General features: G+C 37.2%; 1 protein-coding gene and 1 pseudogene across 2 annotated transcripts; both read right to left on the bottom strand.

The window, feature by feature from the left end:
- Nucleotides 1–16658: 16658 nt before the first annotated feature.
- Nucleotides 16659–28398, bottom strand: LOC148846070 (DEAD-box ATP-dependent RNA helicase 53, mitochondrial-like). 2 transcript variants are annotated; one of them, XR_016101995.1, is made up of 9 exons: nucleotides 27681–28331; nucleotides 26225–26352; nucleotides 25652–26063; nucleotides 25068–25166; nucleotides 24712–24936; nucleotides 18670–18831; nucleotides 17786–18282; nucleotides 17468–17626; nucleotides 16659–17087 (listed from the first exon to the last, which is right to left on the bottom strand). XR_016101995.1 is itself a non-coding variant. In XM_088953722.1 (8 exons), exons 1-7 carry the CDS (start codon nucleotides 28101–28103, stop codon nucleotides 17797–17799), a joined length of 1935 nt encoding a protein of 644 aa, XP_088809848.1. In that variant the 5' UTR covers nucleotides 28104–28398; the 3' UTR covers nucleotides 16659–17087; nucleotides 17786–17796. The 2 variants fall into 2 exon arrangements, 1 of the variants encoding a protein (XP_088809848.1); XM_088953722.1 differs by lacking the exon at nucleotides 17468–17626 and having other exon boundaries at nucleotides 27681–28398.
- Nucleotides 28399–28941: 543 nt separating this feature from the next.
- Nucleotides 28942–55277, bottom strand: LOC148846069 (putative BOI-related E3 ubiquitin-protein ligase 3; annotated as a pseudogene).
- Nucleotides 55278–72089: the final 16812 nt, after the last annotated feature.

Raw genomic sequence — 72089 nt, 5'->3', positions numbered from 1 at the left:
TATCATCATTAGTGAAGTAGATCACTTCTTCTTTCCAGGGGCGCTTGGATGGGTTGTTGTCTTCCTATTCCAACTCCCTTATTGAATTCTTACCCACTGATGTGGTATAACTGGCAAAAATTGAACCTCCTATGATCATGTTAATGGTCCTTCGGACCTGCCTTTCTTGTTGTTGCTAGTTATATAGGGAGACGGCTCCTGCTCCCTGTTGGTTCCTTCCTCAGGTCATCGTTCATCTTTAATGAAGTGCCTCAAGTAACCTTTCTTGATGAGATCTTCAATCACATTTTACAAGTTCCAACAATTCTCCATTTCATGCCCTACATCTTTGTGGAAATGGCAGTATTTGTTCGGGTTCCGGGTGGTGGGGTCTCCCCTCATCTTGGGTGGCCATTTCACATAGTTGTCAGGCTTGATTTGCATTAGGATTTCTTTTCTTTTAGTGTTCAAAGGAGTGAAGGTCCTGGTATTTGCAGTGGTGTTGCTAATCGCTTGCTCGTACCTCTAGCGGGAAACTTGCTTCTTCTGCGGGGCAAGCTACTCCATCTGCCTTTTGGTGATTTACTCCTTTTTGGAGACTTACTTCTTCACTCCGTCCTTTTGTTACTTGCTTCTTTCTCAACCCGTTTCTTTTTCCCGACCAAGTCGGACTTCGATTCCACTGCTTCTTCAGCTTTGATGAATTGGTGTTCTAAGTCGAGAAACACTTTCATGGTAGCCGGAGGGGGTAATTCGGTTGCCCATTTCAGCTCAGGGTGTTGTACTTCGTTCTTTGCTATGATCAGTTGTACAATAGGATCCAGGTCTGGGATCTATAATTGCTCCATGTTGAATCTCCTAATGTACTCCCTCAGAGTTTCAATTGGTTTCTGGATCACATTTAGCAAATAGGTCGCTGACTTCGAATATCTCTTGCTCATGGTGAACTGGTTGATGAAGAATCTGGTGAACTAGTCACAATTCTTAAGAGAACTGGGAGTTAGTCTAGAGTACCAGAGCTAGGCTTCTTCCTTCAATGTTGTAGGGACTGGGAAAGCTATACACATATTGGCATCATTTGCTCCATGAAGAAGCATGAGGGCTTGGAAGTAGTTGGAATTCTCCACTGGGTCTCGTCTTGCCTTTGTAAGATTCTAGGGTCAGGGCCCAAAAGTTCTTTGGTCTTAGGGCCTTAAGGATCTCAGGGAACAGTGGGGTTTCTCGAGTCAAGCAGGGCGATTCAGAGAGGGAAACCATCCTGCTGGTGGCAACACTGTTTTCTCTATGCTAGGCTTCACTACTTGCTTAGGCAAATCTTTTTCCCAATGCGGTGCATGCATTTTTTGTGCTTCTTCCCTGTACCTTCGGTCGAGCTGGTGGCACCAGTCCCAATAGGAATCTCAGCTCGGCATTCTGTTGGGACTTGATCATTTCGAGCTGCACCGTCGATGTGATCCTAGTTGTCAACTCTGTCGGGAACCTAAACCTGGCTGTGAACTCGAGGGCAAACTAGGTCTTCATGGTTGTTCTGGTTCAGGCCATTGTTCTAGGGAGGCACCTATTAGCTGTTTCATGGTACTTCCTGGATATTCTGAGGTACTTGTTAACTGTGGGGCGGCACTTGCTAGCTGTTGGGTAGTAGTTGCTGACTATTCCGCAGTACCTAGCAGAGGGGTACTTGTGGAAATTGGTGCTCTACTGATGTCGTTGTTGTTGTTGTTATCCGGCCATGAAGGCGAATCTATTTTCCCAAGACCTGAGTTGTTCGGTCATGCTCTCTCTGCATGCATCATACCAGGTCGTTCAACTGCTGTACATCAACCACCGTGGGGGCTGCTATGGGGTCGACCTTAGGAAGAGGTACATTCATATTGTCTTGTACTTCAGTCGGATTAAGGGAATGTTAATCCGGCCTATGGTGATAGTGGGGATTTGGCCATTGATGTTGTTGTTAGCAGAAGGGTTGCTTGAGGATGCCATTGATGGGCTTTCAGTAGAGAATAAAAGAAGGGAACTTTAGCTTTTTGTTGTGTTTCCCACAGATGACGCCAATTGATGATGTGCAATCTGGTCTCTCCCTCATGTCTTATGACTTGGCTCGAACAAGTTTCTAATCTGGCAATGCCGAGTTTCAAGGCCAAGCTGATGTCTATGTGTCCGAGCTGAAGCGAGCTGCAAAGAGAGAAGGGTGAGAGTGCCCAGGTAGGTTTTACTCGGGGAGAACACTTCGATGCTTAAGTCAATATTGGGATCTCTTGAGAATGTGTGTGAGAGCTTAAGTGTATCAGTGCACATACCTTTCTAGGTGGATTCAAAGTCCTTTTATAGTTTATCTAGGGCTTTGGTTTCTTGGGCAACATCTCTCAGCCTTTTAAAGAGTTGTTTCCACAATATGAGGCGTGTTAATGTGTCAAGTACTAGATTTGTGCAGTGGTTACAGGTCACTCGCTTAACTTGTGGCATACGGTTCGGCGAGCTACTCCCACGGTCGTGATATTGGGGCCTCGAGGGTGGAGCGCGTGAAACGGTTTGGGCGAGCTCGCCTTTTAGGTTGCTCAAGCTCGCCCCGACTCGGTCGTCTTACTGACGATTCGTGTGAGGTGCTCCGAGTTGACCCGTCAAACTGGCCTACTAACTTGGCACCGCACTGACAATAATGTCCACGTGTCGCTATTTGTATGGGAGGACCAAAATGCCCCCTCATCACCCATCACATCAGGCCTTCAATTTTGTTCTTCAACACCCTACGGTCCCCGATGGCTCGATGTCGGAGTCATGGTTGTGTTGGAAGTGTTAGTACTTCCTATGATCGCTTTTTTTACCATGCAAGATGAGCTTGAGCATTGTTCCGTTAAAACCAAAAAATGAAAAATTTTGGTTTAAATTTGTTTGGTGTAGTTATTTTCATTTAAATTTGTTTGGTTAATTTGATTTTTAATATATATATATATATATATATATATATATATATATATATTAAGAATTTAATATGTATATATAATAAGAATTTAATATATACATATATATTAAGAATTTAGTATATACATATATATAATATATAATGTGCTAATATAATATTAAGGCTCGATTTGAAAAGAATACAAATAAAAATATAAAATTGTACAGTATAAATACATACAAAATAATATAAAAAACAAGGTTTTGACCAAAAACATTGGTTTTGGATTATTTGGTTTTTTTAGTAATTTGCTCCATATCGATTTTATGTTTTACAAGTTCAGTTTTTAAACATTTGATTTATTTAATTAAAACCCAAACTGAATAAACCAAATACTGGCCCTACAAATGAATTCTTTGTTTTGAATATAATTTAAGATCTATTGTAAATCTCTTAAAGTAATCCTGTTATTCACATATCGACAAATTGTACTTTTAAGTCTTAAATTTTCTGACAATTGTCTAACACCTAATTATTTAATTTTGTATCACACTCCGTGCAGTTGTGACATCACATCAGCAGTAATTTTTTTTTAATTCCTAAAATATCTTTATTGTTCACTACCGCAACTGGAAGTTCCAATGGTGGCGGTGATTTTGGTATCGTTCACCGCCGCTATTGGAAGTTGCAATGCGACAACGGCGGCCACTACAACTTCCGTGGGCTATAATATGGGTCAATATCCCATAATGGGCTGGGCCCAACAATTCTCCCCCTCTAGCCCATGAGAGAAGGGAGACACTTCAAAAAAAATAGCAACTATGCAAATTTAAGGCCGACTGCTCCAGCACACAGTTCAAGCTTCTCTCGAGGCACCACTTTTGTCATCATGTCAGCGGCATTTTTGTCAGGGTGAATCTTTTCAAGTTCAATCAACTTGGAGTTCAAAACATCTCAAATCCAATGATATCTTACATCAATATGTTTCGATCTATTATGAAATGTTGGATTCTTACCAAGATGAATAGCATTCTGACTATCACAATATAAGGCATACCTCTGTTGAGTGAAACCAAGTTCATGCACAAACTTTTTCATCCACAGCAACGCCTTACATGCTTCAGTAATAGCGATGAATTCAGCCTCAGTCGTAGACAATGCAACACACTTCTGCAACCTAGACTGCCAGGTCACAGCTCCCCCTGCAAAGGTAATTAAATAACCAAAAGTAGATTTTCTAGAATCAACATCCCCGGCCATGTCTGAATTTGTAAAACTACAAAGAATAGGTTTCCTAATTCCAAAACCGAGTTTTAAACCAGAAGTACTCCGGAGATATCTCAATATCCACTTCACAACAGCCCAATGTTCTCTACCTGGATTGGATAGAAAACAATTAACAACACCAACTGCATGAGCTATATCAGGCCTTGTGCAAACCATTGCATACATTAAACTTCCTATTGCAAATGCATAAGGAATACGTTGCATTTCTTCTTTTTCTTTATCACTAGAAGGAGCTTGTCTAGTACTAAGCTTAAAGTGTAAAGCAAGAGGTGTACTTACCACTTTAGCCTTATCCATATAAAATCGCTGAAGTATTTTCTCAATATATTTCTCTTGAGATAACCACAACTTCTTGGCCTCTCTGTCACAAGTAATCTGCATGCCAAGTATATGTCTTGCTAGTCCCAAGTCTTTCATTGAAAAAGACTTACTAAGCTCATTTTTCAACTTGTCAATTCTAGAACAGTTATGACCAACAATCAACATGTCATCAACATAGAGCAATAAAATGATGAAGTCATTATCAGAAAACTTTCACACAAAAACACAATGGTCTGGGGTTGTCTTCTTGAATCCATGCTGGATCATAACAGACTCAAAATTCTTGTACCATTGTCTCGGGGCTTGTTTCAACCCATATAGACTTTTCTTCAATCCGTAGATATAGTCTTATTTACCCTTCACCATGAAACCTTCTGGTTGCTCTATGTAAATTTCCTCCTCCAAATCACCGTGAAGGAAAGCAGTTTTTACATCCATCTACTCAACTTCTAAATCAAGACTGGCTGCCAAACCAAGAACAACTCAGATAGAAGACATTTTGACAACAGGCAAGAAAATCTCCTCAAAGTCAACTCCCTTTTTCTGATGATAGCCTTTGATAACTAATCTAGCTTTATATCATGGATTAGAAGTATTCTCCTCAGTCTTTAACCTGTAAACCCACCGATTTCGCAAAGCTTTCCTGTCCTTAGGCAACTTGACCAGCTCAAAAGTATGGTTGTCAACCAAAGATTTCATCTCATTATTCATAGCGGCAACCCATTCTTTCTTGTGCTCAGACTCCATAGCCTCTTTGTAGCAATCAGGTTCTCCCCCATCAGTGAGAAGCACATATTCATTAAACGAATAGCGAGTAGAGGGAATATGCTGTCTAGAAGACCTTCTAAGTGGGGCAACAGGTTCACCAATAGCACCATTGGTAGAAGCATCAATATCATCAGCAACATCATCATCATTATCTTCAACCAAATTATCATAAATATGATTCTGGCCATCATCATGATTACCAAACTCAACTACACTTGGCGTATGTGTCTCAGGAACTGGATTAAGATCAACCAATCCATCAGTACTTGAAGACTTTGATTTTTTCGCCTTATCAATATCCTCAATGGTCTGATCCTCCATAAAAATAACATCACGACTTCTTACAAGTTTCTTTTCAACTAGATCGTACAATCTATAGTCAAATTCATCATGACCATAGCCAATGAAGATACATTGTCTTATCTTGACATCTAACTTGGACCTTTCATCTTTTGGCACATGCATAAATGCTTTACAGCCAAAGACACGTAAGTGGTCATAGGATACATCTTTTCCGTATCACACCCTATCAGGAACATCAGCTTACAAAGCAACAACATGAGATAAATTAATAACATGTGCAGTAGTATATGAAGCCTCACCCCAAAAAGATCCAGGCAACTTTGCTTTTGAAAGCAAACATCTAACTTTCCATCAACGCCCTGTTCATCCTCTCTGCCAAGCCATTAAGCTGAGTCTTAGGGGCGTCTTCTGGTGTCTAATGCCCTACTGCCTGCAGTACTCATCAAATGGTCCACAATATTCACCACCATTATCAGTGCGAATACATTTCAGTTTCTTCCCTGTTTCCCTCGCAATAGAAGCCTGAAACTGCTTAAAGACACCAAGTACCTGGTCTTTACTCTTCAAGACATAAACCCAAAGTTTCCTTGAATGATCATCAATAGAAGTAACAAAATAAAGTGCACCACCAAATGTTTTTGTCTTCATCGGACCACAGAGATCTGAATGCACCAACTCAAGCAACTCTGATTTCCTAGAGGGAGAATGGCTCTTGAAAGAGACTCTATTTTGTTTCCCAGCCAAACAATGAGCACACTTTTCTAACCTTGCACCTTTCAAAGTTCCCTTCTCACTGATGTGGCTTAGTCTTTTGTGTCATAACACTGATGAGTTATCACACTCAACTGCATTCACACCATCAATGGAAACTGAAGTCTTGGTCCAGTACAGACCATAACACTTCTTTCCACGTGCCACAACCAAAGAACCTTTCGAGAGCTTCTATTGTCCATTATCAAAGGTACTAACATAACCATCATCATCAAGAACACTGGTAGAAATCAGATGCAAACGAATGTCTGGTGCATGTCTGAAGTTTTTCAAAATCAATTCAGTCCCATTACTTGTTTTTAGACAAATAGTGCCAATGCCAATCACCTTTGACAAACCATTATTATTCATCTTTAAAACCCCATAATCACCTGAAGTATAAAATATGAAAAAATCCTTTCTCGATGTAACATGAAAACAGGCACCACTATCAACAACCCAACTTGTCTCATCACAAGCAACATTAATCAAATTCTCATCACAGAAAATCATAAGATCACCTGCAGTGGTGGTGGCAACACGATCATCATTGTCATTGTCTTTATTTTGTTGCTTACCTTTGTTACCTTTATTGTCCTTCTTCAGCTAAAAACAAAATCTTTTGATATGTCCCTTTTTACCACAATAGTTGCATTCAAGGTTTTTGTACTTAGACCTTTATTTGCTTCTATCCTTACTTTTACCTCTGTTACCTTGTCCTCGGTCTCTATCATTGTTTCTCCCCCTGTTTTCAGTAATTAAAACCTCTGATTAAGAAGATGATGCTTGCTGAGTTCGTCGTCTGACTTCTTCATTCAAAACAACAACTTTTACATATTCCAAGGTCACTACACCACCAGGAGCAGAACTGGACAAAGTCACGCGCAAATTTTCCCAAGAGTCAAGTAGAGTATTAAGCAACCAAAGTCCTAAAATTTCACCTTCAAATTTAATACCCATGTCAGACAATTGATCAAAGCACTCCTGAAATTCACGTATGTGATCAGAAATAGGAGTACCTTCCTTGTACCTCAAATTCATAGCCTGTTTCAACAAAAATAATTTATTGTTCCCAGATTTAGATGCATACAAAGTCTCAAGCTTATCTCACAAGGTTCTGGCATGTGAATCATTAGCAATATGATTCAAAACATTATCATCTACCCATTGTCGAATAAAGCCACAAACCATCTCATGCTCAAAAGCCCATTCTTCATTAGATTTATTTTCAGGTTTTTGAGTAGAAAAAACTAGTAAATGTAACTTTTTCACAAATAATAGATCCTTCATTTTTCCTCTCCACTTGTGGTAATTGGTCCCATTCAAACTAATCATTCTACCATAATTAGGCTCCACCATTCAATCAAACAAATCCACAAACAAATAACTTGGCTCTGATACCACTTTGTTGGGAAGAAACTAAGTTTATCCACAAATTATTTTTCTCCCAAAAATAAAAACTTGTAGATATTCAACTATCACAATTCCAAACAAGATATCAACAAAAACAATCATAAGCCAAGCAGAGAGACACACGATATTTAATGTGGAAAACCCCTCCAATGTGAAGGGTAAAATACCATGGGGCTAAGGAGACCCAACCAAAAATCTCCACTAATAACTTGAGGTAACAATTACAACAACTCAAACACCACAATATACTCACAAACTTAGAGCAAATACAGATTCTCAAACATACAAACGAGAATACCAAAAGCGGTGAAAAATAACAGTAAAAAAAACTCACAAACGCAGCTACTGTTCAGGCCACAACATGGAGACCTTCACTACTCCAAATCAAATCTCCACTGTTCAGATCATAGATCTGTAAGTTTCGAACAATCCCACCAAATTCAGTCAAATCGAACCACAAATGACCCTTGATCAGAGTGATTGATGAAGACTGCCGCGAGATATTTTCTTTTCCTGAACTACGAGTTGCTTCTGTTCGACCTCAAATAACCGGCGATTCAGAGCTCCGATCAAAGATCCAACCGTTCAGAATGAAGAAAAATGAGTCATCCACTTATTATCCAAATTTCTGCTTGATCGGATGGCGAATCAGAAAGTTCCGACCGTTTGATGAACTCTGCACACTGAAAAATCTGCACAGTATTTCGATTTCTCTCTTTTCCTCTCTCTCTTCAACACGCCACGTGCTAAAAAGATCTAACCCTAGTTTTTGTTTTTCTTTTTTGAAAAACAAAAAAAAAAAAAAACAGTTGGCTGAAGGAGAGTGGGCTATAATATGGGTCAATATCCCATAATGGGCTAGGCCCAACACGATAACCCCTCGTCAGACTCTGGAGAGCGTGACCTTTCGTTCAAATGCTTCTCTGTTTTGGACCTGTAAAAGAAGGTGATGTCCAGTCTATGCAAAAACTGTGAAAAGCAAGGGCAGTGGAGGTAATTTTGTCATTGATTTCTCCATTATTTTTCTACTAGCTTGACATTGAAGCTTCTTCTGTTTCCTGTTTTACAATGGGTCAATTCAAAGTGAGACTATTTGATTAAGAAACTGATTAATAGGATAAAAATTCCTATATCATGTGTGGATCCGGCGCCAACAGCCAACCAAATAAAGCAGATGGTTATACCGGAGTTACTCTGAATTCTACCTTTGAGTTTGACCCAAGCATGCCCTTCACATTTACAACGATGAGAAGGGAGAGAATGAATCTAGATCGAATCATTTCGATGGTAGTGTCGTCATGTAGTAGATAGTCGTCAACTTGGGAAGAAGACATTTCTGTGAGCCGGCTGATCTGCAAATCAGTCTATTTGAATTAGTGAACCAGCGCTGACCTTCAGTTCACGAATGCATGATGTATGTAGGTACTTGGTTCTGGGTCGAGCCTGCTGCCATCTTGGGTTAGTGGAAGACGCCATGGTTCTCCTTCAAACCGGAAAGCACCTAGCCTCTGCGGCATTCCGGCGGTAGAGCGTGAGCTGGTCTGACGATAGCTTCAACATTTCTAACTGTTGGGGAAGATGGGGTCACTGTAGCTTTGGAGGAGAAGCTCTGAGGCGCGTCTGAAGACACTGTCTTTAGAACGTTATTTGCCCCCACTCAGTTTTACTGAGTTTGCTGTTGGGTTACAGGAAAATTCGTTCCCAGGATACAACAGAGCCTTCGGCGAGAATCTGCAACCAGCAAAATTGAAGAGTCTCCAAAGAAACCTTCTGTGAGACTGTAGCAGACCGGACTAAGAGAGAGAGAGATAGTGAATTTCAAAATTGTGTGTTTTGGAGTCTGATTCATGCTCCTTAAATAATTTGTGAAGAGGTATGAGGAAAAGGTAGGTGCTGGTTTAGAGAAGGCACCTTGAACAGTCACAATTTCAACCATTGTGACTATTTAAAAAGTTGTTAACAGTTGGTGAATGTTAACTTTGAATTGTGCCTCTTGATCACACCCGATCGAATCATGACTATTGATCTCATCAACAGTGATCAACGGTCATCAACGCACCAAAACCAGAGCCGCCCATCGCGAGCAAAGTGCGCCTCTAAAGCGCCTCATTGTGCCACACACACACGTGTGCACGCATTGCGCGGTATCGAATCCCCATACTCTCCTCTACTAATTCTAAGGAGTTGGGACAAGTTCAAAACTAGGTTTTTTTTTGTAAGAGAAAAACTGATTTTTCAACCAAGTGTGCAGGTGCAATTTCTCATGTAATTGACTAATCAAACCCATTGGATTTTAAGAGATTAAATCCAACACTAACGTCGCAAGTTGCAGCTACTTAAGCGGCAGCGGAATGCTCTAGACTGCCACCAACCGAGTCCGAGAGTGTGGCACAACTTGTTAGTCACATCAAGCTCCTCCCCCGAGAGGAAAGTCCGCCACTTCTATTGGTGTATCATGAGATCGGGGAAGATGAATAATGTATTCTCCCAACTATCCAAAAGGTAGTATGGGGATTAAAAAATATTGTAAGGGCGGATTCTTACAGAAAATTAACGGAATGGGGTCTTTGTTTCATCGTCATTGTACAGAGGGTTTCTGTCGCAAAACAAAGTACAGACCTAGCTAGTGCTCAGACACTAAAACATTGGGCTCGATGATTGGTTGGTTTCCTTGGGATTCCTTTCCTGCCCTTGGTGGTTGTTTTAAGGAGATGCAATGCTCCTCATCATGGCAGCGAGTTCTTAGACTTGTTGCCAAAGTTGGTTGAATTGCTTTGGGGAGACTATCTAATTGGGGTAGGTTTTGAGGGGTTCTAATCAAAGAAGGGACTTATTAGAAGTCCCTCTGAATGTGATTCTGATTCTGTGTGTGTTTTGTTCCGTGGGTGTTTTGTGATAGGAATTTATTAAAATGTTGCTATATCATCGTTAAATCAGCATGTAGTCCATCATGGTGGTGATTCGTACGCATAGATACTCATAAAAGCTGGCCGTGATTTATGTTTACCTAAGCATTTATTCACTATTCTACTGGTGTGATGCTTACTTGTCATAAATGATTGATATTATTATTTTTCTCGATTTTGAAGACGGATTAAATAAAAACATTTAGTTGATAAACGGAAACTCTACCAAACACATACTCACGTAGTTATCATCATGAAAGGCATTGTTGCTACCTGGAAGAGATGGCATTGTACAGTTTTCCACATAAGACACCAATTGTTGGTGTCAAATCCTAGTGGAAACTTTGTTGGAAAACCTTGGTAAGTGTGTCAATCCTATAAAATAGACAAATGCCAAAGGCCTCATGGTGGATCCTTAGAGATGGAGTCTTCTACAGCCAAGTCAAAAGGGCTAGAAGTAAGAACTAAACTAAAGAGCTCAATGAGTGGAACAAGGTTGTGCTAAGGTGAGTGAGAGTAGACTTGTCAAAAAGTTGACACAACCCGCAAACCCGACCCAATCCAATCCGAAAAAACAGGGTTAGGGTCTCCTATTTAGCAATTGAATGTGAGAATGACCCAACCCAACCCAATCCAAAAAAAATGGGGTTGGGTTGGGTTGGGTTGGGTCATGGGTCAACCCGCTAACCTAATTGTCAAGTCTAATTGGGACTATTTATGCATTGTTAGAAGTTTCCACTCTTTAATTTTTTCTATTTAGTCTTTATTCTTTATTGTTTACTCTTTAAATTCTTAATTGTTCAAGTTTTTTTTTTATTTTATATTTAGAATTTTAAGATTAATTCTTTTAATTTTAGCATTTTTCTTTATTTTTTTAAATTTCAGTTATTTTTTGAGATGACCTGAATTGACCATAGGTCAACCCTAACCTGAACATTTAAAGTTAGAGTCTAACATTTGACAGCTCAACCCGACCTGAAAACAACTCAAAGAGTCTTGACCCAACCTGAACCCGACCCACACAACCCAATTGCCAGGTCTTTCCTGAGAGTGACGGAAGATCCTATTACCTTTGGTAGTAGTGGATTCATACTGGATCTGGATCTCTAGGTCGATCCGTCTTCTCCCATAACACTCAAAGTAAGCTTACATGATCAGTCATTAGCCCGCAATAACCGTTACAAGTGTTAATGGCCAAGTGAAGTTGGTCGGTTGGTCCACGTGTTGGGCATCCATTACTATCCCGCACATCACGTTCAAAGGCGCTTGGCAAAATTAGCAGTCTACCCTCCGATGTGAGATAAAATTACTAGATTGCCCCTCAAAGTAGAACATGGCACTTTCTTATTGGTGAAAATTATTAAGTCGGATGACTTTTGGTGAAAGAACTACAAGATAGATCATGGATGGTCTATCAAATCCATTGATCCATCAATAATTTATGTCAAAAGAAATGATTTTTTTCCAATTTTAGGATAATTTATAAAAAAATATATAAATAATAAAACTAAATAATTATTCTAATAATTAAAATTTATGAATTGCATGTGATATGAAATGTATCTTAGAAATTTCATTGAATTTCCTATCTTTTAAATTAAAACTATATATTTCTATAATTATTATTTAATAATTTTATTTACAATAAATAAATAACAATTTATTAATTATTTACATGATTGATTAAATTTACATAAGTAATTTTTATGAAGTTACCCATTGACTTAGTTTTTTATGTAGTTTGAAAAATTAATAAGGCTATGTTTGGCAAATAAGTGGTTTGAGAAATAAGAATTTATTTGAATAAGTGTTTGGTGGCTCCTTTCCCAAACCACATAAGTACTTATTGGGGTTACATTGTTTGGTGAGCCACTTGACCAATAAGTACTTATTTTTGTAGAAATGACATTTTTAGCCCCTACTTCACAAATGCATATAAATATTGTTTTTTGAACATTATATTAAACTATTTCCATAGAAATGATTACTCTACCCCTCGAGATACACATGAGCCCACACGTAACACATGTGGAACTAGACGTGGACCCACATGGTACACACGTGTGGCACTATTACCAAAAAATAAAAAGAACAATAATAATAATAAAACTATTATTGTTATTAGCAATAATAGTAATAATAAAAATAATAATAACAATAACAATAATTCATATAATATAATAGTAACAATAAATTTAATAATAATAGTAATAATAAAAATAATAATATTATTAATAATAAGAAACAATATTGATAACCAACACAGAACACATAATAATAAGAATAATAGCAATAATAATAAAATATGAATAATGGAAATAATAACAATAGTAGTAGTCGACTACCTACTTTTAACCAACCGTCAGTTATATGTATCACGTGACATCATGTGCAACTTAAAACTTTTAAAAAAATATCAAAATTACCCTTGGAAACAAATCACTATCCATCATCCTCTTCCTCGAGAAGATGAAACTGAGGTGCAAAACTAAAAATTCTTGGTGTCTACAGATCATTGAAAAACTAAAAATTTATGCTGGCAGCATTGTCACCACTGAGACAACCTGGATCAACGTTAAACCCTACACGATGTTTTTTGTTCCATACCGCATAGTCTGTACTCTTAAGTGTTCTGGGCTTCCTTTTTGTGGGCATTCTGGTGGCCCCAACTTTCTTGAATAGAAGGTAAGGATTTGGGACTGTTCATTTTTTCTCAACGTTTGGATGGTTGATAAAGAAAATTAGATAAAACTCGAAGGGTATTTGTCTTTTCAAATGTCACTTAACAGCTAGTTAACGCCAAGTACTGTATTGGCACGTTTTGAAAGTTTGGGGGCCAAAGTGGCATTAGGCCCAAAGTACAAGGTACTAATCGAGAATTTTCCCTAATGTTAACAAAAAATAATAATAACAAATCCATTCATGTAACATAAATAACATTCCAATAACATATCAAAAATTATAAAAATTAAAAAACATCACAATTCAAGCACCAAAATCCGAATTAACCTTCCAATCAACATGTGATAATAACAAATCCATTGCAATCAACGGTAATATGCCAAAAAATTGGGTAATTGCATATTATTATTCACAGTAGTATGCAACAAAATATAAAAAAAAAAGGATAATACATATTATTCATAGTAGTATGCAAAAAAATAATCGAGTAATGCATATTATTCACAGTAGTATGTAAAAAAAAATAAAAACAAATCGGGTAATGGCATATTATTCACATTAATATGCAAAAAATACCAAATGATTTGTATAAAGCTATAAACTATAAAAAAAAAATGTTAGAAATGAACTTACCTCGAACCACCAACAGTATGTTGTGCATTGGTCGCCCCAAACTTAGATCTATGGTTTCATACAAAGAAAAATAGCAGAAACCAATCCAAAACAGCATGTAAATGTTGCAAGAACAAGTAAAAACATGAAGAACATACATACCTGAGATCCAAGTTGAAGAAATAGCTGCTAGCCGCCCCACTAGGACACTCCCTACCGCCACTGCAAGTGACCTGCGCAAATGAAGAAGACAATAGGGTTTTCTCCATAAGCAAGGTAGTCTTGGTTTCAAAATTCAGAAAAATAGAATAAGCACTTGTTTCTTTTTAAGTACCAAAATAAGCAGACCTAGGCATACTTATTCTTGCCAAACAGGAATAAATACTTATTTGCCACTTATTGTGTGATCCCACCACTTATTTTAAGTGATACCAAATAGGGGCTGAAAGAATAATATAGAAAAATGAATGAAGTAAATAAAATATAATAGTTGTTTTTTATTTGTGTTTAAATTAAATATATAATACATTGGCTGGTATATTATTAGCAAAGTTATGGTTTACATGGGTTGATAGATTATTAGCAAAGCTATGGTTTACTAACTAAATGTCCTATATTCCTAACCCTCTCCTTCCTAAAGCAGATTTGGACTCAGCTGTCATTAGGATCAGCAAACTCTAGGGGTCCATCTGTTTTTCAGATTTTGTGAGTGGAAAAGTCGGTCAATAGGATTTTGGTTTCCATTGACCGAGATATCTATTTATTTTTTTAGATTTATGTAGGATTTATAGAAAATTCATTTTCCTTGGGTATTACTTATATAGGTAAGTGATACTTATCTCTCAAGTGGACAAGACAAATAACTTTTCCATCTGGAAGAAAGTTGTCAATACTTGAATGGGACAAAATTACCTCTTTTAAGAATAAATTTGTATGTTTAAATTGACCAATCCTTAACTTCTTATGGACAATGATAAACATTATACTGCTGCCACCAGGACTTTCGTTGCTAGAGTTGGGCTTGGACTTTTGAGCAGGGATATACTTGTATGAGTGGTACCGGACTCAACGGTTTGGAAGGAAGCAAGAATCCGAGTCTGAGGATCAAAGGGGCGGATGGGAGAGGAGAAGAGGGCTCATCCTGCTTGATGCTTCTCAACAGCTCAGTATCATGATGGATTCTGATGATTGGTGCTGACACGTTCAGATGATTGATTATGTCGATTACAGGTTCAGGTTCATCTAGTTAATATGATAGAAACGAAGTTAGGTTTAAGATGATAAGAAAGATTATTTTTTAACAGATTAAGCAAAAAGGACTAAACCCGGTAGTGTTAGTCTGTAAGAGAATATGCGTACAGATAGAAGTACCTTTTACTTATTCAGATCCTGCTTTTTGGCTTTTTGCTTTGTTAAGTTGGATTAAGTAATCTCTTAAAAGCAGTACAAGTATAATAATAACAAGAGTGAATCACTAACGGAGTGATGGCGTGGTAGTGATAACTGGTAAGAAAGGTTGGGTAACCTAATGCAAGACTGTAAAATAGAAGATGACAAAGATGGTTTTGAGCATAGCAGTTCAGGCGTGAAGAGAAACGAACAAGTCGCAAGGTATTTTGTATGGAAATGAAGGGGAGTCCTTTGAACCATATCAATATCCATCTCAGGGATTCATTTCTCAATCTTTCTATCTATTACTTTTACGAAAAAAAATTAAAATAAAAGCAAAAGAAAATCTACATATTTCTGCATCGCCCTAATAGGACAATGAAGCTCTTCTCACTTCCTGTCACTTTTTCTTTCAGCTTTAGTTTGGCTTCCGTCAGGGCAATGCCCATTTGAGCAGTTTTCACAGCCTTGCATTAGAGATATTTTCCTATTCATGTACTTTATTTCATAAGGAGATATTCCTGATACAAGATTACAAGAGGCTGTTGGGACGGTGTAAGCACGGATTTGCCCTAACTGAAGCTAATCTCGGAAGGAAAACCGACGGAGAGCCAAGTGTAGTGTTTTGAGAAATTAAAAAAATAAAACGAAATAAATATTTAAAAATTTAACAGTGGGGTGTAGGATCTTACATTATTGGAAGCAAAAAAGAGAAGGGAAAATGGGAAACATGGCGGCCCAAGGATTCGATTCAGCATTTGGAATCGCACAGTAATTGCCCTGCATATTTGCTGGCAAGGGCGGTGTTATTTAGACTTAGTACAAATATAAATCCATACAAAATATAAGATTTGTATTTATACTCCTAAATGGAGCCTTACGTGGAGTATTATCATCGTTTTTGTCGGCTCTTTATAACGAACGGATGGATTGGTTATTTACTTTTACTGTCATCGGTTTTGTCTTATAAGTTCTTGCAACAAAACAAAAGAATCACAAAATTGCAACACCTCAAACTCTCACCCCACGTAGAGGACAGGTGGTGGGCCCCTCAATGAATATACATCTTAAGATTCTATTATATTCTACAGCAGTTCTGAACTTGTTCCCAGTGCCCCCATTCGCATACAAAACATATTTAGAGGGCGTTGTACAAAGATTGTCTTAGAAAACAAAAACAACTACTACATCAGCAAGATCTGAACTCGTTCCTGTGGCCCCATGTTCAACATGAGTTTGCTTTTTTGGAAACAAAAACACCCCTATTCAATCGAATTAAAGAAATGATTTCAGATAAACTAAATGGATTGGGATTGAATTCAAATTCAAGTGCAAAGGAGACAGAATCATTAGCTTCAAATAGTTTTCTTACGCCTAATCTGGACTTGTACAACCAGTGCCAACAGTAATCTGATACCAGCACCGCATGCAAACATGCAATCAAATTCAGATGGTCGGAGAGAAATAACAGAGCAAGGATAATAACATAAAAGATGAAGATCAATGAAGAGAAAAAACATCAATTCCATGATTTGAAATAGATTACAAGAGCTCTCCTGCTTTCCATGTATTGTGTGATTCGATCTTGAGCTTATTTTCTTCCTCAACTTGTAATATAATATCACCAGCAAAATATCTGCCTAGATATCTAGAGTCACTTAACACATTAAGAAAACCATGACACCACCCCACTGCCAATTGCACCGCTAAAGCAACTTTACATAGTATGACTGTCCGTCGTTTTCCAGTAATCCTTTAGCCTGTCTCCCAATCCCACACTGCAGCAAAAATGAAGAGCATTTCAGAAAACAACTATTATAGCGTCTGTGCATCAGTCCATATTCTTCTATAGTAATGTGAGTGTCAAATTGATACCAAAAGGCAATTTAGAAAACAACTGTACATGGAGCAAGCTTCCTTTTCTAAGAAAAGCCCCATTACCGTATTAGATTCCTACAACGTGCTTATTATTGGGCAGTGATTTGGGTGTCCCCTAATCTTTCTTTTTCCATTTTGCAAAGGCACAAAAAAAAAGCTCTTGGGGATCAAAAGAACCATTTAATAAGGGTAAATTCATGTCACACCAGGAGTACTTTGTCCTTACACCCAGGAGGACACCCCATTAATCAAAACACTAGGGGAAGCCCAAATCACTCACCTTATCGTTTTTCAAGTAAAGAACAGTATTTTTGCCCTTTTGTACAGCGCTACCCAGCCGAAACTCCATATAGGGACCATGGGAGCAGAACACATGGAGAACTTTTGCAACCCACTTTAGCCAGCAGGTATTACAAGAAGGCCCATCCAGACACTTTAACTGGATATGCCATCAGAGAAATCAGACTCACATTAGTACTAAACATAAATTACGTGAAAATGCAAATAATCTGCAAGACAATGCCATTAAATAGTTCCATGTGCTGGATATCAGAACATTCTCAGACTATCCGATAAAAAAAGGTCTTGAAGAACATACCTTGAAATAAATCAAAATGATCTCCTGCCAGACCTCTGATCCTCATCGGCACTAGCATTGTCATCGCCAAAGCTACCAAAACGGCTTGAACCAGAGTTACCAAAGTTACCACCAAATCGACTTGAACTAGTACCACCAAAACTACTAGAGCGACCTGAACCAAATTCCCCAAACCCACTGGAACGACCAGAACCACTGGATTGACCAAAGCCACCTGACCGACCAAAACCAGAACCACCAAAATTACCAGATCTACTGGGGCCATCATTGCCAAAACCACCACCAAATCGCCCTGAACTTGATCCACCATGTCCACCCATACGACCTGATGGACTACCAAAACCAGAACCGCGTCCTAACCCAGAATAGCCACCAGCACGACCAAAACCTGAATCACTCCGACCACCTCCTGCACCTCCATGAGAGCCAAACCTACCACCACCACCCATATCACCAAACATATCACGGTTTGCTGGGTCAACGGAAATCCTGGGTAGCTGAAGATAGACAAGGGCAAACATGAAGTAATTAGTCTCCACTGTTCACAGGAACCACCCACCCACCCAAAAAATTGAAAAAAAAGAGAAAAACAAAAATCAGTGCACAATCCTGAGAAATATTTCACATGGGAAAACCTATGTTCTTACTTTTTTTCTTTAGCTGAACGGTTGTTAGGATACACACACATAGGTCATAGCTATGTATATCATTCAACAGATAGTTGCAAATATTATTTTATCTGGGCTACAGCCTACAAAGACATCAAAGGGGAATTAATATTATATGGTTCTGGTTAATGGCTTGTTTTTCTATCCCCAAGAATGATGGATAGGGCGCAATGGGGAATGTTTTTGTCAGTGTATAAAAGGAGAATCAGCACTAACCTCTGTAAACCTGCATCCCACATCCCGCTCAATCATCCTGACAGCCCTGGCCTGCTGTTCTGTATAGATGAGAATTGCACTTCCTTTCTTTCCAGCACGACCTGTTCGACCAGATCTGTGAACAAATATCTCTGATGTGCTTGGAAGTTCATAATGTATCACCTAAGGAAAAGTCAAGAGACAAATTAGAATAAAAAATAGCAATAGAACCCACACAATGTGGCATGACAATTATGTGACACCAGTATGTATTTGGAAATTGAATATCATTAATAAATTAAACTAAAAATGATCAAAAGATTATACATTATTGATAAAGTGAAGTAAAAATGACCTTGATATTGAAAATTTTACTAGTGCATGCAACATATGAACCAACTTTACTAGTGCATACAATATAAATTTTATGCACAAATAAGCATACATGTTTAAATACAACAGAATCAGATTGTACCAGATCAAAAGGAGTGTGTCTATATTCAATCCCATTATAAATGGATCAAATTCAAATAACCCTCAACTGGAAAGGATTCAACTTTGAACAAGATAAACATCAGGTCAGCTAAACTTCTTTTCTCTGATTTGATTCCACAAAGGAGTGCCAGCAATCAAACCATCCATGAGGTGCAAGACCCTCGAAATTTGGTATCTTTTTTATATGGTTCCAATTTAGGTACCTTGATCATATAAGCATCCTTAAATGCATATCATCCCTATCTTTGACACATTCTATTGGATTTTCATTTAATTGTCACAGACCTCATTTTAGTGGCAAGTGAAAATGAAATGTGCTTCCCCATGTCAAGCTTTTTTTCATGCTACAAGCCTACAACAATCTAACCCACAGACTCCCCAGCAGAAAGCAAAAGAATTGCTGCATGAATTGTCAAGCTTATCTTAGATTGTAAAAGACAAACTATAATCAAGATAGAAGAGGTTCCCCAACAGAAAAGCCATATGGACTATGTCATGTTTGGCCTATTTAAAAGACCAGCATCTAGTTGTTCCCTTCAAAAAAGTATAAAAATATATGAAGTACTTGACAAAATAAATCAAAACATAATAGCATGGTATTTGACATAAAGAAACAGAACATATGGTTTGAGGCTCAGATATGTGGGTTGGTCATATGTCAGCAATGACATTAAAGCAGACAATTCCTTCCATAACAATGCCCATCCAAAAATTGAAGTTGGGAACTAAACCAAAGAACCATAGCTCTAAAGTATAAAAACCATACATATTAAAACTCAAGACAGTGCAGGCAAGAAAAAAAATACTGAGAAGGAAGATTCCAGCGCTTGTGATCAGGTTGAGGGAATATGTAAGTTGTAAATACGAAGGTATTGGTCATAGACCAATAGCAGAAGAGAATCTTGTAAAATTACACCATCAGTTACTTATAGGTCAGATTGACCCAGCACATGAGCACATCAGTTGAGCCAAATATTGAGACCAAAGCAGAAAATTTCATCACTGACAAAACCAATCTTATGGTTTGTTGAAGAGCCAGAACCACTTCAAGACACTAAGATAACACCACTGAGAAAACCAGTCTCGGAGTTCTTGGGATAAGAAATGATCTCGTCTTCCTTTAGAGCAGCTTGGGGCACCCTAACAATTTAGGATGAAAACGGGTTTGAGAGAGTTATTTTTCTTTTTTTGATAAATGGTTTGAGTGACTTATTGGGGGCACTCTTTGTAACAGTCAGGTCATAGTTGTCAAGGCGTCACCTAGGCAACTAGGCGCACTCGGCTGGGCACCTCGTCCAAAAGCCTTGACTTTTAGCAACTAGGTGCCCTTCTAGACGACTAAGCACCCGCCTAAGCGACAAAAAATAACAAGGCAGGCGCCTTTTATATTATCATTTATATTGTTGCATCTTATTAATGCATGTGTTCATACATTTTATTATATGCTATATATCAATTATACTTTGTTTTAATGTTTTATCATTGAAATTTAAAAGATCAAAGGGTTTTGACAAGAGAAAAAGAAAGAAAGAAAGAAAGAAAAGAAAAGAAAGAGGAAAGAAAGAATAGAATAATAAAGTTCTCTTTTTATATGCTCTCTCTATTTAAATAAAACAAAAACTCCATCCTTATTTTTTCTATTTTACATTCCATCTTGAATATTTATCATATAAAGTTAATAACCTTCTTTAGCTGCTAATTGATATGAAATTGCTCTATTAAATACTTATTATAGTAGTATTATTTTTGAAAATAATGAAATTAATATATGTAAAAGATTTCTATCTTTTAGATGTGATTATTTGCCACATTTTTAGAGGAAATTTAATGTTCTTAATAAAGAGAATTGCTATTTTATCAATTAATATACATGCTGAATGGAACATAAAACTAGGAAACTAGCCAAAAATTAGTTTTTTATGTTATAAAATTTTTATTGCCTAGGCAACTAGGCGCTCAGTGTCGCCCAAAATCACCTAGACGCCTTGAAAACCATGAGTCGGATTGATGGATAAAATGGATGGTTTTATTTGGTCACATTCCAATGTATATGGCTCTTCTTTGTCTAGGGAAAGAGATCAATTTTGGGAAGAGTTGTTGAAGAGTTGGAGGAACAAAGGCTTGGGTACGAGGAAATTTAGGCAGTGTTTGGCAAATCTTCTTGCAATGGTCTTTTGGGCTTCAGCAAGCTCAGATGACCAAAAATCGGTCTTTTCCTGTTTGGTAACGAAAAGCCAGAAAGTCCATAAGACACTTGTGCAGAAAAACCCAAAAAGACCAAAAATGCCAAATTTCATGACAAGGCCCCAAAAGCTTCCTGGTCTTTCCACACAATATATATCCTTTAAATATCTTTTGAAAATCCCGATAGACAAAGCCGCTTACCAAACAGTCTGTCTTTAAAGACCTGACCCCAAAAGCTTGGTTTGTCTTTTGTACATCTAGGCTGCTAGAAGATCTTAAAAGATTTGTCAAACAACACCTTAATAATTTCACCAACGAGTTTATGTCAAAGGATATATTGTTGGTGAATGCCAAGTACACATGATCAAATATTTAGTTAAAATGCAGTTTGTTGTAGGTTGGATAGATTCTTAACGAGTATAGTTGGAAGGACCACTATGACCATTTCAGATCATTGCCCTATTTTACTAATTGGAGAATTGATAAAGTGATCTGCTCCTTTGGGGATTCCCCATCAAAAAGGAAAATTGAAACAATTGATAAAAAAAAATTGAAACTAAGAACAAAATTCAAGTTAAAAAAAATGAAACAATTGATAAAAATGAGATGGAAGAGGAAACCATTATCTTTGGGGAAGACAGAGAGGAGAGAATTAATTAATAATGGAATTAGAGCCAATATTCAAAAAGGAAGAGATCAACTGACATAAAAAATGAAGATGTTGATGGATAAAGGAAGGTGACAGAAATATCAAGTTTTTTCAGCAAATGGAAAATGGTAGAAGGCAAACGAATAAAATTTGGCATAAGAAATTGGGGAAATGTTTATCTTGCATTTTAAAAGTTCGTTGGCTCCCGGGGTAATTGGGATAAATTGTTAGAGGCGAAGGTGTATAGTTTGGAAGAGTTATTTATTGAACAAGAGATTAAGAGAGTTGTGATGGGGATGTGCAGGGACAAAGCTCCTAGACCAGATGGGTTCACCATGACTTTCTTTCACAAAAGCTAGAAGTCACTAAGTCCAATTTGAGGAAGGTTTTCAATGAGTTCCATGAAAGGGGAAAATTTGAGAAAGCGACCTTCATTACCCTGATACCAAAATGCCCTAGTCCAGCTTCCTCTAATGACTTTAGGCCAATCAGCATTACCACAAGTGAACAAAATAATTGTAAAGGTGATGTCAACAAGACATAAAAAAGGTGCCATTTTCAATAAAAAAAAGGTGCTTCATTGAGATGGATGATGATGAGGATGGGTTTTGGAAAGAAATGGATTGGTTGGATTATGGGATGTCTTAGATTTTCACATTTCTCTATCATAGTGAATCTTATTTAGAGCATCAAAAGGACTCAGAGAAAGGGAGACAAAGAGCAAAGAGTTGAAACTCTCATTGAGTTAATTGAAGTTAAGATTGTTCATCGGGCATGTGAGGAGTTTCTTGGGATTAATATGGATAACCTGCTGAGAGAACATCAAATGGAGAAAACTCTTCATCCATTCATTCAACCACCCTCAAAAGAGACATTCCGATGATCTATGCATAGGAGAGCAGCAGATCTTTTTTATATTTATAAGGTAATTATCTTTCTAACAAATGTAACTGAACACATCAATGGAGAAAACTGCACCAAAACTAAACACATCAATGTAATTAAATCACTGCACCAAACATGTCAATGGAGAAAACTCTTCATTCATTCATTCACTCTCTAAAGATATGTTACAATGATCTATGTATAAAAGAACATCAAATCTCTTTGTGATTTATAAGGTAAATCTTTCTAATAAATGTAACCAAACAAGGAAACACTTGTCAACAAAGAAAAGAAATTGAAATCAAATTAATTTTAAAAGATTTTCTCAATCTCTGATATTAAATCATATGTTTAATTGATTCAATTGAGAAAATCTCTCTGGGCCTCACTTGAGCTAGCCAAAACTTCCAGAATGGGCCCAGTGCATAGTTGTCAAGGTGTTGCCTAGGTGCCCTCGGCTGGGTGCCTCACCCAAACGCCTTGACTTATAGCAACTAGGTGTGCCCTTCTAGGCAACTAGGCACCCGTCTAGGCAACAAAAACAAGGTGGGTGCCTTATATAATATCATTTATATTGTTGTATCTTAACAATACGTGTGTTAATACATTTTATTATATGCTATATAATATATATATACATAATTTATACTTTGTTTTAATGTTTTACTATTGAAATTTAAAAGACCAAAGTGTTTTGAGAAGAGAAAAATAAAGAAAGAAAGAAGAAAGAAAAAAGAAAGAGGAAAGAAAAAATATAAGTATAAAGAGGTTTTTTTTCTATTCTCTTTCTCTCTCTCTAATTAAATAAAACAGAAATTCCTCGTTTCTTCTAGCTTACTTTCCATCTTGAATATTTATCATATAAAGTTAATAACCTTCTTTAGTTGCCAATAGATATGAAATTGCTCTATTAAATACTTATCATAGTAGTATCATTATTGAAAATAATGGAATTAATACATGTAAAAGATTTTTATATTTTAGATGTGAGATTTGCTTCTTTTTTTGTAGGAAATTTTAATGTTCATAAAAAAGAGAAATTGCTACTTTTTTCAATTAATATACATGCTGAATGGTATATAAAACTAGGGACTTAACCAAAAGTTAGTTCTTTATATTATAAAATTCCTATTGCCTAGGCAACTAGGTGACTAGGCAACCCAGTGAACGAGAATTGCCTAGATGCCTTGAAAACTATGCTTGATGGTCTTTTATTTCTTCTTGTAATATCATTCTTTTAAAAACAAAATAATAAACCAATTGAGTGTCACTGGTTGAAAGAAATCTTAGTTATATTCAAGAAACATCATTTCTAGTAACAAATAAGAAGCCTAAATTTCACTCATTTTTCTTCTCCATTATGTTTGTTCACATGTCACTTGATTTTTTTTCCATCTTCCCCACTCTGTTTTACGGTTTTACCTTTATGGCAACAGAAAGCCACTACGTAAACAGCCATATCCCTTGTGGACCAAATGAACCCATCCAAGTACACATTGTTCTTCTCAATGTATGAATATATCCACTAAATTGCTCCTATGGCCATATGAACAATGACCTAAGACTTTATAGAACAAACAAGGAAAAAAAAGCTTGCACTTTTTTTGGGCTAGGATCCAAGAATAGAACATCTCTTCACATATGAGGAAAATATGCAGGAAAAAGAAATGAGAACACTTCAACCATTCAAGGCAGCACAAGCACAGTAATAATTTGCCTTAAGACAGATTTTTTGGATCACTTTAAACATCAAGAAAGAAACAAAAAAGAAAAATCAAATAAAAACCGGACAAGAAACAATGAAACAAAAAACAAAAAACAAGAAACAATAACAAAAAAAAAATACTTACCAGATCAACATTAGGAATATCAAGCCCACGAGCAGCAACATCTGTAGCAACTAAAATGTTAAACTGTCCATCTCGGAAGCCAGAAAGTGTCCTTTCCCTCTGGTTTTGAGAGATATCCCCATGCAAAGCTTCACATCTAAAACTGCGCCCCATGGCATGTGCCAACCGATCAGCATCACGCTTTGTTTGAGTAAAAACAATACACTTGCCTCCTTTTGCATGTTCCTGGTAAGGACAGTGTAAGAGGATAATCATATTAATTCAAAACTCCTCATGACAGTTGCAAAACAAAGATGTAATTCCAGAACCAGAACATAAAATTTCTGCAAATAAACAGAAAGGTTATAGATTCATACCGTTATCAGGGATCCAATGATTGATGCCTTCCCATACATGTCTGAAGCAATCGAATATAGAGAAATTCCATCTGCCAATTTCTGATCAGAATCCCCAACCTACAGTGCGTATTGCACCAAACATGGTCAGGCATAACAAATGACTCTGACAATGGGAATTCAACTAAATGAACCATTTTGTATTGGCTCCACGATAAAGTACATTTGCATGACCAAAACACTTATAAAAAGATAACTGAGGAAAACCTGAAATATAAATACAACATGCCCAAGTGTATATTGCAGGATAGCCAAATAGACTGCTGATAATCAAATAAAATACTTCAATAATTTCATCAAAATAAAAGTATTTCTCATTATTTTTTCACAACGCCCTGTTATGTTTTGAAGACATCAGAAATTACTCTACCCCAGGCCAAGAATGAGAAGAACTTGGTACAACATTAAACTTTTGGGACCAACAAGCCAAGAATGCTAGCATTCACATAATGAAACAGCACAATGTATGTTGCCAAAAAATATCGAAGTAACAAAATAAGTAAAGTAACAAATAAACAGCAAATGAAATCAATCAGTATACTCACAAGATCAATAGTTAATGGATTTTTAAGATACTTCTGTGTCAGCTTTCTTATCCAGCTTGGCATGGTGGCAGAGAACATCATGCTTTGACGCTTCTGAGGTAACTTGTCTAATATTACTTCTACATCTTCATCAAACCCCACAGCAAGCATCTGATCTGCCTCATCTAGGACAACAAACTGGACCTCCGACAAAACCAAAGCACCTCTTTTAAGTAAATCAATAATACGACCAGGTGTGCCAACAACTACATCTACACCATAATCAAGTGTGTTCATTTGACGCGATATAGGAACACCACCATAAACACAGATTGTATCCAAGTTGGGGGCAGATTCATGGAATTCCTTCTCAACTTGCCGCGCAAGTTCTCTTGTTGGAGCCAAAACCAAGGCCAAAGGATTTCTTCCACGTCTGTGAAAATGAAGAAAAATATGCAATTTGGAAAAAAAAACAAAATAATCATAACACACACCCAAAACCTCTATCTACAACCATAATCATAAGATACCATGATCAAACTTCAAACTTCAAACTCAAAACTAATTCAATCATTGTGGCAGAAATCTACAAACCCATGTTTAGCATTGAACTGAATGATTCTGTCCATTATGGGAATGCCAAAAGCTAGAGTTTTCCCTGTTCCAGTTCTGGCCCGACCAATTAAGTCACGTCCTTGCATTGATGGTTCCAGGACAGCCCTCTAAACAAAGGCAAAAGGAAAAATGGCAAATAATTGTCAACTTTAGTGCAAACAGAATATCATGAATTTGCTACCACAAAATGAAACCAAAGGTACACTTAATTAGATAGGATAATCACAAGTATCCAGTTTTTAAGATTCTGAAGCAACACATTTTTTATTTCTTTTGAAGAGCTACACAACAGGGGTAGCCCATCCCCCAACCCAGGTGCAGGCAGGATTCGATCCCAAGTTTTCGCTACAACCAGCAGGAGACCTTACCAACCCGCTGGTTGGCACCTTGCCTGAAGTAATAAATAATTCCCAAGTATATTTGTAGAATTACATGTTCACGAAGGATACATCAAAAATGATAGGAGGCTTCCTATAATCTAAACAGAACAATTTAAAGATGAAATTGCAATATGATTAGAAAAGGTATCACAGAAATTGGTATTGTTGTTTGGACTTGTTCATTAAATCATACATGGCAAAATAAAAACTAGTAGGCAATGGTGCAGAAACTGCAATGTGAAGTAAAAAGCATGAGCCAGTGATAAAATGACACATCACAGTTGGCATCTTTAACGTTGTTCAAGTCTTTAATAGCAAGTACATCTTGTGGATTGTGAACTAATGAAAAGTAAGTAGACCATGTAATGTATTTTACATGATTGGTTGAAATCGAGAATTTTATAGTCACTGTCACGAATATTCATTTCTGCACCATAGTCGAACACAAACTAGTAATAACCAAACAGAAGTTAAACAAATGTTATTAGAGTTTTCAATGAAAAAGAAACCATATGTTCTTGGTTGGTGATGGTTGCAAGCCTGTATAAGAGATTGATAAAAACTTAATGTAAAAACTAAAATGTGCTCATGCTGACTGACCTAATGAAAAGAAAAATAATCCCCATCCTCCACATAGACTGTTCATCTTGTCAAGATTGCCATGACTAACGTTCCATGTCAAACAAGAATTAACTAGTCATGACTCGATTAAAAGTTGGATTGAACAGTTAGTAGTCAGTTACATTTAGTGTCTGGGCATAGAAGATACATAGACATCTTATCGATGTAGGGGCACAACTCTTTCAAGGTTACTTATATAGATTAACCAGAAGAACCAATTAAGTGAAAGCAAGACAGACTAAAACAAAATGATGAGAAGTAGGAACGAAGTCCAAAACTATTAATGAAGTTAAGACAATTGGAACATGATTCCAACGTTCTATTTCCATGGGGTCTAACGAGATTCAAGAAATAAATATAAAACAATAACTCTGATAATCCAAGTTAAAACCATCCAAAACAAAGAGGGCTTTGAAATGCAACAAAAAGAATACCTGTATGGGGAAAAGCTTAGTGATTCCTTTCTTAGCCAAAGCAGAAACGATCTCCGACGCAATCCCGAGCTTCGAGATATCAAGTCCTTCTTCACTATCTCCACCGACCTTCTTTCCCCCTGACTTCTCCTCATCCGAAAAATCATCTACAGCATACTCCGCTTGTACAAACGACGATGCCCTAAATTCCAACGGCCTACTCAAGAAATGAAAACCCCTAACTCCAAACCCGAATCCAAGCTTTTCCGCCGCCTTATAAGACGAAAATGAACTGACTTCACCGCCGAAAACACCATTTCTAACGGCTTCAGCCGCTGTTGCGGACTGAAGAACTCGAAATGCCTCCATGGAGATCAAAGCAGTGAGAGTCTGCTTCGACGCCATGGAAACGATCGAAGTTGACTTCCTGAAGAGGAAATTCATCTTGTCCGGTATGTTGTAAAAGATGGCCCTTTTTAGTTCTCAACCAAGAAACGGAAAATGACCCTAGAAACCCTAGAAATACCAGAAATAGAAACAGAGATGAGTGAGAAATCGCGCTTAGAGAGAGAGAGAAACCCCAACAAATTAGGGTTTCAATAGCAGAGAGCGGGAGGAATCAAAAACCTCGAAGGGAGGGTTTAGACAGAGAAGATATTTATGCTGGCCGAGGGGTTTAGCAAGATCGTCTTACATGTACATATCAGCGTGCATTGCGAACATCTCCCGTAGTTAAGATGTTCGCAATACACGGTTTGGATGTGTTATGGGACGCAGTGGGGCGCGCCCTGTGAGGGCGTCGATGTGAACTCGGGTTACGCAGTGGGGCGCGCCCTCAAAGAGTTCGGCTTCAGTCGAGACACCTAAAGTTAGGGCACCATTCGCGCACTCTAAATCGTGTAAAAGGTTGAAGCTTGCGAGGATGTTTCATCCTCTTAGTGAGGGTCTCGTTTGTTCTAAAATCTGATATCTGAAAATGCAATAATTACATTAAGAGGTATATTGGTATTAGTGAACTTTTCTTTCCTCTTAACTCTGAATGCAAATAATATTGTTCTGAATTCTGAAAATTATCAAATATCCATTTTGACCCCATATATGAGAGTTTTTGTTTGTCTTTTTGGAGGTATCATTGAAAAATAAGAAATTGTATTATTATACTTTAAGAGATAAGAGATAAGAGGAAACGAACAACCATTTTTCTCTTAAAGTTAAAAGATTCTTCTTAAAAGATAAGAGTTAAGAGGAAACGAACAGGCCATGAGACTCACCGTTAGTTTCCTCTCCTCTCCTATCGCAAACGAGACATCTCTCCTCCCTCTCCTGTCGCAAACAAGACTCGCCATTAGTTTCCTCTCCCCTCCTCTCTTCTCCTCTCTTGTCCTATTGCAGACGAGGCATCTCTCCTAAAGTCGAACTCAGCTTGCCTTCTTTAGAGATTTACAGATAGGGCAGTAATCGAGGAAGACTTTGCAAGACTTGCACACACGAACAGAGATGCCTGTAGGGAAGGAAAAGAACGCACGACCCTCAAGAATTACAGGCTTTGCAAGTCATCTTTTTTGTTTGTTCTTCCTCTTTAGTCCTGGAAATGGCTTGTCATGTCTTCTCATCTCCGTACCCTCCTGCTGCACCTCCTCTATTGTTGAATGCGTAAGAGAAATCGCAACAAGACTCTGCATCTCCAGTTCCAAAGGAAAAGTAGCAGACATTCTCCCTTTACCTATTGAAGCATTTTGGTGAGGGTTATAACCATGGCCTCTTTTTCTTTGGCGATTCTCTGCCATGCTTGATTTTCCATCTCTACTCTCTTCAGGCAACCTTCCAACTCCAGTGTTTTCTTTGCCACTTTTGCTATGTCCTCATCCTTTTGTCTCATTAAACTCATCACTCGATTCTGCTAAGAAGGATCTCTGCCATCCTTGATAACTAGGATCTATTACTCTGCCACGTCCGTTCTTGTGGACGCCGCTTGTCATCCTAACATTACCATCAACCGCACTCTCCTTAACTTCTTTGATATCAAGATTTCTCCCAACAAAAAATCACGTAATGGTCTGACGAGTGTTGATATAATAGTTGATCCTGCCCAAGACCTTTGGTTCTACCTCTACACTCTAACGGAACCCATGACCGACGTTAGCCTACCGGTTATACTCTTCTTTCAGGTGGAAGGTTTGCAACACTCCACCTTGATTCATTCCTATATGATCCCGTCTAGCATCGGTTCACACAGGAGATCCCCGCCGTGGTTGTCTACATCAACTACCACCTATCTCCGAAAAACCGCTTTTCGTCACAATACAATGACAGGTTCAACATGCTTAAGTTCCTCAATGGCAAAGATGTCTCGTCTGCAAGGGGAGAGGAAAGGAGAGGAACAAAACGTTCATTTTTCTTAACTTAAACTAAGGGCGAGTCTCACCAGCCCTTCACACGATTTAGAGGGCGTGCCATGCATCCTTTGAATGCGCAAACGGTGCCTTGACTGAAGCCGAACTCCCCTTCGAGCATTATTCGCGGTGCCACATTTTTTCTCCTATTGATTAAGTGCATTATAAACCACTAAAGAAGAACATTGAGGCTTTGTTTGGAATTGGTGTAAATCAAGAATGATGTAAAAGTTTACATCGGTTTGATTTTGTCAACATTTGAAAGGAGAGTGCAATCGTGATCAATGTAAAACTCTGCTTTGGTTCAATTTTGTATATGTTTAGATGGAGTGGAGTTTTACGTCAATAATCAATGTAAAACCTATCAAACGTAAAGTTTTACATCAATTATCAATGTAAATACTACATCGATTTTATCGATGTAAAACTTTGCACTCTTCACCCATCATTTTTTTTTTCAAAAAGCAAGGGCCACTTTCATGGTTCAATGTACAATTACACCGATGACATTTTACACGGATTCCAAACGTAGCCTGAGAATGGGCCAACATCTTCCATTTCAGATTGTCTACCTTTGAACTTGCCATAAAATTCTGATGGACCTGTGCCATACTCAAGTATGGCCATATGTTTGAACTGGTGAGGTGATTCAAATCAAATTAAGTTAGATTCAAATGTTATGATTCATGATATTCGAATTCAATTCGATATCCAATAGATATCTAAACTTCAGGCTTGAATTTGATTTCAATTATTAAGTCGAATATTCGGTTCAATTCGAATTTGACCGATTGTTGAGGATGGAAGCATTTTCAAGCTTCTTATGAAACAAAATCCCAAAATAGATCGTTCTAACTTACTCAGAGAAAAAGAAGAGAAACATATGACTATTGAATTAGTTTTTGAGCTTCAAATTACCTGAGAAAGGGGAAGTGGAAAGGATCCCCTTTGGATCTATTGTCCAAAAAACATCTTGATGTCGAAATGTGCTAATTCTAGAGGGGTGGTTGTTTTGCTTGGGTTGGGCGGCAACAAACTATTGAACTGGCGAATGATTGTCAACTCAAGTACGCCTACAAATGGATTGCACTGTAGGCTTGTAATGATTGGTAAACGACTTTCAATTGTTGATTGTCAACTATAGGCCTATAATGACTAGCAAACTAGCGAACGACTATTTATTGAAGAGCAAAGCAATGCAACAATGATGTCTAGTGAGGTGGTGACCAGTGTTGGACCATTGGTACTAGTGGTGGTGTTTGCTTGAGCTCAGTAGTGGTGAAGGGTTAGGGACTAGGATTTGGAAATTTTCAAAGAGAAAGATGAGAGGGTAGAGAGGTAGGGTTTTCAAAATTTTCAAATGGAATGATTCAATCAAGGGTCGAGTTGGGTTGGAGTCTAACTCTAATTGATTTTACCTCTATACCCTTATCAATTAAAGCAATTATTGTTTATATAGTATATATGTAATTATATATATATATATATATATATATATAATTAGTTCGGCTATATATCGGATTAAATCAATGTATATTCGAATTCGATTTGATTAATTAATTAGTAAAAAATATATATTCAATTTCATTTGAATATCCAATTCGAACTATTCAAATCTGATTTGATTATGCCGAATCACGTATTCAAATTCAAAATTTTGAATATTGTTTACAGGCCTAACGAGGGGTGAGCAAATGAGTCGGTTCTACCAGGGACCGATTGGAACCAACCTCAAACAAACCCTACCTGGTTCCAAATTCTTGAAACTAACCACCATCCAGGTTAGTTCTAAAGTCTAGGGGTATACCTTACCCAAACCAACCCAAACAACCGGCCTTGGTTAGCTTAGGTGGAACTTGTTAGATAATGTTTGCCCTTAGCTCCGATCAATATGGTGTACATTATGACATTTATTGTAAATGAATAAATACATATTTGATTCATGTTATTATGGTGTGTTTCTGTGTAATACCCTTAAATTGGACACATATGAGACTCGTGTTAGTTTATAATTTTCGCAGCCGTTGGATAGATCTAGGGAGATTTATCCTGCCAAGGCTGACACTGATGTACCACCAAGTTGGTTGGGGTGGCTTGTCTCAACTGCTAGGGTGAGACCTGAGGTACATGCAATGTGGGTTTTCTTGAAACCCTGAACTGGACCAAAATTCCAGTATTGCCTTGGACCTTGGAGATAGATAGGCAAAACTGGAATGTTACACCCCCTAGACTTGATTATGATATTGCACTAGGTGTCGAATTGGACTGTCTTTGATATGCCAATCCGTGAGATCCTTAGAGGGGGTCAAAATATGGATATGTTGGGACAGTCCAAGAATTCATCTGAGTGGGTGATCATAGTGAAAGTATCACCCCATTTGTTGGACAAAGTGAATGATCATGGATGCACTCTCTTCGATGGAAACCTAAATTGTCGGTAGTTGATTTCATCCGTTGAAATTTGTTTTTGCACAATATATTTATATAGAGATACACACACACACAAAGTTGGATTATCAAGATGGTTACAAGGATAATCAAATATATCTATCTATCTATCTATATATATATATCTAGATAGATAGATAGATATACATATATACATACATACATACATACATACATATATATACACGTCACATAGCTTATGAGTTTAAGTTCCCAAGAGTTGTTTCATGACTTGGATACCATCAATGAAACACAATAGTTAGCTAGGTTGGACCATTATCATATATCATATTATATGCTAATCTACCTCGTGCTACATGATAACCAATAAATATTTATTAGAATAGCTACTAAATATAGTGTTCCAAGAAAAATATTGTGACTTCAACCCATAGGGTACTTTTGCACTTCATTTCATTAAAGATACACTATGCCTAAATGCCTAAATCTGATTAAATGGATCTAGGACAAAGTTATGATATACTTAGATCCAATCCAAGTCTAAACCTGTTACACATCCTTTAAACCACTCAAATATATAGAGTAGAAAGAAACTAGGAACCTAAGAGTAAGATGGAGCTGCCAGATGATGAGTTACAAAGTTCTACTTGAAACTAAAAGAAATTAAAATAAATCATTTAGATTCCCATAACTGGTAAGATAAATATAATCAGATGCTAACACAATGGAAGAAGAAACTTCCACAAAATAGGACTTGATCATCCTCCACCTTGTCAAATAGGACTTCGGCTAATGATTTTTATAAATATCCTTCTAGTTAATTGGTATCATTAAAAATGAATGATAGTGTACAGGAAGAATAAAATACTTTTTAGAAAGAGTTGGCAAATTTAACTTCATGTTCTCTTAAAATTTTTGTATCCTATTTAAATTTGGATTTCATAATAGTCCTTTGAGTGCCAAGACCAAGATAAAATACGTGTGCAAATTGGATCCTTCACCTTAAGATAGATCAAAGATGCCACAAACAATTATGGTGATGGAAACAAAATAGGACAGGGTGGTTTTGAATATGTGTGCAAGGTATTCTACAGTAACACCACTTTTCTTCACCTGTTTACCTTTCATCCAAATCCAGGTTTCTTTTAAATTTAAGTTTAGATTCAAGAACTTTAACTTACTACTACATTTCATGGAATGATTAATGTGACTCTCTTATGGACTAATCCCTCTGCATCACTTAGGCCCGCCATGTCATCTGTTGTGAGCATGCTTGAAGGCCAAGTTAGTATTCAGGAGTTTGCTTCAGATGTAGGTTTCTATGATTAGGAGTGCTCATGGTTCGGTGAGCACTGGTAGTACCAGCTTTTGGTAAACTGGTAACTGAAATCGAACTGAAACCTATCGGTTAACCATCGGTTTGGTTCATCGATTTTTTGGTTTTTTAATTTTTATAATATATATTATAAAAAAATATATAAATATATAATAAAAATTATAAGTATATATAAAATATTATGTTTTAAATAATAAATAATATATCATATATTATAAATATATATGTTTATATATAATGAATATTTATTAATTTATAATATATAAAAATGTAAAAATATAAAATATATAATATACATAAGTATATATAAAAGATATAGAAATATATGTATACCGGTCGGTTTGGTTAACCGTCGGTTTTTTGTATTAGTTAACCGAAACCGAACTGATACCTTCCGTTTTTTAAAAACACAAAACTGAAACTGAACCGACTGGTTCGATTAATCGATTTTTCGGTTCGATTTTGGTCGATTCAGTTTTTTAGTTTTTTTTGCTCACCCCTATCTACGATGACGATTTGAGCTTTAAGGCTGTGATCAAACGTTATAAGCTGAATCAAGACAGGAGCATTAGTAAGCAAAATGGAGGAATTGGATTCATGCTACTAACCCTACAAGGTATGATGGCAGTATAGGACAAAAGACAATAACAACGAGCCTTTAAGTATTAAATTCCATTTGAGTGGGTTTCTTTTTTTCCCTTTTATTTTAACTTCTAACAATACGTTTTCATTAATTGTTTTTTGTTTTTTCACTTGTTTTTTCTTTTTTAAAATTTTCATCAAATGGATGTTGACTAGTTGGCGGTGTATAGGATGGGTATTAAAGTTATAATAGAGTTGGTTGGTTGCTCCCTAATAAGGATAGGTTGAAGTAAAAGAATTTGCGATTCCAAGTTTGTCTGTCTTTCTTCTACTTATCTTCTCCTCCTCCCCCATCTAGTAATTTGCAGGGAAGAGATCAATTTTACTACAATTAGTATCCTAATAACCATTAGTGGTGCTCAACAAAAACTGAAAAAAAAAAAAATGAACCAAATTGAAAAATCTGGTTAACTGAACCAATTGGTTTAGTCTTGGTTTGGTGTTCAAAAGCCAATGGTGCTGGTTTGGTTTCGGTTAACCTAAAGGAAAAATCGGCAATTAACCAATTTGACAAAAGACAAAAGATAAAAGACAATAACAATAACAAAAGACAAAAACTTTAAGTATTAAACTCCATTTGCGTTCTAAATTGTCTCAGCTCATATCTAGCATTTTGTTTAAGGTCAAAGTTTGAATAAAAAAATTAAATGAAAGCTCAAATAAAAATATAAGAAAAGGAATTAAAAACAAGAAAATTATTATGGCTCCAAGTCACCCCAAACACCCGATTAGACCCTTCCAACCTCTCCGAAACACCCAAAAACCAAGAAAACCCAAATTTCACCCCCAGAGCCTTCAGACCCACCATTAATCCTACTCGATACCTATCCGATGGCCCCAATCAACCCCACTCACACCTCAACCATTAGATCAGACACAACCACCAGACCCGGGATCTCCCAAAACACCTACTCATAAACTTTCAACTCAAGATTCCCTTGTTTACCCCCTCATCAAATAAAGATTCCATTTCGACCTCCCTTGTTAGCCTAAACACTCAAAACCCAAATTCCCTTGATCTTGACACATCTGAACCGACAAAACCACACCATTAGACTCCGGACACACCAAAACACCTGCCTATAAAGTTTCAACCAAAGATTCTTTCATTTGCCCTTTCATCACACCAAGATTCCTCTCCGAAACATTCCGTTGACCCAAATTCCTACAATCTTGGCCCTCTAAGACTGATCAGACCTCATCATCAGATCCTGGACACCCCCAAATACCCAATTGTGAAATTTCAGCCTAAAACACCTCCATTTGCCTTCAATCACACAAAGATTTTGTTTTGATGCCCCTGGATTAAATGAATTGAACCCTTTCTAGATCTACCTGATCTAGGCCCAGTTGGACCAATATGACTCCACTAATCAACCTAGAATCCCCAAAAACCCCACCTTGCCAAATTTTAGCCAAAAATACCCACATTTACCATTTAATCTGCAATCCTGTTGGTCCATACTTGGAAACCCCCTCTGTGCTCAGATCCATCTCAACCCTCCATTTTTGACCCAAAATTTCATCCCTCCATCTAGAACCCCGGTTTGACCACCCTTTGACCCGGTTTGACCACCCACAAACCTATCCGAAGATCTTCTGCGGTGACATGTTTCAATATGGCTCAAATGAAAAGTTACTCATTCATATGTTTCAGAAGAGCCTTATAGGGAGTGCTAGAACATGGTTTGCAAATTTGGCAGATGAAAAGAAGAGGACTTGGAAAGGTGTTTCAGAGGCATTCTTGGACCAGTTTTCTTACAACATGGAGCTAGCGCCTGATCGAGTAGAACTTGAGTCTATGTCTTAGAAGTCAAGAGAAAGTTTCTTGGACTATGCGTATCGATGGTGAGAAAAGGCAGCTAAATTATGGCACCCGATGCCAACGGAAGAGATGGTGCGGTTATTTATCAAAACATTAAAGAATCCATATCATACATTGCTGATTGCACAACATTTGAAGGATTTTGGTGATGTCGTGAAGGGAGTTGTCAGAGTTGAAGAGGCTCTCAAACAGGGTCAGATTAACCCGATGGTGATCCCTAGGAATTCACCATTAGTTGGGAAGTCCTATCCAAAGTATAATGAAGAGAATAAAGTGCAAGCTATTTCTGCTATTGAGTCTTAGGTACCTTAAGCCTAAGAGTTTTAATGCTGTAGCTTATTCTGGATCTTTTTAGACCAGCTAGACTCCCCCCGAACAGACATATTATGCCTCACCCGCACAAGCACAAACATATCATCTGCCTCCCATAACCCCGATTACTCATCAATCTCATCAAAAAGAAAGAAGAAAACTTTCACCCTTGCCATGTGCTCATTCTCAACTGCTCCCTGCTTTAGCTCAAGGTGGAATTTTGCAGTTGCTTACATGGAGGCCTCTGTAAGAGCCGAAACCAAGAAATTATGACGAGAATGCTCATTGTGATAATCACCAAGGACCTGGTCACACCATTGACCACTGCTGGCAGCTAAAGTTTGCAATTCAAGACTTTATTGATGGGTACATTCTCACTTACCAGGACGTCATGCAAATGCAGCATTTTATAGAAGTCCCCCAGAACCTACTACTCAATTTAGGGGAAAATTTTGACACTTTTATCAATTTCTTGGGTGAAGAAAAGGCTTTTGATGATCCTAGCATTTTGATTACTCTCGTTGGAACTCCACCAAAGAGTTAAGTCATCAGTTAGTCGGACCTCTTAGCTTTGACCAACCAAAGCATGCTGTTAATTTTTTGCCAACTCTTAGAGGAGGTAGTCATTATAAGGAGGAAAATTTGATGTTGTTGTAGCCTCAATTGAGCAAAGTCACTAATTCCAATTTTGAGCCATCATCGGTAATTGAAGACTTGACCTTTGCGCATACTACAGAATGTGCTATTGAAAGCCCACCTAAGGAAGACATCTCTATGATCGATTTGGATGTTTTGCCAAGAGTTGAGAATAATTTGTTTGTTTTCTCGACTATTTCAAATGGTGCCTTTGATATTGGGGCACCTTTGCCAGTTTGGATGTAACTTCCAGAGTAGGGAGACAATGCTCTCTACCCTACTTCTACATTCATCTAGAGCATCCTTTCATCATTATACATAGTCCCCATCCCTTTTTGTTTCTATGTCATTCAAAGACACATACTGAACTATGTCTAGCCCGGTCCCTCTCACAGGGGTACGTAGAGCAGCCCATCTCACGGGTCCAGCTTCTTCCTTCAATAAATTACTAGTTTTCCCACATCTTTTTCTATCATTTGGTTTTTCCTAAATCACTTATTCATGTTGGAACGATAAACCACCATTGGGTCTCGTTACCCTTAGAAAAGATGAAGATTCCCCCTTCTAAGAAAGTTGCATAATTGAAGCCAAGAAAAAGTTGAAGATTTGCAATGAATCTTAAAGTCACGTCTTCATAAAAAGCTAATTGCCAATCATTGGCTCGCATCTGGAAATACTCGAGAGAGGGGATACTCCAATGAATAAAGGTACTAATCCCACCCATACCCACCTCATTAAACATTTCAAATAGCCTTAAGGTTACATCCCAATCTTTTCCATGAGCACCCAAATATCCTCAACTAGGGCAGTTTTGACAATATAAATGTGTATCCTCTACCAATTTCCCTAGAGCCATCATAGAGTAAGAATATCATCATAACCCCATACTTCACCAATGGATAGAGGAAAGGACTGGAGGCCAACTTTGGCCATCTCAATTCTCAAGTGATCCTATTATCTTTCAAAATTCTCTAGTTAGCCCGATTGAGCCAATGCATAAATACTTTTTCCTCGGTGAACTTGTTAAATTCCTGATGCGCCTTTTTCTGCCATTGCACAATAAAGTTCCAGCCTTTCGACACATTTCAAATCAAGATTTTCCGCTATTGCACATGAGTATTTCGCCTCTAGCACAGAATAAATCAAAATTTTCCATTTTTTAGCACATGTTCTTTTGCTTTTTAGGACAGGTTTCTCCACTTTATAACACATGAGTTTTTTGCCATTGTACATGAGTATTTCACCTCTAGCACAGAATAAATCAGAATTTTTTTTATTTTTACCACATGTTTCTCCGCTTTATAGAACATGAGTTTGCCACTATTGCACATGAGTATTCCGCTTCTTGCATAAAATAAACTAGAATTTTTTGCCTCTAGCACATCACAATTCAGAATTTCCCGCTTTTTAGGAGCTGATTTTCTGCTTTATAGCACATGAGTTTTTCTACAGCATAGCACATGAACATTCCACCTTTTCGCACATCACAAATAAGAAATTTTCGCTTCTTAGCACATGATTTTTCACTTTTTATCACATGTTTTCCCGCTTCATAGCACATGAGTTTTTCCGCAACACAATACATGAACATTCCGCCCTTTGGCACATTAGAAATCCAAGTTACTCGCTACAAAGCACATGGAGTGTGCGCCCCTTTGGCACATAATGATTTCCCCTAGATAGCATATGGATTTTCTGCTGTATAACACATGAGTTTTCCACCTTTGGCACATTTCAAATAAGGATTTTCTGCCATCTGGCACATTATAAATAAGAATTTCTATTGCATAGCACATGGGTTTTCAGCCTTTGACACATAACGGATTAGGATTTTCTACTACATACCATAGATTTTTCGCCATCTAGCACATTAAAAATTAGTTTTCCGCCTTTGGCACATCACAGATGAAGATTTTCCACTAGATAGCAATATGAGTTTTTTGCATCTAGCACATCATAAATCAGAATTTTTTCTGTTGCATAGCACATAAGTTTTTGCCTCTAGGATATCGTAAATCAGGATTCTCCGTAGAATAGCACATGAGTTTACCGCCTCTTTCGCACACCATAAATTACTGATTTCTCCGCTTTATAGCACATAAATTTTCTACCACTTTGGCAAATCATAATTCACTAATTTTTTCACTTTATAACATGACTATTTTTCACCACGCTTGCACATCGAAATTTTAACCAAGGTTTTATCATTTTTTTTTCATTTTATTCAATTTCTTTTTTCATTCTTTATGAAAAATGTACCTTGATTCCGAAGGTTCTTGATACCTAGGAAGGGTCATTGTGCCAAGAATAAAATGGCATGAACATGATGAAACGATGCTGTACAAGAACTTCTTTTCGTCTCACTTCTCCTTCCTCATCTTGCCCCTCTTCCAAACCACCATTCGCAAAAATTTCTGTATGCTTATTTTGGCCTTTGTTGTTTCATAGTTTCTTACCTCACAACAAAGAGGGGCAGTTGTCGACACGCGATTTTTGCTCGATCCACCGCTTGAGCCTCCAAGTCACCCCAAACACCTGATCAGACCCTTCCAACCTCTCCAAAACACCCCAAATCCCAGAAAACCCAAGTTTCACCCCAAGAGCCCTCAGATCCACCGTTAAACCTACCTGATACCTATCCAATGGCCCCAATCAACCCCACTCACACCTCAACCATTAGATCAGACACAACCATCAGACCTAGGATCTCCCAAAACACTTACCCATAAACTTTTAACTCAAGATTCGCCTGTTTACCCCCTTATCCAACAAAGATTCCATTTCGACCTCCCTCGTTAGCCTAAACACTTAGAACCCAGATTCCCTTGATCTTGACACATCCAAACTGATCAAACCACACCATTATACTCCGAACACGCCAAAACACCTGCCCACAAAGTTTCAACCTTAGATTCTTTCATTTGCCCTTTCATTACACCAAGATTCCTCTTTGAAACATCCTATTGACCCAAATTCCTACAATCTTGGCCCTCTAAGACTGATCAAACCTTATCATCAGATCCAGGACACCCCCAAATACTCACCTATGAAATTTCAACCTAATACACCTCGATTTGCCTTTAATTACACAAGGATTCTATTTCGATGCCTCTGTATTAACTAAATTAAACCCTTTCTAGATCTGCCTGATCCAGGCCCAGTTCGGCCAATCAGACCCCACTAATCAATCTAGAATCCCCAAAAACCCCACCTTTCCATATTTTAGCCCAAAATACCCACATTTACCTTTCTATCTGAAAAAGATTATATTTCGATCAATCCTGCTGGTCCACACTTGCGAACCCCCCCTTTGTGGTCAGACCCATCTCAACCCTCCATTTTTGACCCAGAATTTCATCCCTCCTTCTAGAACCCTGGTTTGACCACCCTTTGACCCGGTTTGACCCAAGCCTTTCCAAAATTACAAAAATGCCATTCGAAGTCCTTAAAATTATGAAAATGCCATTAGCCCTAACATAAATAGAAACTTAACTTTATAATTAAAGGAGAGACTATTCATCTTTTCCTTCCCTTCGAACAGAGTAGACAACAATGGTGCACTACTCCTTCCTCCTCCGATCTTTTCTTTCCCCCACTCTCTCTAATTCTATCATTCTCTCCATTTTCCTCCCTTCTCCTCGCCCTTAATCACCAAACGACTAAAAAAACCTCCACTATTCGACTGTTCATCATCTCTCCCTTTGAGCGATACAGACTGGCGACTCCATTTCCAGCCCAAGTGGCAAGTGAGCCGGATTTTCCGATGCTCACAGTCACGTTCATGAATTTTGTATAAATTTAATAGTAGTTCCCATATTAATAAAAAATGGAGGTGGAAATTGCATTTGGAACTATACTATTATGCATAAAGGAAAAGTGAACCAAGGATAAGTAAGCAAATTAACAATGAACAAAGTTTAAGTATATGTCACATATAAAGCAAAAGTATAAAAAAAAACCTAGCTAGAAAGAAGGCCATCGTGTAAGATGGAGTGAATAGATAAAAGGCCCAAGGAGAAAACAAAACATACACACACACACACACACACATAGTGGACCAATAGAGATCATCAGACCCCATGGCTAGAGACTCTTGACCTAGAGTCTTGGGGACCATCAACAGTTTGCAACCCAATAGGAATAATAGCAAGCTTGGATTTGCCTTCAAGATTTGCAACCTTTTGCCTCAGATGCCCAACTTAGACAAGCGATTCGCGAATATGACCCTTAAGGCGCTTACATTTGTACGAGCAATACATATAGTCTAGATAGTTCACATCCCCTATATGTATTGCATAATATTGTTTGAGCCTCCTTATAGCATTCTAGCGGGCAGATTGTTGGACCTCTGCAATAGTAGGCCCCTCGGTGAAGGTCCATTTCTTATCATGAATAGTAAGCACAAGGCTGGTGTTATAGCCACGTTCATCATTTTCCACCAAGCACACGGGCTCAGGAATCCCGAGGTATCAAAGCAAACCTTTGAGGATGCTTTTAAAACAAATAGGGAAAACAATGTCATCCTAGTAGTTCATATCTTTGTAGTAAACAAGACCTTGTACCTTTTTAGTAACCTTGCAAGAAATTTGTAGTAAGATTACATCATAGAAGGAGGCTTATACCATTGAAGGCACATGTTCATTCATTTTGAGATCAACCCAGCCTCACATTTGCTCTATGAAGCTTCAATGTCTTGATTCTTCCTAGTGAAATAATCTAAAGGCATAATAATTGCCCAATGGAAAAAAAAAAACTAAAACAAAGAATAGAGAGTAACCATTAAAAGTAAAACTAGACCAATAGTATGTAGAATATCCATAAAAAAGACTACATATTAAAAAAAAGGCACCAAACATATACAACATGAGTAATGACCAAACAAAATAAGCAAAATCATTAACAAAAACAGTCACACTTCAAGGTCTTTGGGGATGAGAAACCTTGAAATACTTGGAAACTTTGAGGATGAGAAAAAGACAAAAAAAAACATTGAAATTAATGCCTAGCTTTGGAATCTTTGGGGATGGAAAGAAGACCTTGAAGTTAATGGTTAGAAGCTGAAAACAAGAACAAAAATAGTCAGAATAAAATAAACAACCAAGCTAATAAACAAATGCTGAATTTATCAATTACCTGGTGGATGCGGCAAATCAAAGTAGGCTGAGTAAAACAAACGAAGGAGGATGCAAAGTAGGCAAAATCCGAGAACACACCCAAAGATATATAGCATGGATCCGAGATGATGGGGTGGGGCCTCCATGTCATGCGTGCAAAATGCAGACACTCATACTATTGCATTAAATTCTTTGATCTTGAAAGGATATTAAGGATAAACAAAACCATGTAACTGCTACACTTACAACTTTACAAGACATCTAAGAAAAAGAAAGTACATCAGGTATTAATTAAGTTGGGGCACATTAAATACCTGAATGAAGTATGAAGTTAACAGGATCCATGGTAGATCAATGGTTCAAAAGATTACACGTAAGTTAACAGAAGATCAATGGTTCAAAAAATTACATGTAACGGGCTGAAAACTACTCAACCGATTATGTCACCTCCAATGCCTTCTGAGCATAGTAAATACCTGAATGACATCTTCTGAGAATAATAAATACCTAAATGTCATTCAGGTATTTTTTGAACCATTGATTTTGAATGTCATTCTGCCTCCAATGACTAGCTGAGTAGTTTTTAGCCGTTAATAAGAGATCAATGGTAGATTTTGAATGTCATTGATTTTGAATGACCGACTAAGTATTTTTTGAACTAATTCAGGTATTTTTTGAACCATTGAACCATTTTGAATGTCATTCAGAAGATGTCATTTTCAGGTATTTAATGTGCTCAAAAGGTATTGGAGGCAAGATGAACTACTCAGCCATTGATCTACCATTTATCTCCTGTTAACGGTTGAAAACTACACAATTAGTCATTGATTTACCAGTTGGGTCATCTACACACGTGTGAGTTCAACATGTGTAGATGCTTGTTACCATCTCTTCAAGCGGCCACATCTTCTTTAATTTTTTTTATTAATGGTTTCTTAACTAATCTTATGGTTTATGATTATTAAAGCTTTTAGTATCTATAAAATTGATAAACTTATTTGTTCTATTATTTCTTGTTTCTTCATAGGAGTTGGACAACATGTCAAGCATTGGGGACACAATTGGTGGTGATGCCACTACTACATTAAAGGTAACTCGTAAGAATGAAAAATCAGTTGCTCCTAGATCTGATATGTGGGATCATTTTTCCAAAATATTAAATGAAGATATCAGGAAGACTAAGAAAACAAAGTGTTTGTATTGTGGAACTGAATGTGTATAATGTAGAATGAGGTACTTCCTCATTGCAGAAACACTTGAAAAAGTGCAAGAAGTATCCTCAGTACATTGCTAAAAGCAAAATATTTTTACATCCAATAGAGCCATTGGCACTAGTGGTATAATTGACCCAAAGGAAAAAACTAAAAAGTGGTGTTCTCACTACTTGGAAATTTGACAGACTATTCTAGGTATATGCTTGCTAGAATGATAATTATTGATGAACATCCTTTTACAATTCTAGAGCAAGAAGGTTTTAGAGGCTTTGTTCTTTCAGTGAAACTTTTTTTTTTTTTAAACTTGTCTCATTCTTTATGGTGGCTAAGGATTGTATGAAAATTTATCTAAGTGAAATGTCCAATTAGAGAAAACTTAGCTAATTGAAGTCACGAATTGCTTTTACCATTGATATGTGGAGTTCCATATAAAACTTGAACTACTTATGCATCACTATATACTTTATTGATCATGATATGAAATTACACAAAAGAATCTTTAACTTTTTAGTTATGCTTAGTCATAAGAGTAAGGAGATTTATAAGATGGTAGAAAAATACATACATGAGTGGGGTATAAGAGACAAAGTGTCCATAATAATAGTGGATAATGCCAGCTCTAATAATGTAGCGGTAAATTACTTGAAAGATAAATTTAGAGCTAATTATGCTTTAACCTTGGATGGTGATTGTTTTATATGAGGTGTTTTACGCATATTTTGAACTTGATTGTGAAAGATGGTTTAAATGAGGTTCGTGATTCTATCAAATGGATTTATAATGCAGCTAGGTATGTGGGGATCTCTATAACTAGAACTCAACAGTTTCAAACTTGTGTTGAACAAGAAAGAATTGCTTATAAAGGTTTTGTTTGTTTTGATGTTTCCACTAGGTGGAATTCTACTTACCTCATGTTAACAACTACCATGATGTTTAGAAAAAGCCTTGGGAAGTTTAGAAGATGAGGATACATCATTTACTTAAAATGTTTAGAATGTAGCTCCTACATTTAATGATTATCAAAATGCTTATGTATTGGCTAAATTCTTAAAAAAATCTATGAAGCTACAAAGAGGATGTCGGGATCCTTGTATTTCACTTCTAACTCTTATTTTCATGAAGTAATTGGCATCTTGTGTTCTTTAAATAATTGAGCAAGGGATCAAAATTCTTTTCTTCAATCTATCCAAGAAAATGAAAGAGAAGTTTAACAAGTATTATGGGAATATATATAAAGCAAATAAGATGATGTTTATTACAATTGTCTTTGGATCCTTGATATAATTTGAACTTTATAAAATTTTGTCATAAAAGAATCTATGGCAATGATATGGGAAAAGTTTAGATGTATACAAATTTAAATGTTGTATTGAAATGTTTATTTGAATTCTATGAACAAACTTCTGAAAGTTCTTTACAACAATGTGAAACACCTCAAAATAATAGTGCAATGGAGATTGATTAAGCCATTGATGATGATGAAGGTGATAATGATGATTCCACAAGAAACCTAAGTTATGATTATAAGAAGAATATAGAGAAGGAATAAGGTGTGGTTAATGAATCAGAGTTGGAATGGTATGCTGAAGAGCCATTTGAGGATGTTGTACATGACTTTGATATCTTAAATTGGTGGAAAGTGAATAAATCAAAGCATAAGGTTCTTTTTTGCTTGGCAAAAGATGTGTTAGATATTTTGGTATCCAAATCAGCCTTTAGCATATCTGGTTGTGTACTTAACCAATTTCATAGTTTCTTAACTCCAAAAGTTATGCAAATTTTGATTTACATGCAAGATTGGTTGAGAGCTGCCCCCACACCAACTTGTATAGAACATACTTTGGAGGATAAAAAAAAAATGAATTGGGTATGTTAGTAACTCCATTTTGGCTTGTTATTATTTTATTTTTTTTCGATTTGTGGATTCCAAATTACATGTCAATGTTATATAAATGTTTTGTATTTTCTAACTTTTTTATTAATGTTCTTTTTGCAGAGATGAATGGATGTGCCACCAAGACATTGGGTGGATTGATAGATCAAAATGATAACCCATAGGTTATTACAATATATATCTTTAACAAATTTTCTCTAAGTGAACCTTTTTTTATTGATATCTAACATTTTATTTATTTAGATTCTAATTGTAATTAAGTCACACTACAAGGATGGGTTAGTGCTTCTTTGAAGTTTTGAATTTTGCATATGGATTTCTATAATGGGTTATGACAATATGCATTAAACTATTAATTATGTTTTGTGGTTTGGATTATATTGTTTGAAACTTTGAATGATGGATTAGTGTTTAGTTATGATCATGTGATATCATTTAGGCTATTAGCTTTTTCAAAAAATAGGTTTAGGTTATTAATTATTTGAAGAATGGGTTCAAGTTATTAGTTTTTTAGAAAACATATATTTTTTCAAAGAACATGCCCAGGTTACTAATTCTTTAAAGAATAATTTCAGATTATTGGTTGTTTAAATAAGTTTATGCTATTAATTTTTTAAGAAACATGCTTTATAGGTAAACCCTGGAATTGACCCTAGAACCGACCTTTATAGGGTAGGTTCTGATTCCAAAAACCTGGAACTAAACCCTACAAGGTAGATTCTAGGTTTTTCCATGGAATTGAACCGAACTGATCCATGCTCACCTCGAGTCCAGACCGCCTCTGCTTTGAAGTCAAACAATTTTTTCCTATGATTCTAATAATTGATCCACATGCCAAAAGATTATTAGGTGTCAGTTCTTTTTTTATTTTTGGATTTTGATAGTAAGGAAAGTTGGTTATTGGATTTTGGTTCCCATTGACTAAGATACCCATGTTCTTTTTTCCAATTTATGTTGGTCCCTAGAAAATTTGTTTTCCCTAGGTATCACTTATTTTTAGTGGATAAGTAACTTTCCCACCTAGGGGGAAAGTTTCCAACACTTGGATGGATAAAATTTTCCCTTTTAATAATGGATTTTTATGGGTCAAATAGTTATTTTCTAATTTACCTTCGAAATAAAAGAACATGAGTAGGTAACTTCTTGAAAAGATAAAAAGGCTTAGATGTAATTTAATATCAACTAATTCCCTTGGTTGTTGTACATCATCTACCAACTATACAATCTGACCATTGCCCATTGTTGCTTGATTTATATGGAGATGTTTGACCAAGATTTTCACAATTCAAATTTGAAGCCATGTGAATTCGTGATTAATGGTGTGAGGAGTAGTGCAACAAGCTTGGCATGGGACTATTGAACATGGTGACGTAGAAAGAAGGATTCAATCGGTGCATCGTTCCCTTAGCAAATGGAACTGGACTATGTTTGGTAATATTTTTTCCTAAACGAAGGCAATAAGATATTAGATTGATGAGGTTCATTAGCATTTACTTCCTGATTATACCTTATAAAGGTTGCAATATTTGCTCACATCCTTGGAGAAGCATCAAGCTCATGAAGAGCTATTTTGGAAACAACGGTCGTGAGAGACTTGGGTGCAAGTGGAAGATCATAATACTAGATATACTTTCATCTCTCTAATGTCCATTCTAGTCATTACAGTACTATTGATGGCATCTAGTGACAAGATGGTTTGTGGTGTTATAATAGGGGCAAGATAAAGAGTTTGTTTGCATCACATTTTAAGGATCTGTTTTGCAGTTCATCTCCATCAGTGTCACTTGAATTGATCACTCTCATCCACCTTGTTATTACTGTAGATGGGAGTGCTACCTTGTTGTGCCATCCCACTTTAGAGGAGAAGAATTTGCTTTAATACAAATGGGATCATATAAAGCTCCATGCCCAAATGGTAGATCAGCCTTTTTTTTTCAATCTTTTTGGTCTACCATGTTAGTTGATATTAATGCATGGCTATTGTCTTTATTTAATGGGGCTCCACTATCACCCGAAATTGCTAGAACTACAATTGCCTTAATCCCCAAAATACCCCATATATGATTTTAAGCCCATTAGCCTATGTAATGTTGTTTACAAACTATTCTCTAAAATTTCGGCCAAGAAACTTTGACCTTTTTTACAAAAGGTTAGTTTACCTAGGAAAGCAACATTTGTGTCTGAAAAGCAAATTATAGAGAACGTGTTGGCTGCCCATGAAATTATCAATTATATTAAGAAGAAAAAAAAAGGAAAAGTTGGAGCATTTGCACTAAAAGTTGATATATCAAAGGCATACTACCGAGTTGAGTAGTGTTTTTTGTATCATGTCTTATTGAAATTGGATTTTCATAAACAATGGGTTAATTTAATCAAGACATGTATATCTACCCTAATATTTTCTATTTTAGTTAATGGTGAAAACTTTGCAACTTTTCTTCCTCCATGAGGACTATGCCAAGGGGGATTTGCTTTCACCATACTTGTTTATTATTTGCATGAATGTTTTATCATTGTTACTTAGTAACTTGTTAGATGAGAAGAAGTTGTCTAGTATTTGTTTGTCTAGAGGTTGTCCTACTATCTCCCATATGATGTTTGCAGATGATTTGATGATATTTGGGAAGATTGCAGTTGATGAATTAACTACTGTTTGGGATGCTATTTGGGGCGAGTTTAGATCAAGAGGTGAATTATAGAAAGTCTGGTATTTTCCTAAGCAAGAACATTCACCACCCATATTTGTAATATATTGATATGGTTTCTTCATGTGAAGTGCATTTCTAATAAAGAGAAATACCTTTGAGCCCTATTATTTATAGGGTAGAGTAAAAAAGGCAGTATTTTCATCTATAGTGCAACGGGTGAAAAGGTCATTTGGAGGAGTGGAAGGTTAGTACTCTTTTTATAGTTGGAAGAATCTCATTAACCAAACATGTGTTGATTGCAATTCGTAGATACACTATGTTATTCGCCTCCAAATGTTGTTTGTGATGAAGTGGAGAAGGTTTCAAGACAATTTTTGTGGGAATCCTCTCCATCCAACTCACATCAAGGTACTATTGCATGGGAGAAAGTATGTTACCAAAGATGGTTAGTGGTCTTGGTATTAGACACATAAAATACTTTAACGAGCTATTAATTGTGAGAAAATAGGGGAATTAAATCCTACTATTCTAGGAAGGTTCTTTGATAGGTGGAACTTACTTAATTGATAGAAAATAAGAGAGAGGACCTCTCTCTCCTAGTTGATACATGTCAATTTTCTCCACCATTGAACATCCAACTTTTGTATGTGTTCCTATCAACATTATTTTCGGTAGAGAGAAAAGGATTGAGCCATTGAGACTCAAGGGGATAAAATAAGTCCTTGTGATAACTATGTATTCATCTTAGTGAGAGCGAACTTTATTTTACTACTGAGAACAGTGGTATTTTAAATCAAAACAAGAAGGATCTTACTACATTTTCTCTGAGGATTCTAAAGCAAGCACAAGAGGGAGATCGGTTCCTATACATCAACTATTGGCTATGGCATTTGGAGGTAATCATGATATTTTATTTACTTTTATTTATTGTTTGATCGATGCACTTACTAGCACTTACTAGTAAACTAGATTTAATCAAATCATGCCTAATTTTAATTTTATTTTGACTATTTTAGATACAACAATACATTTTTCATTATAGAGAACATAAATTCAAGTAATATAATTCAACTTCACTAAAAAGTATGCTAGATTCCTTACATTTAAAACAATATACTTCATCAATAATAGATAATTCAAACGGATTAATCCATTGTATATAAATGTTTATGAAAAATATGAGCTATGCATCAATGACTGCATATATGTGACAAAAGCTAACATCACAATCAATTATGACAAGATGAAACAAAAGTTCATCAACCTTTAGGAAATAGACAAGTATAATACAACAAAGGAACTAATTGGTAAGATTCAAAATTATTGTAAAAAACAATAATATACAAATACAAGCTCTACAAATAACAATAATTGCATGCTTTATTATTTTATAGATATAGTTATAATAGTGAATAAGGTCGGCAACTTATATAAATTCAAGAACAAAGATGGCTTATCTATGGAGTAAGAGATTATCATCATCAGTGGTTTATACTATTTAAAAATTAATCAATAATCACATATTTTCTATTTTTACAAAAAAGATTCTAATTCAAAACACACAATTTACATAGGACATTTATACCAATATTATTCATGTTATGGAGAAAATATGCAAAAGATGAAAGTAACTTGGTTTTTGAAAAATTTTCAAAAAACTAATAATTAGATTCATATATTTGGTCACAATAACATATGGAGGTAAAAAAATGTGTATACAAAATGTAAATTTTTATTCATTACACAAATTTTAAGATCATTCAAATTGATATAAATAGTTAAATATCTATGGCATTAGTTACTATAGTGCAACTAAATCCAACAATTTTATAAATATAAGCCACAAAAAAATTGTAATTGCAAACATTTATAACTACTAGTAAGAGTGTACATGTGGTGCACGTGGGAGGTTGTCATGATAATGAATAAAATATAAAAAGTTAAAAATATTGTAGAAAATATTTGAATACATCTGTAATATCATATATTCGTATTATTAAATTAAACAAAAATATGTGTGATAAATAAGAACAATTTTTTATGGACATAGAAGTATAAAAATTATTGCAAATTTTGAAAACATATTATATACTATCATCATGAGAAAAGAATAGATTATTGGTACGGTCAGAGTTAGAATCCATCTTATGGGTGTCCAAACCATGCTAGATGGCTAGGAGAAGTTTCAATTTGTTTTTTTTTTTTTTTTTTTTCCTGGGAACTAATTTCTTGGTGTTTTGAAAAGCTGCATTTTTTCGAATCGATCTTACACTGAACTGGACCAAATTTGAAACCAAATCAAAATGGGAGATTATACCTGATGCGGATACCACAAGCATAGATCCCAAGGTGGAAGTTCACGCCTAATATCAGTCCCAAAACCAGCTTCCAACTAAAGATGGCAAAGTGTATGGGATAAGCCAGTTCAACAACACTATTTTTAGCAAAACTACTATCCAACTTGCTGGATCGAATGGGAAGTGTGAGCCTGATTTCCCCAACATTTTTCTTGCAAAAAATTAGAGAAAAAACTAATAAAGTTTAGTTCTTAAAAAGCCTTGGTCGTGATAGGGTTTTTAGGAGAGAAGAAAGAAGAGGAGAGAACAAGTCTTGTTTGCCCTTTTCCTCTTAACCCCCCTTATATGGAGCATGATCCTAATCTAATTAGGAGATTATCCAAATATGGTTTGGATTTGGATTCTTTTAAGAGATAAAAATCATCCTCTTAAGAGGATAGGTGCTCCATACCCAGCATCATACCCAGTTTTGACCCAAATCAAGTTGTCATGTGGTAGCTTAACTAATCTAATTAGTAATGGGCCTTTGGCCCATTTTCTCCAAAGGCTCACTTCCCTAGGTGTTGCAAGGCCACCTTGGGCCTGATATTGTATGGTGTGGGACTCCATAATGATCTCACACAAGTCACATGGGTTCGGCCCTACCCTTGAAAGAGGCTAGGCTGAATTCACTGTTCAGGGAAGTGAACCCCTGACCCAATCAACACTGGTTCGGTTTGGGCCCAACATTTAATGGATTCATGTAAGACAAAGCCCATCAGGTAATCAGCCCTATAATGGTTTTCTACACTTAACCTCTTGGCCCATAATGATCAAAACACTACCTGACATGGAAGGACCTCTCCCTTGGCTACAAGGTGCAATGCCACACTCTCTACTTAGATGGATCCCAGGATTAAAACCTTTTGCATACATTTTTTTATAAAACAGTAGTATATAATATATTTTAATACACTTTGCAAACCCAAATTTCAAACATAGGTGAAATCCACTATTGGTGGTTTAGGTTTCCACCAGAGAAAGTGTAGACCCTGATATCTACTTTGTTCGACAAAGAGGTCAATCCTATCACTATGATCACCCACTTAGGTGAATTCTTAGATCACCCCAACATACCCAGGTATTTGACCGTTGATGGATCTCACTGGTTGGCATATCAAAGAAAGCCTAGTCCAACACCTAGTGTAGTACCATAATCAAGTTTAGGGTTATATGTAACTTTCCAGTCTTTCCCATCTATCTCCAAGGTCCAAGGCATAACTAGAAATTGGTCCGGGTTTGGTAATTTTGATAAACATCCACTGGCTGTGCTTTGGGTCTAACCCTAGCAACTGAGACAAGCTGCTCCAACTCCTTAGAAGCACACTAGTACCAACCTTGTTAAGATCAACTCCTCAAGACTATTTAATGGTTGAGAAAATTCTAAACTAACATGAGTCTCTTAAGTGTCTAGTTTAAGGGCCAATAAACAGAAACACCAATGTACTTTATTCATTTACCAATATCAACATAAAACAACAATGTACTTTATTCATTTACAAATAAATGTTTATGTACATCATTCTGGTTGGAGCTAAGGACATACATTGTTTAACATAGACACCATGATTTAATTAATTATTTTTTGTAGATATATGATAAGCAATTGATAAATCCATTTAACATTGACATATTAATTGAAAAGAATGATGTGGAAGAATTGAATTGTGTCATAGTGTATCTAGGATAAGTTAAAGAATGTAATGAGAAATAAAAAGAATAAATTTAAGTAAAAGAGAAAATAAATTTGGATTTGAAACTAGTTATTGAATAATAAACTTAAGTGAAAATTCCTGATTAGTACCTTATACTTTAGGCCTAGGGCCACTTTGGTCCCTGAACTTTAAAATGCCACAATTCAGTACCTAAACTTTCAAAACGTGCAAATCTAATACCTGCCATTAAGTGGCATGTGAAAAGACACAAATTCCCTTCATGAATGACAATATTATCTTGAACGCTAAGCACCCTTTTATCAATTTTAAGAAGAGGTTGGAAAGAGTTATGCTATTCCCAAAAGTGAGAACACCACTAGATCAACAACATCCAATATTGTTTATTTATGTTATTTTATAGGTAGCCTGGTTTTTCTATATTCTTCTCCTAGTCCAAGATCTCATCTCCTATGCTTATGCTTATCAGCATGTAATAGGTGTTAGCACCTAATTTTTGCTTGATCCCTTCTTTGACCCATCTCCTACATTCCAGGTGCCCGATCGGACCACATCAATCACTTTAAAACATGTTTGAACCCTAAGAAACCAAATTTTAGCCATACCCCTAAATCCACCGTTAAATATACTTGATTCCCTTTTGATGGTCTTGATTATACCACATCACCATGCTTGATCCCCAATCAAAATCCATCACGCGAAACAAAATTCTCAAATAACCAATCGCGCAAAATTTCCGCCCTAAATTCCTGAATTTAGCTAATCATCCATCAAAGATCCCATTTCGATGCATATAACACTACGACGCTCCTTGAACCTAAAACTTGTGATCTATACATACCTAACACGATCAAACCCTTCCAACAGCCTCATAATCCCAATCCATATTTACCCACCAAATTTTATCCCAAAATTCCCTCATTTGACCTAACATCAAGCTTGAATTATGTTTTGGCAAATCTTATTGATCAAAAGCTCACCAGTCACAAACCTTCGTTATCCAAGCCTTATTTGACCAATCAGACCCCACCACCATGTTCAGTGACCCAAAGAATCTCAGCACGTCAAATTTCACGACTAAACACCTACATTGGATTGTTGAAAAAGCAAGATTCCAATTTGGGCCATTTCGTTGATTGGAAAACCATAAGCTAAGAACATGATCTGAACTAAATCAGTCAATCCACACATCTTATCAAAGATCCATCACTTCCATCAGATTTGGGATGTTTGAAAATGCCTACCCACCAAATTTCATTCCAAAATTCCTCCATTTGACCCTTCATCAAACAAAGATTCTATTTCAGCAAATCTTATTGATCTGAACATGTCAGCCACAGATCTCAATCTTTCTGACCCCGTTTGTCTGATCAGACCTCACCACTGTGTTCAGAGACCCAAAAAAACCCAACACACCAAATCTCATTACCAAATTCATCCGTTTGACCATTAAACTAGAAAAATACCTTTTCAACGAACCCGATTAAACCGCCACATCAGCTGTCCAACCTAGGATCTTAAGTGGGTGGGGACTGATGTCATATCCTTACTTAACTCCATTAAAACACTAAATCATCTGTCCAACCAAGAAAGAACAAAACCACTTTTAAAATCTCATCAAATTTATGTTTTTTGCCACTGTCATCCCCAAATACAGGGCTGCAACGTCTGGCATGCCCCAATCCCTATTTGATGCATGAAACCCACGAGAAAACACCCAAAATCAAGAAGATTTGTTGCACAAAGAAGGAAGGACCAGCCGCAAGCCCCATTTTCTCAAAATCCTTGCCTATTTCAGTGAAAAAACTCTATTGAGCTACAAACACTGTAGCTGGACGAGTTTCAGACCCATCTCCCTCCATTTTCTCTATAAATAGAGGCTTAGCTTAAGCTTGAAGGAACAAGAGAGTTTTTCAACTCCTGTAACACCCCGGCTTGCTTGAAACCCCAGAAACCTTGAAGCCAAACTCAAGTCTCATCCCCTGTTGCCCAAGCTCAACACCAGAAATGTCCAACCTAGCTCTTGCCTTATTCAAGTTTCATTTGAGGTCCCTCCAGCTGCTGGAAAGCTTGCTTCAAGGTTGTACATGAGAGGTAAGCCTCTCATTCCACCATCTCTTTGTTTTGAGTTTAGTTTTAGGTTGCTTAAAGCCCTGAAATCCTAAGAAACTTGCATTCTTAGCTTCCTCCAGATTGTGAAAAAGAGGTAGAGAGGTGAGGGTCTTAGGGAAAACAATACTTAAGTCTCGATAAAATCAACTCAAATCAATTGTGAATGAAGTTGGGAATGTTTTCACCAGATTTCAGAAGCTTTGAGCAATCCTGTTTGTTTGTGTTTTGCCAGAATATGAGCCTAAATTACTCTCATAGTGGGCTGCTATAGCAGCTTGGAGAGAGGGGTGCCTAACACCTTCCCTCTCCCAACCTTTGGAACCCAAAGCCTTTCAATTCAGTGCCTTTCCTTGGCGAAGAACGGAGTCACTCTCAAGCCCAGTAAAGCATTTTTTGAATCTAAAAATGAGGGCCCATTTCCTCTAAAAAAATGGGTGGTGACTTCAACAATTTTGAGTCGGCCATGAGCTTCCTGGAGTTCACAGCTGGCGACTCTACTAGGGACTTTTAAGGACCTTTATAGGGAGATGTTTTGGCTCACATATGTTTAGTTGTCGTACACTTTAAAGTTAGTTTATTTTTTCTTTGGTTGGCGATTGAAAATCGCACCTCAAGAAGGTTGGGTGTGATAGACCTTCCCAGCGTAGTTCAAAACCACATTTTAACACTCTCTGGCATGGGTAATCTCCTCCTTGTACACTCAAAACCCTCTTTAGGCCAAATCGCGCCTGAAACTTCATTGCAACCCCACTTCATCGCAACCCAACTTTATCGTAACCCCACTTCATCGCAACCCAACTTCATCGCAACCCCACTTCATCGTAACCCCACTTCATCGCAATCCAACTTCTTCGCAACGTAGAACCTCATCGCAACCCAACTTCATTGTAACCCAACTTCATCGCAATCCAAAAGCTCATCGCACCTTTAGTTCAATCCAGAAGCACATAATTGCAACTCAGTCCAACCTCATCACAACTCTCTCTAACCTCATCACAAACTAGAACTTTCTCATCGCACCTCCTTCCCACTCTTCGCACCTAAATCGCACCCATCTACCCTTCCCGCACCCATTTATCGCATCGCACCCTCTGTCGTAGCGTATTTAGTGTCTACCACGACTAGCCTTCAACAAAGCAAAAAAATCATACAGTTCTTGTTTGCTAGGCCTATTTTTTGGGTTTTTTCCTTTTTTTTGTTTTTTTGGGTTACTTTTCCTTCATCTTCTTTTCCTTTTGTGATATCTCAAAATTTGTAGTTTTTGCTTTCTCTATAACTGAATGTGTTTAGCTTAGCTGTGGGTAGCAGCAAATTTCATTTGTTCCTTGTTTCTCTCCTTTTATTTGTTTTAAAGCATTGAGAGAACCTAGCTTCTACTAGATCCCCAAATGTGGCCATCTGAAAACTTGTAGGGTTGTTTGCAAACTTAAACATGTGGTTGCATTTCACCTATTAGAGGAAGGTTAGTAGGTGTGTGCCTCTGGATTTTGGTCCTTAAAGGCTCCACCAAAACCTTCAAACTAGCCACCAACCAAAGAAACCCATTTGTCCATGGGTGGTGGTTTGAGGGCTAGTAACCTTATTGGAACCTTAAAGTCTAGAGCTCCCCAATAACATCATGCATTGCACCTAGAGTGCCCATACATAGGAGCCTTAGATGGAAGTAGGATAGAGGGACCTTAGCATAATTAGGACTAGGACACTAAGAGTGTTGCACTATGTGGTTGCCATCCTTGGAAGTAAGATCAAACTAAACCTTAAATCCCTTAAAAGAAAAAGCTTAATCTAAAAAAAAAACATCAAAGTACCCTTTAAGATATCAATGTTACACCCAAGATCAAAGTTTAAAAACTCAATCAAATCAGAAATCAAGCTCAAAATCTATTAAGTTCTCCAAATCTAAAGATCCCATTTGAAATACTTCAAAAAAAGAGCCTATCTTGCTACTCATGGTTGTCGTTCTCAAGGCTAAGTAGATGCATACCCTTATGAGATTAGCTCTTGGGAAATAGCATCAAAAGACCAATTTTTGACCTCTTATGTGCTTCATCATGTGCCCATCTCAAGGTTAAGTAGATGCATGACTCTATGAGCTCAACTCTTGAGGAGTAGCATCAAAAGGCCATTTTGCCTTCTACTATATTGTTCATCCTATGCCCATTTCAAGGCTAAGTAAATGCATAACTCTAAGAATTCAATTCTTGAGAAATAGCATCAAAAGACCATTTTGACCTTCCTTATCTCTTGGAGTATTTAGTAGGTATGCATATGGCAAGTGTCTAACCCTCTCTTGACCAATATCAAAAGATACTTCATCTCTCAGTTGGTGCACTTTGGCTTTGCCCTGTGACTTTTGAATTCTAGGATGTCTAGTAGGTATGTGTATGGTAAAGGGCCTAACATCCCTTTGACCAATACCAAAAGATGTTCTACATAACCTTTGTCTAGAGGTATCTAGTAAGTACAAATATGACTAAAGGACTAGTAATCCTTTAATCAGTGTTAAACGATACTTCATTTGTGTTCATGTTCTTTTATTTAAAAACTAAATGGCCTACTAACCCTCTTCTTGTTTTTGATAGAAAATGGATCAAGCTTTTTCGAATATCCAAGATGTTGTGCACCCCTTAGAGACTGGATTCTTGCAAAAGAAGATGACATTAGAGCCATTGGAGGGGCACCCCATTGGGAAAATGTTATGAACTTATCACTGGTACAGTTGGAATGGCCAATGCTTATGGCGGCTTTTGAATGTTAGGATCCAGAAAAAAATGGTATTCTCTTTTGGAGAAATTAAGATGTGTCTTGCGATTGTCCATTGAAGATGAGATTTCCTTCCTAGCTTCCAAGCAAGGGTACAAATCCGACCTATGCCAATTCTCAGCATACAAAAATCCCTAACTACAGATGGCAGATGAAGAATCTATTACAGTCCAGTTTCTTCTAAACCGCAACACCCAAGTCTTCAAATCAGATAAACCAGAGAAAAATAGGGAAGGACAGAAAAATGCCTTGTTCATAGCCATCATAGGACATCTCCTCTTCCCACTTGACCGCAAAAGGATTCATGCAAGACTAGTCACAGTGTTGCATCAAATCAAAGAAGCATCACCTTGGTTCCCATGATCTTAATAGAAATTTTGAGGGGCTTAACCATGTTGCAAACACATAGAGCATGGCTGTTCCGTTGATCCCTCCAGATCTTACAGCTGTGGTTGATAGAACATCTGCCACATTTGGTCATCCACATTGAAAAGTTTTTATCTCAGCCCACATACAAGGTAAAAGAAATATTGAGAACTAATCCACAAGCAGCAACCTTGATAGAGAAACAAAACTTGGTGTTATTGCAAAGGGCCACGGAAGGAAAGGTTAATTGGAACATTGGATTGTCTATCCAAGAAGGGTGCAATCAAACTCACTTAGTTGCAAAAGGAAGACAGAGCGTGGTTCTAGTAGGCTTATATGGATCAACACCATACATCATAGTACGAGTCCTAAGGCAACTAGGCTTCTTACAGTTCATTCCAACTGTCAATGACATCAAAGGGAACATGGTTGATTTTATCAAGTATTGTGGGAACATGGAAAGGAGGTTCAAAGAGCACTGAGCTTCTAGTAAAAGGGAATTCTCTACCCTGTTTCCAACCTCCAAGCCGATGTGTGATCATACATACAGAGATTGGGTGTGTAGTCAAGGTTTCTTGCCACCCCTAGTTCCACCGCCGGGCTCCCCACCCCGGTAAGGCCTCCATCCAAAGGTACCATATCAAAGGAATATCTCAAATGCCCTTTAGATGATCTATACTTGAAAGCAGCACATCAAGCAAAAGCGGAAAATGGAAATAGAAGAGTCAGATTTAAGGAAGGAAATTATAGAATTAAAAGAGATTGGAAAGTCAAAGGAAAAAGTTGAGTGAAGCCCAAGCAAGTAATTTTGAAACAATGGAGAAATTATCAGAGGCACTTCAAGAAAAGCAATGGTTAGAAGTCGAAACCAAGGAAACTCGCCGCTAGTTCCATCAAGCTAGGAATGAGGCTACTAGTGCCAACATCAGATACAAAGAGTTAGTCAACCGCATGGAAGCATACACAATGCAAGTGGAAAATTGAATGGCGCTACTTGAAGGCACTTTGACTTACTATGGCATTGACATTCCTCCCAGCTGATCAAGATTGTTGTATTTCTTTTTCTTTTTGAAAAAAAAGTGGATGTAATGAACATTAATGAAGGTGTTATCTTTTGTTTTGGGCCATTATTGTCTCACTCAAATACTAAGAAAATCATCAAATTCATCGAATCAACTCATCAAATATCAAATTTGGCAAATTAACTCATCAAACAACAAAGATTAGAATCAAAGCATCAAATCAACTCATCAAATAGCAAAAATTAAAATCAAAGCATCGAAATCAAAGCTAAGTTGTCAAATCAACTCATCCAATCAAAGCATAAAAAATCAAAATCAAATTTACCAAATTCTTCAAGTTAATTCATCGAATATCAAAAATCAAAGCATAAAAACCAAAATTAAGTTTACAAAGTTCATCAAATCAACCCATCAAATAGAATAAAAATCAAAATAAAAAAAAATCATCATCAAAATCAAAATCAAAAATCAAAAATAAAAAAAGAGAGAAAATAAAAAAATAAAGAATAAAAAAAAAAGGTCAAATCAATCTCATCAAATGTTGAAAATCAATTTCTTTATCTTCTCTGTTACAACCAGTGAATAATGCTTGACCTACTCCAGGCCAACATGAGGACCAATAGAATTATATCCCGATCCTTCACCCACAACATGGCAACTGAAGGCACGACCTCAGAAGGATCAAGGCAACAGGACACAACTAATGTGGAGACCTCTACACCCGCTACTGTTTCATACAACAAATTTCTCTATCTTCAAGAAAAGCTTTCAGAAATGTCTGCTCAGGTGGATTCACTCTCAGAAAGAAATTCTACCAACCCCCAAACCACTACCCAAGTTCAAGCCTTTTCCATCCTCACCACTACTGGGATTCCTACCCTATTTGTGTTCACCGTAGGTACCACATCGCTGACTCCAAGGCCACAACCTATTGTCTTCACCAAGCATTCCACAGCTCCAGTAGTCAACCAAATTGATGACTTTGAAGAAGATGACCCTCGTGTCTCCTAGTCTATCCTCCCAACCAATCCATCCTCGCTTACGAGCAATCCTATGAGGGAAGAAATTGAGAAAATGAAGGAGGAAATCTAGAAATTGAAAGGGGCTCATAACCTGGGAACTATGAACTATAAAGAATTGTGCTTATACCCTGATGCAATACTCCTAGAGAAGTTTAAATTGCTTGAACTGGAAAAGTATGATGGAAAAGGGTGCCCACAAACCCACCTTAAGATATCCTATGGAGATATGTTCTAATACAGATCAGATGAGAGGCTCTTTATCCAAGTGTTCCAAAAGAGTTTGATAGGAGATGCACGAACCTGGTTTGCCATGTCGGACCCTGGAAAAGAAGAAGTCATGGAAGTAAGTTTCTGAAGAATTTTTGTTTCATTACTCCTTTAACATGGAACTAGTTCCTGATTGAGTTGACTTAGAAACCTTGTCATAGAAGTAAGGAGAAAATTTTCTTGAGTATGCATACCAGTGGAGGGAAATGGCATCAAAACTAAGGTATCCGATGCCTAAGGGGGAAATGGTAAGGATGTTCATAAAAACATTAGGCGAGCCATATTATTCAATGTTGATTGCTCAGCCTCTTAAGGATTTTAATGAGGTTGTCAGGGGGCCACCAAGATCGAGAAAGCCATAAGGCAAGGAAGAATTAATCCCTCAATTGGGGGAGTTGGCTTGTCCCAAACCTTTGTTAGAAAACCCCCAATCAAGAAGAAGTCAGAAAATGAAGTTCATGCTATTTCCCCATCCCCTCACCAACAAGTTCGGCCTAATTTTGTTGTAGCCACTTATTTTAGCAATCCACGACCACCATTTTACTTACCTACACCATCACCGCTAGCACATGTCACACCCCAACCATTTCATCTAGTGCCAGCTCCACAACCATACCAACCACCCACTCTCCAGTAGCCACCGATGGTAGTTGACCAAAACCCTCATATCTAGAAAGAGAAGAGGATAGAGTTTACCCCCTTCCATACCCTCGCTCTCAGTTATTGCCTGCATTGGTCAAAGAAGGGTACTTGAGTTTGTTGAGATGGAAGCCGCCGTCGGAACCCAAGCCAAGAGGGTACGATGAGAATGCCCACTGCACCTACCACCAAGGCCCAGGGCACGCGACTGATAGGTGTTGGCAACTCAAGTATGCAGTTTAGAGGTTGATTGACGATGGACACATTACCTTTCAAATAGAGCAACCGAAGCAACAACCAATGGGGATCACCAGAAATCCCATGCCACCACACGGAGTAGGACTAAGCAATAACATTCATTGCATCAAAGAAGATAGGCAGTTCATAGACCGCACAGTGTTGATTGTTCCTATAGGGACCCTACTTACAACACCAGTGCCATGCATTCAACCACCTTTTGACACCATTTGCACTATCAGTCTTCCCTTCTGTATCCTAGTCCCTTCTACACAGTCAACCAATACCCCTTTCACCCCTTCCACTGTATCCAATGACAACCTCCCACAAAAATCCTTTGTCATTCCCTAGCCGGAACTCTACGGAGAAAATTCATCCAAGGTTCCATGGAACTCTTACACTGAGCCAGTGGTGGCACAAGTAGATTGAACTATCCCAGAACGTGGAGCCTTTTTAAGATCTGGAAGATTCTTGCCCCCAAGACAAGTGACTGGGGCAGTGGATAAAGGAAAGGCCAAGATAGGGGAGGAGCCAGATGAAGAAAGAAAAATTAAGGAAAAGGATGATTTCCTAAGAGCTATTAAAAAGTTCCGATACAACGTAATGGATCAATTAGCAAAAATACCAGCAAAGATTTCAATACTTGGGCTATTATTGTCTTCAGAACATCATAGGAACCAGGTTATGGAAGTTTCCAAGAAGGATCTTGTCCTCCCAAGTATAAAACCAGAATGGCTAGCACAGATGGTCGGCATGATTTTGGCCCCTTGAGTCATAACCTTTCCAGATGATGAGATCCCAATAGATGGTGTTACTCACAATCTTCCATTATATATCACAGTGACTTGCAGAGGAATGAGGGTCCCTACTGTCTTGGTGGATAATGGGTCTGATTTAAATGTTTGTACTCTTGGAACACTACAAGCACTTGGAATGGGTATACATGATGTGAAGAAGAGACCCATTGCGGTAAGGGCCTTTGACAATTCAGTTAGGCCAAATTTGGGAGATGCAACACTTAATGTGACTATTGGAAAATGTTACTTATCAGATTCAGTTTCAAGTTCTAGACATTTAAGCATCTTTTACCTTGTTATTAGGGAGACCTTGGCTTCATTCAACTGGAGTCGTGCCATCTTCCCTCCACCAAAGATTAAAGTTGGTCCATGATAATGAACTCATCACAATCCTTGGGGACAGTCAGTTTGCACCAGTTATAGAATCATTAATTCAGCACCTAGAGGAAGGTCTAGGTTTCTTCTCTTATCAGTTTAAAGAAGTGAATTCCATTGAGAAGGTTCAAGAGGCAAGGAAAGTTCAAGGGAGAATAGCACCACCCCTCCGAATGATGGCCCATATGAAGTTTGACCCCAGCAAAGGTTTAGGTATCAAGCAACAAGGGAGATTAAACCTTGTTAAGGCTATGGGATCTCTCCCTCGATTTGGATTGGGCTATAAACCTGATGAACATGACCTGTTTGGCCTACGAGGCAGGAAGAAGAAAGGTGTATCTCTTTCATCACCACTTCAGTTTGTCAAACCCAGTAACCCAACAACCATGCCTAAGCTAGCACCAACCCCTCAAGTCAGCCCTGAAAACCCCCTTGACATCCCAGACATTTCACAAATTTTTCTTGAAGATCAAGAAGATCGGGAGGACATCGACTCATCATCAAAGGCACAGGAGGAAAAGGATACTGAGGTAATCTACATGCCTTGTTGTCCCATCGATTGGGGCAAGGTGGAAATCCCTATCGGACTAGAGGTAATTGATGAGTTCGAGGATCATGCCATTTGGGAATCCTTGGAGGGAGATGTATGTGCGATACGAGGTGAATTCATGGAAGATTCTACCCAAAAAATTGCCCCTTTATGAAAGTCTGTTCATAATTGGATGTCTTCTCCAATTCCAATTCCCATGTTTATTCCTCCTTTTCATCTTATAGGAACCCGAACCCATCTCACCAGCTTATGACTTCGACATTGAGTTAGAATTTTCTCTCTTGGGGATAGAGGAGGGACCTCCTGAGGTGGAGATCCCTCAAGTATCCTTGATTAGATGGAATGACAAGAGGAAAGAAGGCTAGAAGCTGACTCAAAAGAAGTTAATTTTGGAACTGATGATGACCTAAAGTTGGTAAAGATTGGGAGCCACTTAATCCCAAAGCAGAAGCTTGACATAATAAAGTTGTTGAAAGAATTTAGGGATGTATTTGCATGGTCCTACAAAGACATGTCAGGATTGGACATAGACTTGGTGGTACATAAGATTCCCATATATCCTAATTCAAAACTAATAAAGCAAAAGCTTAGGAAGCTCCATCCAAAGTGGTCTCTAAAAATTCAAGAAGTCAAGAAGCAATTCGAAGTGGTATTTCTAGAAGTGGCAACCTACCTTGAATGGTTAGCCAACATTGTACCAGTACCTAAAAAGGATGGGAAGGTTAGGATGTGCGTGGATTTCCCGGATTTAAACAGAGTGATGTGTGGCTCATTGTGACACTAGCAAGTGCACTAGCCGTTCAAGTAATAAAGTAGTGAGTGAAGTATCGTTCCCACGAGGATTTAGGAAACAATTACCAATACCAAATTGAACATTTCTTATCTGATCAACAAATAAATCAAAACTCTAATGAAAGCTAAGAAATCCTAAATTAAAATCTATCTAAATCATTGGTCCAATTGCCTTCAATTCAGGTTAGAAGAGTAAGCAGTAAATGTCAATCTCAGAATTCAGCAATCTATCAATTTGGATCATTCGAATGAATCATGATTGAGCCTTGGTTTGGTGAAACCCCAAGGTCATGAACAGCCTCTTTCAAGTGCATGTTCATCCTATGCATGAGTGACGGTTCTTCTATCTCTAGCAAGAATCTAATCCTCATGCATGCATTTCTTCAAACACTTCTAAGGCATCAATTCAAATCTGAATTGATCACCAACTGAATTGTGCAAGTTATCTCTAACCTTGCACTCAATTCAGTTCTTGAATAGTAGATCTGAATTCCTAGAGTCTCTCTCAAGCACTCTAGGAATTCCAAGCTGTAGATTAATTCGCCCAATCTGAAAATTGCAGATCTGAATTCTCTTTCAAGCAATTCAGATCTTGCAATCTCAGATCTGAGAATTCAGATCTGAGTTTTGAAGGTTAGTTGGCCGAATTAATCTACAATCACACCCTTATTCAAGAAACTTCAAATACAATGCATGACCATTTGAATGAATAAAAAAGAATTAGATTGCTGAACTGAAATTTTACAAGATGAAATACATCAAGGAAAAATGGAAACAAGGAGAAAGAAGAAAGAACATATAACTAAGAAACTGAATTCAAATCAAAAGAGAATGAAACTACAAATGATTTATTACAGAAGATCTTTGAATCACAAACTCTCAATTCGAACTCACCTTCTTCTTCTAGCTTGCTTGTCTTGAACTTCCTTCAGCCCTTCTTCTTCTTCTTCCTTGCGCCTAGCCTTCTTCTCTTCTCTTCTCTCAAGGTGGCCGAACCTCTAAGAGTGGGAGAGCCTTCCTCTCAAGCAATTGAACCCCTTTCTCCCCTCCTAGAGGCCTCCTTATATAGTTTTTCAAGGGGGCTCTTGCCCCTTCTTGAAGCCTCTAGAATGGGGTGTATTACACCCCTCATGAACCTTCTAGAGTGCTCCCTCCTTCTCTTCAAGAAACTCCTAGAAGCTGCCGCCCCTAGCTCCCTTTGGGCTGCTATTTGGGCTACAACTTAGCTTGCTTTTGAGCTCATGTGGGCTACACTCTAGGCTGTTATTTGGGCTAAAAATGGGCCTTCCTTGCTGGGCCGAATTCTCCTCATAGCTAGGCTTTATTTTCTTGGGTTTTCTCAAGGAATTCACTTGCTCTTTTTGGGCCGAAGTGCTCTCTCTTGCTTCCATGACCGGGCTGGACTGAAATTGGTCTTTTTGAACCTTCTTTTCTTGCCTTTTTCCTTCCTTTTCTTGGATTGATTATCCCTGAACTTATTCTTAGCATTAAGCTAAATTAAGGCAAAAATTAATAAAACCAGCATAAAAATCCATGCTAAAGTCCTCAAAAATTATAGATAAATTGTAAGTTCATCACAGAGCTAGTCCCAAGGATGATTTTCCGTTACCAAACATTGACATTCTTGTTGATGACATGGATGGACACGAAATGTTCGCTTTTATGGATGGATTTTCGGGACATAGCCATATCAAAATGGCAGATGAGGACAAAGAAAAGACGACCTTCATAACACCATGGGGAACCTTTTGCTACAAGGTCATGCCATTTGGGCTTAAGAATGCTAGTGAAACTTATCAGAGAGCAATGACAACACTCTTTCATGACCTGATACACAGAGAACTGGAGGTATATGTGAATGCCATGATTGCCAAGTCCAAGAAGGTAGAGAATCATTTAAAGGACCTCTAGAAGCTCTTTCAAAGACTCAAGAAATTCCGCCTTAGGTTAAATCCCCATAAATGCATATTCGGGGCATCATCAGGAAAGCTATTGGGCTTTATCGTTAGTCAAAAAGGGATTGAAATTGACCCTGCTAAGGTCAAAGCCATTGTTGATATGCCTCCCCAAACAGAAAAGGAAGTCAAAAGTTTTTTGGGAAGATTGCAGTATATTTGTAGATTCATAGTGCAACTCATACCAATACGCGAGCCAATTTTCAAGTTGCTAAGGAAGAATACCCCAGTGAAATGAAATGAAGACTGTCAAAAAGCATTTGACAAAATTAAGGAGTACTTGACCAATCCACCATTATTAGCTCCCCCTAGGCCTAAGGAACCCTTGCTTATGTATTTGTTAGTACAGGAAGATTCCGTTGGATGCATACTGGGGCAACATGATGAGACAAGTAAAAGGGAAAGAGCCATTTACTACCTAAGTCGAAAATTCTGTGACTATGAGACAAGGTACACCATGCTAGAAAAAACATGTCCAACCCTTGTTTGGGCCTGTCAGAAGCTACACTATTACTTGTTAGCTCATTCAGTGTTGCTCATTTCTAGCATGGACCCCATCAATTATTTGTTCGAGAGACCAACAGTTACAAGTCGAGTCTCCTATTGGATCATGCTCATTTCTGAATATGACATCAAGTATATGACCCAAAAGGCATTCAAAGGGAAAGCCATTGTAGACCATTTAGTTGATAACCCCACCTCAGAGTATGAGGCAATCCTAACAAGTTTCCCAGATGAAACCATTTTGGGGAAAAGGTGGAAGGCATACTTTGACGGAGCATCAAACCAAAATGGATGGGGAGCGGGAATGGTCCTTGTGGACCCCCAAGGCACTCACTTTCCTTTATCTATCTGTCTGGACTTTCCCAACACCAATAACACATGTGATTGGGAAGCATGCCTAAGAGCAGATCAAATGGCACTACACTGGGGCATAGCTGAATTGGAAATTTATGGGGACTCTTTCTTGGTCATTAGTCAAGCCAAGGGTGACTAGGAAGTATAGGATGAGCGACTAGCATTGTATCATAACTGTCTCAAGGAGTTGATAAAAAAGTTTAAGTGCATTTTCTTCAATTACCTGCCTAGGGAAGACAACCGCTTTGCAGATGCTTTAGCCTCCCTTGGGTCAGCCATGCGTTTACCTCCCAACATGGCAGTAGAACCAATTGATTTAAGTTAGGATAGTGAGCCTTCCTACATGAGTAGCATACTAGCAATCACAATAGAAGATGAGGAATCAGATGGTAAACTGTGGTTCTATGACATCAAAAATTTCTTAGAGCACCAAGCATTTCTAGAAGGGGCAGATTCCAAGGTGAGAAGAACTATAACTAGGCTATCAGGGCATTTCATCACAGCAGGAGGGGTTTTGTATTGAAAGTCCCCAGGATTACCTTGGTTGAGATGTTTAGATGAAGAAGAAGCACAAAGAAAGATGGATGCGGTACATGGTGGCATATGTGGTCCTCACATGAATAGACATATGTTGGCCAAAAAGTTGCTTCGAATGGGATTTTATTGGATGACAATGGATGAGGATTGTTGTCGACATGTGCAGAGATGTCATGCTTGTCAAGTCTTTGATCGAAAGATAAATGCACCTCCCTCAGAGCTATATTGTTTCACTACACCTTGGCCTTTCTCAATATGGGGAATTGACATGGTTGGTCTACTGCAACCTACAACGAATGGGCATAAGTTCATCTTAGTCACCATTGATTATTTCACTAAGTGGGTAGAAGCGGTGCCCATAGCCCACCCAATAATGACCAGGATAGTTCAATTCATCAAGACCAACATTATTGCCAGATACGGAGCACCTTGCGAGATCATCTCAGGTAATGGAACGAATTTCATTGGGAAGGAAGTCATTGCCCTTTGCAATCATTTCAAGATTAAGCAGTTTCATTCATCCCCTTATTGACCTCAAATGAATGGAGCAGTAGAGGCTGCAAACAAGAACATCGAAAAAATTCTGAAGAAGATGTCTCTTACCTGTAAGTCTTGGCAGGACATGTTACCATATGCTCTCTTGGCTTACCACACATCAGTTAGGACATCAACTGGGCAACACCATATTCTTTAGTGTATGGCATGGAGGCAATCCTACCAGTAAAAGTGGAAGTGCCATCTTTGCGTGTGATACTTAAGTCTGAGATTTTAGAGACAGATTGGGTCCAAACACGTTATGAGCAGTTGGCATTCTTAGATGAAACACGACTGAGAGCTATGGTCCATACTCAAACCTATCAAAGGCGAATGACACGTGCATTCAACAAGAGGGTACGACCCCGAGACGTGTAGCCGAGTGAATTAGTACTCAGAAGAACCATTCTGAATCAGCTGGAGACAAGGGGCAAGTTCACTCCCACCTATGAAGGACCTTACATTTTTAAAAGGAGGTTATCTGGAGGAGCACTAATACTTAGCATAATGGATGATGAAGACCTCCTAGAGTTAGTTAACTTAGATCAAGTGAAAAAGTACTATGCTTAAATTGTAATCCATTCCATGTATCAATTTTTATCAATGAAATGATGGGAGGCCACCTTTGGTCATTTTTTGTTACCTTTCCTTTTGTCTAGTATATTTATGATAATTCATTAGTTAAATAGTTGAGCTTTGTGACATTTTCCTTAAATGTCCCAATATTTGGATACTAGCAGTCCTTGAAAGTAATGCAAAATAAATGAAAAAAGAGAAAAAAGAGGAAGAAGAAGAAAAGAAGAAAAGAAAAAAAGGAAAAGGAAGAAAAGGGAAAAATTAAGAAGGTTTTAAGAATTTCAACTTCCTGAGCCCAGTTGTGCTAGTATCCCACATACCCTTGAGCCTTAGCCACATTTCGTGTCAATACTAAGACCTCCCTAATCAAAGATAAAAATAGGAACATGGAATTGGATGACAAAGAAAGCATCTCCCTATCCCCTTGTGGCAATGATGGGAGAAGGAGTGAGCGGAGAGAAATAACAAGTAATCGCGTGGCTTGAAATGACAGAATGAAAACTCGAAAGGGCGCTCTGAGTAAAAGTATCAAGTCGTGGCAAGATCCAATTTCGCTAGCCTGGATGAAAACCAATAATGGCTCTGGTGTGCAACAATTAGGCGACACCAAGGCTTGGTGAAAACCCAGATCAGGGCATTGAGGGCAAAAAAGGGTAAAAAAAGAAAAAAAAAGAAAAAAAGAAAAAAGAAAAAAAAAGAGGAGTCTAGCTTATCGGTGGGTTTGGGAATACTATTGCTAGTAGGTTCTCTCCTCTATTTGTATGAGTGCAAAGTCTTCTCCTTCATTAGTTCTCTAAGAACCTTACTTTAGTGTTTGATACACCTCCTAATTCCAAGAATTACAACAAGACTAAAGTTATACCAAGATTATGTAAGGGCTCACGACTAGACAGAGTTAAATATCAAATATAAAAAAATAAATACCATGATCAAAGATCATAAATATCAAATTCATCAAAAGTTATCAAATTATCAAATATCAAATTCCTAAAATTTCATCAAATATCAAATCAAAATCAAAATCAAAATCAAATAATCAAATATCAAATTTATCAAGTCATCAAATATCAAATATCAAATATCAAATTCATCAAATTCAAATCAAAATCAAATCAATCATCAAATTTCAAATATCAAATATCAAAATATCAAAATCAAATTATCAAATTTATCAAATCATCAAATATTAAGTATCAAATCAAAATCAAATCATCAAATATCAAATATCAAAATATCAAAATCAAATTTGTCAAATCATCAAATATCAAATCAAAATCAAATCATCAAATATCAAATTCAAATCATCAAATTCATCAAATATCAAATGTCAAATGAAAATCAATCATCAAATCATCAAATATCAAACGTCAAACATCAAACATTAAATATCAAATATCAAATATCAAAATCAAATCATCAAATTCATCAAATATCAAAATTATCAAATCATCGAATAATCAAATATCAAAATCAAATCATCAAATAATCAAATATCAAATCAAAATCAACTCATCAAATATCAAATATCAAATATCAAAATTTTCAAATAATCAAATAATCAAATTCATCAAATATCAAAATCAATTCATCAAATATTAACTCGAAATCAAATAATCAAATATCAAATATCAAAATTTCAAAATCAAATTATCAAATCATCAAATAATCAAATATCAAATTCCTCAAATATCAAAATCAATTCATCAATCAAAATCAAATCATCAAATCATCAAATATCAAATATCAAATCATCAAATTCATCAAATTCAAAGTCAAATAATCATATATCAAAATATCAAAATCAAATATAAAATATCAAATCAAAACCGAACCCTCAAATATCAAAATTATCAAATCAACAGACCATCAAATATCAAATATCAAATAAAAAATCAAATCATCAAATATCAAATATCAAATTATTAAATTCGTCAAATATCAAATTATCAAATCATCAAATATCCAATAACAAATTCAACAAACATCAAATCAAAATAAAGATCGAATTCATCAAATATCAAAATTATAAAATATCAAATCATCAAATCATCAAATATCAAACATCAAAAATAAAAAAAAAATCAAATTCATTAAATCATCAAACATCAAAATTCCAAATATCAAAAATCATAATCAAATAATCAAATTCATCTAGGTTATCGAATAACAAATCCATCAAATATTCAAGCTATCAAGTTTGAAATTATTAAATCAAATTCAATAAATAACAAACCTTGAAATTATCAAATTAAAATAATCAAGGAAGTTACCAAATATAAAAAATCGAGTTAAATCAAATCATTGAAGTTACAAAAAATAAGACATCAAATACAAAAATTCATTAGATGATAAAATTCAAAATCATGTTTCCCAAAGTCACAAATATTAAATCAAATTCAAAAATTATTAAATCCAGTCAATAGAGTTAAAAATTATCAATGACTTCTTCTGGGATGACACTGCTTTGTTGTTTGTGTAATGGTTGCATTTGCCTGCTAAGGCCTGGGATGGTACTATGCCTTCCAGGCGAGGGGACTGCACTATATCAACTTTGATCTTGATCGGAACTCCAGTGATAAAACCTCCTCCCCTAACCTCATGTCCCTCACAAAAACCTCTAGGTGCTTCTTTTTTTCTTTGTTGTTAAGTAGCCCGCTACCTCCAACAAAGAGGGGCAGCTGTTAGCACCCAATTTTTGCTTGGTCCCTTCTTTGACCCATCTCCTACATTCCGGATGCCCAATCGGACCACACCAATCACTTTAAAACATGTCTAAACCCTAAGAAACCAAATTTTAACCAAAATGCCCATAAATTCACCGTTAAATATACTTGATTCCCTTTTGATGGTCTTGATTATGCCACATTAGCATGCCTTATCCCCGATCAAAATCCATCATGTGAAACAAAATCCTCAAACAACCAATCACGCAAAATTTTAGCCCTAAATTCCTGGATTTAGCCAATCATCTATTAGAGATCCCATTTCGACGCATATAACACTACAACGCTCCTCGAACCTAAAACTCGTGATCTATACATGCCTAACATGATTAAACCCTTCCAATAGACTCATAATCCCAATCCATATTTACCCACCAAATTTTATCCCAAAATTCCCTCATTTGACTTAACATCAAGTTTGGATTCTGCTTTGGCAAATCTTATTGATCAAAAGCTCACCTATCACAAACCTCCATTATCAAAGCCTTATTTGACCAATCAGACCCCACCACCAGGTTCAGTGACCCAAAGAATCCCAACACGTTAAATTTCACGACTAAACACCTTCATTTGACCGTTGAAAAAGCAAGATTCCATTCTGGGCCCTCTCGTTGATTGAAAAACCATAAGCTAAGACCATGATCTGAACTTAATTAGTCAATCCAAATCTCTGATCAAAGATTCATCACTTCCATCAGATTCAAGATGTTTGAAAATGCCTATTTTAGCAAATCTTATTGATCCAAACTTGTTAGCCACAGATCTCAGTCTTTCCGACCCTATTTCTCCGATCAGACCTCACCATTATATTTAGAGACCCAAAAAAACCCAACACACCAAATATCATTACCAGATTCATTCGTTTGACTGTTAAACTAGAGAGATACCTTTTTGATGAACCCGATTAAACTGCCACATCAATTGTCCAACCTAGGATCTTAAGTGGGTGGGGACTGATGTCAGATCCTTACTTAACCCCATTAAAACATCTGGACCAATGAGTTTGAGCCTAATAGGCTTAAAAAAACCAAAATACGAAACAATCCTCCATTTAAAACCAAGAAAGAACAAAACCACTTTTAAAATCTCATCAAATTTACGTTTTTGGCCACTATCCGCTCCAAATACAGGGCTGCAACGTCTGGCATGCCCCAATCCCTCATTGGATGCACGAAACCCATGAGAAAACACCCAAAATCGAGAAGATTTGTTGCACAAAGTAGGAAGGGCCAACTGCAAGCCCCCTTCTCTTAAAATCCTTGCCTATTTCGGTGAAAAAACTCTACTGAGATATAAACATTGTAGCTGGATGAGTTTTAAACCCATCTCCCTCCATTTTCTTTATAAATAGAGGCTCAACTCGATCTTGAAGGGAGAGGAGAGTTTTCTAACTCCTGTAACACCCCGACTTGCTTGAAACCCCAAAATCCTTGAAGCTAAACTCAAGTTTCATCCCCTGTTGCCCAGGCTCAACACCAGAAACATCCAGCCTAGCTCTTGCCTTGTTCAAGTTTCATTTGAGGTCCCTCCATCTGCTGGAAAGCTTGCTTCAAGGTTGTACACGAGAGGTAATCCTCTCATTCCACCATCTCTTTGTTTTGATTTTAGTTTTAGGTTGCTTAAAGCCCTGAAATCCTAGGAATCTTGCATTCCTAGCCTCCTCCAGATTGAGAAAAAGAGATAGGGAGGCGAGGGTCTTAGGGAAAACAATACTCAAGACCCAGTAACATCACCTCGAATCAATTCTGGACAAAGTTGGGAATGTTTTTACCAGATTTTAGAAGCTTTGAGCAATCCTGTTTGTTCATGTTTTGTTGGAATATAAGCCTAAATTACTCTCTTAGTGGACTGCTATAGCAGCTTGGAAAGAGGG

This window comes from Nelumbo lutea, chromosome 7 (assembly GCF_056320005.1).
Source record: "Nelumbo lutea isolate HS-2025 chromosome 7, American lotus-T2T, whole genome shotgun sequence".
Taxonomy (NCBI): domain Eukaryota; kingdom Viridiplantae; phylum Streptophyta; class Magnoliopsida; order Proteales; family Nelumbonaceae; genus Nelumbo; species Nelumbo lutea.
The sequence above is the reverse complement of the archived record's forward strand: the minus strand, read 5'-3'. Positions and strand labels throughout refer to the sequence as shown.

Coding starts and splice junctions, on each gene's coding strand:
- LOC148846070 (XM_088953722.1), bottom strand. CDS start 28,103: ATGAATTTCCTCTTCAGGAAGTCAACTTCGATCGTTTCCATGGCGTCG. Junction 26,064..26,224: donor CAGTTCAATGCTAAACATGG/GTTTGTAGATTT, acceptor TCATTTTCACAG/ACGTGGAAGAAATCCTTTGG. Junction 25,167..25,651: donor ATCCATTAACTATTGATCTT/GTGAGTATACTG, acceptor TACGCACTGTAG/GTTGGGGATTCTGATCAGAA.